We start from the raw sequence: 72,089 nt of genomic DNA on the forward strand, positions 1-72,089 counted from the left end.
CTCCAAATCGTCCTTCTCTACCTCTGCCTCTACCTCTTCCAGCATTTGAGTAGAAGACAGCTTCTTTTGAAGTTCCTCCTGAAGAAGATGCACCACCATTTCTCTGCTCCTCAGAAATTAGAAGAGCAATCAACTCCTCAAAATCGGGAAATCTTTCACGGACGGAAATGGATGTTCGAAACTGTGCATAATCCTTTCCTAGACCATTCAAGATCACAGAAACTAAATCATCATCATCCACTGGAGACCCAATGGAAGCAAGTGCATCTGCAATCTTCTTCACCTTCATGTGGCAGTCATTGATGCTCATATTTTCTCTTTGCACATTATGCAACTCTTGCTTAAGCTGCATTTTCCTGGCTTGCGTATTTGTGCTATACATTTTTGACAAAGTATCCCATGCCTCCTTTGGCGTACTTGCATCCTGAATATGCACAATCATAGAGTCTGAAATACTGATAGACAACCAGTACATAACTTTCCTGGCTTTCTCATGCCATGCTTTGAATGCCTGCATTTGCTGTTGATTGGGAACATCAGGAAGAACTGGTTCTTCTTCATTTCCTGCAACAAATTCCCAATATCCTTTTCCCATAAGGAAATTCGTCATTCTAAACTTCCATGCTTGGAAGTTGTTCTTGTCAAGCTTTTCAGTGACAATCTGTAAAAGAGAATCAGACGCCATTACAGAATACTGCAAAAAATTCTGTCACTGCAAAGAACACAGCTTCTGCCTCACAAGGGCAAATCTGCAAAACTGACGAAAGTGGTATTTGACCACACAGTCACTTCGTAGTGACGATTTTGCATCAACAGGCAACAAGGATGATTCTGTAACTCCCAATGTCTCTGCGCACAGGCATACGATGCAATTTCTACAGTAACTTTTCACCGACCTGTAGAACAATGGCTGCACAACATAAAACTGGGCCTTTTCCTGAGTGCGTGCAGAAAACTTCCGCCTCCAAAACAGGCCCCGAAATGGCCTCAAATCAAAAAAACAGGGTCGCCATGGGCTAAAGCCCTCGCCCGCAGCATATACTGCCCTCTTGCTTCACCGTGAAGGGCATCTCAACCTGAGACAATGCACTCTTGCAATTTCCGACTATGCTACCTGCAGAGATCTGCTCCCAAAACAGAAAATGAAAGCAACACTGCTCCTCTTACCAGAACACCGCGAGCTTGGCTTGCTTTCTTGAGCTCCTTACCACGAACAAGACTCTGATACCATGTCAAGATTGTGGGAGAGAAGGAAGGAGTCTCACTTGTAGCTTTCTTGCTTGCACAATGGGGGAATACACACAAGGGTGGAGGCTGAAAACAGTTTTCCTCTTCTTAGTTGTGTAAGCCAAAAGAACTCTCATACAAAGAAATAGAAGAACCCTATATATGGGTCTCAAACCAAACTCAACTAACTAAGGTGGCATACTAACTGAGCCACGAACTAGAGTAGATAAGGATAGCTATCATGTAGCTATTATTCATGGGCGGTGTACCAACCGCATCTGCAACTAACACGTCGGTGACATAAATGCACAACGGTCACCCTGGCATATCACGAGTGGAGCTCGATATCTCAACAGATGCAATCCCGAGTCACGTTGGCCTCTTATGCAGGGCCCAGAAGGTGAGGGATTTACGGCCAGAGCCCCCTGGCACCCAAGCGTCCTCCTACTCCAAGTAGCGCTCAACGGAGAGACCTCTTGCGGCAGGTTCAGTCTACCTTCCCGGCGCAGTTAATAACCCCCTTGGTTAGGGTCAGGTAGGCAGTCCAGGGTAACTGAAACTGCCTCTCCCTTCAGGCCTTCAACCTGAAGCATTAGATATCTTTTCATCTTTTAATTCTTTGAGCAAACAAAGCAAAACAGTGCTCTTAAAACTGTCACAAGCACAATCATTTCCATCGATCATTATTTGGCCAACTACTAAGGAGTGAATCCTTCTTTTCGAATGCATCCAGCACTCGATCCGGGATCAATTGCGACTTGGCAAGATCCCCAAGGGTTTATTTGTTAACCCTATATCCTGGGTTAGGGCCGTACCCTATTAACCTGACTTAGTCAATACCTTAAGTTCATATATTATTCCAATTTATTGATCGGTCTTTTGCTTCCAAGCAAATATCTAATCCCCGTATCTTGGTCACTTTACCCAAGAAAGGTACTATATCAGGACAAATTTTCATCCTCTTGCAAGATAAACTTGCGTAAGAATCTGCCAATCTCATTCTGAGGAATTGGCCATTCCCTTGTGATCAAATCACAAGATCATGCGACTCTGCAACTTGTTGCACAAGTGTCGCATCAACTATGGGACTATTCTACCCATCAACGGTGTCTTCTAATCACGGTATCATGATTAGATATAACAATCCGTTCCTGATTGCATTAGGTCGACATTGTCGGTCCTAGGGTTCCGAGTTTCATCTTTTTAGCGAGAGATTCTTAGGAAAACCCTAGATCACTTCTCGCAAGTATGTTCCAATGTCCCTACATTCTGTGAATGTGGGCAAGTCTTTAGGGTATAGGAGTTTCAGCTTTGGTAATACGAGCGACTAGGTAATGTCCTCAACGTGTTAAATCCTAGTTAGCTCTTTGGGATACGTTGCATTGAATTAACCCTTCCTAAACGAGTACCTTGCGGTTTTAGGTGTTTAGGTTTAAACCAATTTAACTTGTTTGGTCTTGAAGATAATTATGCTATCATTTCCGTAACCACATGATTCATTGTCTACGTATAAGTTGATTTACAAACCCTAACTTTTCGGGTTAAGATCAAAGCATAGGTTAAGTTATAGCATAATTCTAATTAATCATCCTATAACATGCAAACAAGATTCATGCTACTAGCCTTTTAGAACTTTATGTTTAAGCATGCAACCTTTTTCTACTTTCTTTTCCAAATGAATTTGTCGTAAGTTGATCTTACACAACCTTTCGTTGATTTGAGTTTTTTAGGCCACTTGCCTAGAGTTAAATCTTCTTCATGCAGCCCTAGCAATTTCCTACGGTTGCTAGCAACTTTCTTTAAGAATCATTTTGAAAAATATGTTCAATAATGCAATATGCAGTTTATTCCTTCCATGCTTAATCGAAGTGTACTATCATAATTCCGTTTTGTAAAGATGGGCATTAATTAATCTAATTAATGCATAAAGCCACTTGCTAGAAATGCATAGAAATCTTATGCTCACTTTATTTTGTTCGTTTTATTGAAAGATACTAATGATCGAATTCTTCCATCGTGAGCTATTTCTTTTAAATTAGTCAAAGTATTTAAATCGAAAGATGCATCCTATCTCCAAAAATGATCCACGCACGATTGAATTATAACGATGTAAATCAAAATTAGGAAGAAAAACCTGGACTTGTGGTGAAATGTCCACATGGATGTTAGGAGAAGATCCTCCTGTGGTTGCGCCTTGTGCTTTCTTAGGAGCCATCGCGAATGCGGCCTTTCCGTCTTGGATGCAGATTTATGATGTTGGCCATCTCCTTTGGACGTGAAACTCCCTTTGTGACTGATTTCACCATCTTTCAAAGTCAGCTTTAGAAGGCCTTATAGGTTTTTCCTCCTTAAATTTGGCTAAAGGGGAACTTGTGGGGAACCTAAGGGGAAAAAGGGTGTTTGTGAAGGCCAATAGCAAGGGGGTTCTAAAGGACCCCGAGGTTAAGATGAACCCCTGTGTAAGAACGCGGGGGGGGGGGGAACTTAATGGGCTTATAAAAGTGGATGGGATAACACGGAAAAGGGGCTTTGAAGGAGGCCACAAGAAAGGATTAAGGGGCCTTTGAATTCCGGGGGTGGGGAGAACCCACGGGGAGGGTTTTAAATCCCGGGGAGGGGAAAAGTGGGAACTTTTCGAGAGTAAGGTTTAATAAAGCCACGGGAAGGGGGCTTAATGGCCTTTTACAAGATCGGCTGGGACCCCATGGGAAAAAGGGGGAAAGCGAGGGGTGAAAAAGACCTTCTAAAGGAAGGCTTTAAGGAGACCACATGAAGGGGGGCTTCCTAGGAGGCTTTAGATCTGGGAGTTGCCGTGGAGCCCCCACATGGAGGATGGAAAAGGCGGCAGATGGCGTGCTCCCCTGTGATGGCGGCGCTGCTTCGGCAGCTGCGACTCTCTCCTCCCCTTCAACGGCAACGGCCGTGCTGAATCCTCACGACCTCTCCCTCCTCACAGCAGCCACACAGCCCTCCTTCACGGCAGCAAGCGTGGCCTTCAGCGCTTCCTCTCTCACAGCCTTCTCCTCCTCTACGGCAGCGTCGACAGTCTGACGGCCTCCTCTATCCTCTCCCCGACTACCAGAGGCCCTGGTTTTATAGGCGTGAGGGAGAGGTACCTCCCTCCACGCGGCCATTGGCATGGCCTCCACCCACTTGCGAGCTCCAACAAGGAGCTTGATGGCCCTTGCTATTCCCTTCTCCTCCAGCACGATAGCCGGCTGGAGGAGAGAGGGATAATTAATTAATTTTTTTTGTCATTATTCAATTAATTATCCTCATGACCTCCTATTAAGAGGAGGTTCATGCGAAGAACACGTTTATTTAGGAATCGGAGTTATTACCGATACAAGTATATTATACGTCATAATGTGTCTAGAAGATGGTGTATGAGAAGCTCACTCTCTATGAAGGGCCAACTATTGTGGCCCATGAGGATCTCCATGTGAAAAGATGTACATGTGGTGTGCAAGGTGAGAGAAATCCCTTCCAAGTTAGAACTTCCACTCTCAACATCTCTTTGTAAAAATTGACTTGCAACTATCAAAATTATACTGATGAAAATGTATGTGATCATATGATCCTCCATATTAACATGTATGTAATTTCATGCCTAGTCTATAAATATTTATATTGATTAATTTATTTATTACCCTCTTCCTCTCTCTAGATCTCTCTCTTCTCTGGCTCACTAGAGCGAGGAGATTACTTTCACAATTTACAAGAGAAGAACTTGAAAAAGAAATTGAATTAGAACTTGATTACGAGATGACTCAATTACAAGAGAATGCGTAATAAGCAAGCAATTTAGTGACACCTTGATTACAAGACAAGACAAGAACAAGACAAGAACTAGAAGAGGACTTACCTTGCAAGAGCCTCACAAGTGGTGTTGGCAAGACCGAAGGGCTTGTAGCCCATGACCCCTATTTATACTATAGCAGCCTAGGGAGGTTAAGGAGAACACTTGTCATTTAACAAGAGGATGCCGCATTTCATGTCTTGCATGTCAACACATGGCATGACATGCATAAAATTCCCCCTTGAGGAGCCTAGCTGGGTATTGTACACTTGACGTCCACACACACATGAGAATGTTTCCAATGAGTGGTTAGCTCGGTCGATAGGGCCGATATGTGAGTTTTTGAAGGTTGAAGGCTCAAATCCCTCACTTGGGTGGCTCTTTGGCATCTCACCTTTGCCAACATTCTTAGTACTTAACATTTAAAATGTTTTACCATACATTGCTATGTCTATGTAGAGGCCTTTTAGGCCACCAAAAAAAAAACACGTAAACGAGAAAAGAAAGAGGAAAATCATAGAAAATTATTTTGCTTAGTATCGTAGTCAATATAAGGTGATTTGGACTAATTTAATAATAATGGTTCTAAGGTGTAGAAGGTAAACCAAGGACCGTTAGATAACAACCAGTTACAGCTGCGCCTTCGGGTGAGAGGTGGCATGATGGCATCAGTAGGTGCTCTCGTAAGGCATTGAAATGCTAAAGGATACAAACGCATTCTACAAAAGAGCCATTGGAGGACTTGAATCATTGCAATTGTCGCACGTGGACTTGCGACGAAAGTGGACCTCTCAGACCACTATATACCTGAGAAGGCTAGACTGCTGTGGTTATTCAAAGGTTTTTGTACGACATGGAGTCTGCCAAGCCGTATGCACATCTCTCTCTCTCTCTCTCTCTCTCTCTCTCTCTCTCTCTCTGTGTATGCCTAGTATGGATACATCTGCTGATGCCTAAGCTCTGGTATTTGTCTGGTTGCTGCAGGTCAGGCGGCGGTGGGAAGGTGTCCTTCAAGGTCACCCTGACCTCGGATCCAAAGCTTCCCTTTAAAGTGTAAGTAATCTTTATGCTCTCTCTCTCTCTCTCTCTCTCTCTGCACACGCGCACATGCATGCTCTATTTTTGTTGCACGCTTGATTCGCCTGATCTGCTTCGCTTTGCTTGGTTTGTGCCAATCAACCTGCTGTTGAGACGATATCGTGATGACGTTTGCTGTATTGTCTTCCAATTGTGAGGTGTTATTAAGACAGCTACTGCCTTGATGCCGTCTTTTCCATTATTGCGTTCCAAAGATTACTCTGATAATGGAAGAAATGTAGTAAAGCGGACATTCAGCAAACAATACGATCAAGTCAAGACTTGGAAGACATATAAAGGGCTTAAGATTTTGCAAAATCGAGTATTATGACGTTACGCTCGTGTAGAATGCAATTCATGCATCTTTATGATCAAGGAATTGCTCAATTTACTTAATGTTTTCCCGCAGACTTTGGAAATATGTAGTCTTGTGCGTTAGCTTCTCAACTATCTTCGTTTTTTAATCTCCATGGGATGATTCTGCAAGTGCAAGCCAAGGAACCTGACTCCTTATGTCAGCTTAGGAGATGGTCATGGTTGGGGTGGGGGACAGGGATGATTTGAACATCTTTAACTATGACTACGGATTAAAAAAAGAAAGATCTGGCAAGTCCTACCTGAGTTTTCTACCAATTTGTTAAGAGTGGTAAATCTTATCTGATCGAGCCTTCAAATCTGTTTGAAAAATTAGTAAATTGGGACTTGTTTTGAGAGTAATGTCAGCATGAGAGAGGAAAAGTGGGAGTAGTTTGAGTGATTTTTATGTATTGACTAATTCCGTTTGTGTGTGCGGATGTAATTGCTATTTCAGTTTTAGTGTACCCGAGGAGGCACCATTTACAGCAGTCCTGAAATTCGCAGCAGAGGAATTCAAAGTTCCACCACAAACGAGTGCCGTTATCACAAATGGTATGCTTCATTTCTTCAATTGTCTTCTGGAACGTGCTCCTGAATTCTGTCATGTTTTATATAAGTATTTCTTTCATTCTGTTCTCTGCAGCTATCCCTCATTAAAGTGCATTAATGAATAGTTGTGCTGGCTCAGAGTTGGTTTTAATGCTTAGAACCTTTTCTCTAGTTCAGAAAGTCTGCCAGGTTTAGAAAAAAAGGTCACAACATGTACCAAATGTCAGTTGTTGTGGACTTGTATCCTTCAAGTGTAAAGAATAGTTTTGACTACTCCTTTTTTTGTCTTAGCTTGCTTCCTCTGGTGGGATGTATTGCTTTTTTTTCTGGGAGTTTATCTTTTGTGTGTAAATAAATTTGGCTTGCAAAACCAGGGATCCTTTTGCATCTTTGGCAAAGGTTGTTATCATAGCCTATAGGTTGGAGCTGCCAACCAATTGGAATTTGGAAGATGTGCCCAGTTTTTTCTATGGTCAAGGGAGGGTTATGTACTTTTATTTTTGGAGCGAGCAGAACCTGAGTTGGTGAATGAGGGAGGCCTTCATGAAGGTCATGACAGTGCAAGCTTAAGTACCTGTTGACATTTTGCTGTAAGATTCAGTGTGGCTGATGAGAATGAGTTTTTGGAGAATGGTCTACCACTTCATCAGACTTACCAAGAGGTTATCCGTTGAGGGAAATTTTATTGGTGCAGGGGGTGACCGGATCATGACATGAATTTAAAGGGCCCATCTTTTTGCATATGCAAATAAGGCTAACTTTTCTAAGGTGTGAGGACTATGGAGACCTGAGTTCTTGGCAGGCATTTTGGGTTTGGGAAAAGTTGGCAAATAGCATGAGTGAGGGGCTGGATGGAGCTGTGTCTTGGCAGGTTGGATAGGTTATTGGTTAGACCATTTAACAGGTTGGCCAAGCTGCAAGTCAGCCAGGTGCTTGGTTTTTTGTTCATAATTAAAGGCTATACATATCAAGGACGTGCATTTTTAACTTAATGCTCTTTGGACACGTACATTGTGCACATGCGAAGTGTAGATGTGAGGTTAAGTTAAATGTGTGCCATAGTGACAGACAATCCTGGCTTCGGCAAAGGGGGACATTGGCAGAAGTTGGAATCAATGTTAGTAGATTAGTTAGTTCATGATTGAGTCTGGTCTTTGTTAATGGGCTGAGCATTTATGATGCAGTTTCCTGATTTATTGGGGCCAGCCTGACTAGGCATTTATTGCTGGCCAACCTGTTTATGGCTGACCTAATTTTTAGTTGGCTGACTTTTTTCTGATTATGGCGTATTTATTGGTCATTGCTCCGTTCGATTCAGTCATCATACTCAGACATCTACAAGCCCTATTGGAGAGGGAGCTAGTGCCAATGCCAATGCCTACTCAGCTAGCGACTCACTGTTCTTGTACTGTCTCTTGTCTTGGTATATTGCTCCCATTTCATGAGCATTCTTCTGAGTTCTCTTTGTGATGTTCTTCTCTTTCTTTGTAGTTTCTCTCTTCTCTTGTGTTGTGCAATCTATTCCAGCAGATTCTCACACTTTCATTGCTGCATCCACTTCTAAAATGGTATCAGATGTCTGTCTTGGTTATGAGGTGCTGTTTTCTGCGGATACAGGTCTGCCATCACCTTCTGCTGCTGAGTGCTGCTCTTTCCCTGTGCTACTGCCTAGGTGACTTGTTCCTAACCAAAGGATGCTTGTTTGCAACCTTCTGTTGCCTGCATTTTGTCTACAGCAGTGTGCATTTTTAATTTGTCCCATAAGCCAAACCCTAATTTGGGAGGATCAACTCATCTATAAATAGCTGGCCTGCCCACCACTCAGCCTTATCCCTTGTCTTGTAGGTTTCAGCCATCAACTCTCCCTCTAGTGTGGCTGTCCAGCTCATCGTGATGACTACTACCATGTCATCATCAACCCCTGATGCCTTGTCCATTGCTGCCGCCTTGCTGCCCATCAACTTCTTCCCACCAAGCATCATGTACCTTGCGTTTATTGTAATGCAGGCTTAGTCTGCATTAGATCTTCCTCCTACAGCTGTTGCCTAGCCTTCAATTGCTGTAGTGATCGGCTGCCATCATCTTCAGGCAATTACATTACTGCATTTGCTAGTTTCAGCCCCAGAGATTGCTCTTTTGGTTTCCAGCCTGCTGCCCTTCCACTTCCTCCATCATCTCCGCTTCGACTAGTGGTTACAGCACTTGGGATTTGTCTTTGGTGGACATCACACTCCGGCTACTCCCTCAACCTACTCCCACAAGAGTCATCGAATGCTGGACAGCTTTGCCGTTAAGCATCTTGTACACTCTTTCCTTCATTTACAGCATTCATTCATTCACTTTAGAGTTATCTTTCTTCTCTCTTTGTGTTTCTGTTTGTGTTTTGTATTTTTGTATTTTCGTGTTTTGCATTTGTGTTCAAGTTTTGTGTGGTTCCAAGAAGGCTGAGAGGTGGTCTTCCCTAGGGAGGTAGCGTAGCTTCTCTACTCCTTGATATCCATATTCATATCAATGGTGGGCCATTGGTGTGGTGGATCCTTGATCTTCCCCTTAGTTAGTACCTTATGGCATCTCTAACAAGTTTGGTCATTATCTTCCCCTAGGCTAGTTTCTTAGGCATCCTAGGTCATAAGAGTGTAGCGATGCGGAAGCGTAGGACAAAGATTGAGAGAGAGTGAACACAGAGAGAATAGAGAGAGAAAAAAGGAGACGGTGAAACACAGAAAATCTGCGGTGCAGTATGCCGTATAGGAGTGCAAAAATATACACGAGTGCAGAGAAAATATCTGCGTGTGTCTCCGCCTTGAGATCCTTGATCTTCGTCAACCTGCGCATAGTTAGTCTCAGCAGACCAACTCTGTTGGATGTCAGATCAGAATAATTGAAAGTGTGCCACTAATTGACTATAAATAGCCAAGAAATAGTGCCCACCACTAGGTTGGCTGCAGTAAATGCAGCCGACTGCATAAAATATAATAAAAAACTGTCCGATTGCAGGCTACCACGTGGCACTTGTGCAGATTGTTGACGTGGCTGCTGACATGTCTTGCTGACGTGGCTCCTGCTGTCTATTCTACTGATGTGGCCAGGGAATGACTCTCTAATATCCCCTCTTAGATCTTGGACAGGGTAGAAGACTGAGGGATTTGGCATGTTGTCGAAGAAGAGCCTGAGGAGGTGCCTTTGTGAACAAATTGGCAAGATTATCCTCCATCTTGCAGTACTCCACATCAATGGTCCCATCTAGAAGCTTCTCTCGAATGAAGTGTACTGGATCTCAATGTGCTTCGTCCAGGCATGAAATACAGGATTCCGTACCAAGGCAATGCAACTCTCATTGTTGCACCGCTGAAGAGCAGGATAAGACTAGGGGCAGCCAAGCTCCTCCAACAATCTCCGAAGCCACATAATCTCGCATGTGGTGGAAAACGTAGCCCGATACTCCGCTTCTGTAGAAGAAAGGGCTACTGTGGGTTGCTTCTTGCTACTCCAAGAGATAACACCTGTACCCAAGGTAAAACAATAGCATGTAGTAGACCGCCGGTGGTCCACATCTCCAGCCCGATTTGAGTTGCTCCAACCTACAAGAACAAGATTAGAAGCATTTGTACCTACTAGATAAGAAATCCCTAAGTCAGACTGTCATGAGGACATGTATTTTTGAAACCTCACTTAACATGTGGATTAATTTTTAATCACATGATTAAGTAAATGATGCAGATGTGAGGTGCAACTGGGGTTAAAGTAAATTTACAAGCTTGGGACCCGAAGAAATCACGGGATGTCAAAGAAAAAAGTTGCTATAAGTTATGCCGCACAGTTACTTGGTGGTATGTGGTGCCAGTTGTTGGCCTAGGTCATCCATTTGGCCATAAGTGTCAGCTGGTAACATTGGAGAAGTGGCGTTTAATGGTATCTAACGCCAATCTGATGGTCAAAGATGACATAGAGACACTCGGGAATGGAAGTTGCCTAGCCAATTTAATTATTGACTAGTCAGATTATTTTTCAGGGCACCGAAGTAATTATTGGATTAATTTTCAGTATTTTAAGGCTGAAAATTAATATTTAATTATGAAAAATGCTGAAAAAACCCTTTGGGAAGGTTGTCACTTGTCAAAAATGCCCATGTAAGATTGAAAAACGTCTGTAGAGGCTGAAGAGAAGCATTTCTATAAATTCAGCCTGCAAGAGAGAGAGAGGGGAGGTTGTTGGTCTAATTTGTAGCCATTGGAGGACCTTCTGAGGCAGCCAGGGGCAAAAGAAGACCAATCAACAGCAGGAGATAGCATCTACAGGCTGTTGAGGCAGGGCAGCAACAGTAAATGACTGATTTTCTTCAGTTCTTTGCATCTACATGTTGTTGTGGCAGGGCAGCAGCTGCATTTGACCGATTTTCAGTCATTCTTTGCGACAAAACTCTGATTTTTCTCTCTCTATAGCTTTCCCTCTCATCTCCTAGCCATTTCACAACCTTGCTCCAAAGATCTCAGCATTTGGACCCTTGGAGGCTGAGAAATTGCAAATTTCTCTGCTGTAAATCCTAATTTACAGTAGAAATCAGGGTTTAACAGCAGCCTTGGGAAACGTGCCAGAAATTGGTGAAGGTGGATTTCAGTTGAATTCAGGTGGAGGACTAGCCAGCCATTGAATTTGGAGCATTTCCATCATCTATGAAGTGGGTGAAGGCCAATTGAGTGCCGAAATCAAGGGGCAAAATAGTTTGAAGACTTGCTGGTCACTTTGGACAGCAAGGGGAGTTGAAATACTGAAAGGGATTGGGAGAATCCCATTGTAAGTCAACTTTTTCTTCAATAAAGCTAAAGAAATACCGAAAGGGGTGCCAAAATTTGGGGCCAATCGGGTGTGCATCGTCCAAGATCAGCTGGTAAATTTGTATTTTTAGATTTGCATTTATTGTTTGCTGCTGTAATTAAGTTGTAATTAGGGATTTACCACCCTATTCGAGGAGGAAGGCTGGTTTCACAGATGTCTCCGTCAAATACTTAAGGATCCTCAGGGCAGCCTGGCAATGCACCTGTTGGGGTTTACTCATGAACCCCACCAAAAGACCCACAGCAAAACAAAGTTCAACACATGTGTTGAGTAGCCAAATCAAGGATCCAATCAATTGACGGTAGCGGAAAGCATCCGTTAAGGGAGAATCTGAGTGTGAAGTGGCTTTCCAGTTCGGATCCATAGGAGTAGAAATGGTCTGACAAGTCTTCATCTCAAAAGTCACCAAGAGCTCCCGAATGTATCTCTGTTGAGAGATAAAAATCCCCCTCTGAGACTGATAAATCTCGTGACCCAAGAAGAAATAAAGAAGCCCCAAATCCGTCATATCGAATGCTTGATGTAAAGGTGTCTTGGTCTCTTGCACTTTTTGTGCATGATCCCTTGTCAGAATCAAATCATCAACATACAACACAATGGTGGAGCGCCGATATCCCAACTTTGACTGAAGAAATGAGTTAATCTTCTCGTTCCATGCACGTGGAGCTTGCTTGATGCCATACAAGGCCTTCTTCAACCTGTGGACTTTCCCATCCGAGGATCCAAAGCCAGGAGGTTGCTCGACATAGATATCCTCCTGCAAGTCACCATTGAGAAAGGCCGACTTTACATTCAACTGATAGACATGCCATCTCTCGTGGCTAGCCAAGGCAAGAACAGCTTGAATAGTCGCCATACGAGCAGTGGAGGCAAAGTGTCACCAGGTGGTGGTACTTTTTACAGTTGCTTTTCTTATTTACTTATATAAATATTTTATTTTTCTTTTCTTTTGTTGCTGTTGCTTTTTATCCCCAGAGTTCTCTTGGAATAAGCAAGATCTTTGCATAGCTAGAAGAGGTAGCCATTGGGACAAATTGGACTAATGGTTTGTCTGAGCCTTAGGACCAGTTCCATATTGATTGGGCACTGGAGAATAGAATGCCAGTGGTTTGGGACTGTGTGCTTAGCCACTGGAGATGGTGTAGAACAATGAACCTGGCCAAGATAGAAGATGCACATGTGAGAATGCTCACGGAATAAAAGTCACTTAACTGAGCCACATTACACTTTTGATGTGGACGCAATGATAAAAGTTGCATAGAACAACTTGAGAAATGCAAGGGTCACCATCCCTAAAATTTAGGGAGTTACTATTTTTGGACCCCAGAATCTGTTCGCGTCATTGTCTTTGTTTTTACACGAGGATTAATTCTTTGGTTTGTGCCGATGTCAAATTTTGTATCTAACATGGAGAATTTTAGACCGGAAGGTTTAAACGGGAAAATTGTTATATGTATGCCATGTGGCACAAATTCCCAAAAGAGAGAGAGAGAGCATTTAAAAAAAACGTAATAGGCATATGGGGCAGATGGGAGAATGAAGTTTTGAGGAGCTGAGGGCAGATTGCTGCAAGAAAACCAGCCATGGAGAGTACTCCTACGTCTTTGACTCAAGCACAGAGGTAGAGCTTGCTCCCTCTAATCACCTCTCTCTCTATTCTCAGAAGAAATGCTTTGCATGATGGATTGATTTCATCAAAGGTACAATTCTGTGTTTTACTCTGCTCATGCTGAATAAGAACAGTGAACTCTGTTCATCCTGAATAAGAATAGTGAACTCTGCACATGTTCATCCTGAATAAGAACAGTGAACTCTGCACATGCTAAATCGTAAGAACAGTGAACTTTGCTCATGCTGAATAAGAATAGTGAACTCTGCACATGTTGAATCATAAAAACAGTGAACTCTGCTCGTGTTGAATAAGTACAGTGAACTCTGCTCATGCTAAATGAGAACAGTGAACTCTGCACATGCTGATTCGTAAGAACAGTAAACTCTGCGCATGCTCATTGCTGAAGAACAGTGAACTTTGCACATGCTGAACAGTAAGAACAGTGTGCTCGACAGTAAGAACAATGAATTCTGCACATGCTGGACAGTAAGGGATGTTGATCTGGACATGCTGTACTGTTCCTATGTAGCAGGGATTTACTTAGAATAGATGAAAACCAACTATTCACAGGTTATGTATTTTGGAACATTACCATTTTTGTAATTTTCTATCTTTTAATTGATAAAGAAATACCGAGAGGGGCCCCAGTCTTCGGGGCCAATCTGGTGTTGAGCGAGGGAGAGAGGTCTCTGTTTATGTGTGTGTATGTAAAGTCCAGGTGTTAATTGAAGGAACTACCGCTTTATGTGAGTCATAGACCGGTTGCATGGTTCCATCCCCAGGATTTAAATTCTTTTCTATAAGAATTTAAGCTCGGAGAGTTTTGGGCGAAAAGGCCATACACACAGGTTTTACAGAGATTATAGGACTAGAGAGATTGCAGACATGGATAGAGGCAAAGGAAAACTCCCTCATGAAGAAGAGAGTTCTTCTTCTGCTCATAGACACCAAAGAGAGAGTATCGGTGCACAGGTGTCAGAACCTTCTAGAACCGAGATCGAACCACATGATGAGGAGCAAGAACAGGAGGACTTGTTTATGGCACAACTCCTCAGTATGGTTGGCTCTTTCCAATAGCTGGTAAAGAATCATCGGATGCAAAAATTTTTGAAGTCACATAATGAGGATTCTCAGGCTGAGTCATCATATCATACCATGGAGCGCTCAAAAAGGCAAATCTCTAATGTGCGTGAGCATGTGGAAAAGACACCAAACATGGAGACAAGTCCAGTGCAACAAGAAGCACAAGCACAGGATCAGGGAGTGAATGGTCAAGGCAGTTATGCACAAGTGGCACAACAGACTATCCCTCCTCAGTTTGCTACTTATCCTGGTTACTTTGGTGGTGGGTCAGTTTTTCAAGCAATGGCTGGATTACCCACAGGTTATCAGGGATACTTGCCTAGAGGGCCACCAAAAAAATGCCTATTGAGGCAGTGAACCCACTTTATGCTAATATTGGTCTACAGCCTGGTTATCAAACTCTGCAGAGTCCTTATTTGATGCTTGGAGTACAAAATGTAGCTGCTGGTTTTTCTTAGCCTAGTGGGCATATGGCAGCTAAGACAGGTGAAATGAATGCTGATAATGCACCTAAGGGACTCCCCTTTTTACAGCCACCTGTTTATGATAACCTGACACCAAAAAGTGCAAAGCCTAAAGACTATAAAGAGGGTGGTCAGGCAATAAAGTTTGAAACCTTCAGTGGTATGCAAGATAAGCTGAAAACTTTAACATTCATACAACAGTTTGATGCAGCTTACATAGGAGGGAATTTTACTGAGACTTCTAAGGTGCGGAAGGCTGCAACTTTTTTGAAAGATAATGCTTTGCAATGGTGGAACATATTGTTGATGCAAGGATATGCACCTGCCACTTGGGTTCATTTCAAACAGTTGTTTGCAGCCTCATGGTTAACTAACATGTTTGAAGTAGATGTCATGGCTGCATGTGGCATAAATTGGATGCGGCAAATTGTACGGATTTAGAAGAGTACAATAAGAAAAATTTTGGGAAGCACTTTTGCCTGTGAGTTCTTACAGGAAAGTGCTCTTGTCAGAACAAATTGAAAAGTACTGTTGCAGTTTGCCCAAAGCCATCAGGGATTATTGTACCAAGACTAGGGTTACAAATATGATACAGTTAATTGAAAATGCTGGTGTGGCAAATGCATTGTTGAAAGGAAAAGCTAACAACTTTAAAGGCACTGAAAAGAAGGATTCTCAGTTTAAGCAGGATCCTGGCAAGAAGAAGAAGCAATTTCCAGAAAAGACCAGTTTTACAAAGAAGTCTTTTTGGAAGAAAAGATTTCAGCAGGAACCTTAGACTTCTTTTAAACAGGGTAAAGGACAAAAGGGGCCTCTTTTTGGCAAATCATTTGAAGAAAGAAAGGCTTTAATGATGGTTGGAAAATGCTTTATTTGTGAACAGAAAGGCCATATTGCTTCTAAGTGCCCACAGCAATTTTCTAAAGATGTAGAGGATAAAGATGCGCCAAGTAAAAAGAAGCCCAGCATTGGCTTAGTGCTTGATATGGTGGGAGATCAATCAGTTGATGATGCTACAGAATTGTGCAGAGCTTGTGGAAAGATCAAAGATTCCACAATGCTTATTTTCTTTGATCCTGGAGCTCATGCAAACTTTATCTCACCAGTATTGGCAGCTAAATTGGGTATACGTCCCAAGGAAATGGGACCAGTTGGACAGGCTGATTTGGCATGCCTAGGACATATTGAACGTGTCATCCCCATTCTTGGCAAACTTGGTATGCATATTCAGAGCTATGTGGACACAGAGGAGTTCCATATTATGCCTCTAGAGGGCTGTGATGTTCTGTTGGGTATCCCATGGTGCCACAGGAAGCATGCTATCTTGGATACTTACAATAGAACGATTACTCTTGTACATAGGAGCAAGACTCATGTGTTAGATGTGAAGCTTAAAGGAGAGTCTATCCCAGTTGTTTCTGCTTCCGCAATTACTTGTGTAATGTAAAATCATATTTCTACGTACTTGGTTTTGCAAAGCAAGTTAATGAAGTTGACAGTAATGTGTCTGTACTAGCTGAAAGTAGAAGGGCTTTCTTGGATAAATTCACTGACTGTTTCTCAGATTCGTTACCAGAAGAGTTACCCCCTGAGAGGCGTGAAGATCATACCATAGATCTTATTCCAGGGACTAGTCCTCCCAATAGACCACCATACAAGGTCAGTGCAGCGCAACAGAAAGAGATTATGACACAGGTTAATGAGCTTTTAGAGAAAGGACTAATTCAGCCCAGTAGTTCTCCGTTTTGTTCACCTGTGTTGCTAGTTCAAAAAAAGGATGGCTCTTGGCGAATGTGTATTGACTACAGAGCCTTGAATAAGAACACGATCAAGAATAGGCTTTCGATTCCGAGGATAGATGACATTCTTGATCGATTACAGGGAGCATGTATGTTTAGCAGGATAGATTTAAAAAGTGGATACCATTAGATCAGAATCAGGCTAGAGGATATCCATAAGATTGTTTTTAGAACGACATTTGGTCTCTATGAATTTTTAGTCATGCCATTTGGATTGACCAATGCTCCTGCTATGTTTAACAGGATGATTGATAGAATTTTCTGCCCTTATCGAAGTTTCGTTGGTACATTCTTTGATGATATGATTATCTTTTCAAAGAATGAAGAGGAGCATAGAAAACACCTAGTTGCAGTCTTTAATGAGCTCAAGCGTAACAAATTGCTCATTAATGGTAAGAAGAGTGAATTCTTTTTGAAAGAGATTCACTTTTTTGGGCACATAGTTTCTAAAGATGGTGTGAAGATGGATCTTGCAAAGATAGAAGCAATTGTCTCTTGGCCAAACTTGAAAACTGTTCATGATGTCTGCAGTTTTCTTGGTCTATGCTCTTACTACAGGAGATTTGTAAGACACTTTGCAGAGATTGCTTCTCCTTTACATATGCTTGAAAAGAAGGATGTCAAATGGCAATGGACTAACAAAGAGAAATCAGCATTTAGATGTTTGAAGGGGAAAATGACTATGATCCAGTACTTATTTTGCCAGATCTGTCTAAGCCATTTGTAGTGCAGTGTGATGCATGTGGAAACAACATTGGTGCTGTATTAATGCAGAATGACCGAGTTGTGGCATACGAGAGTAGAGTACTTTCTGTTGTTGAAAGAACTTACCAAATTTATGAGAAAGAATTATTGGTTGTGATCCATGCACTCTCTAGTTGGAAGCACTATTTGCTTGGTGCTGATTTTTTAGTGCAAACGGATCATCAAACACTTAGATACTTTCTCACACAGGCTAAATTGTCAGAGAAACACATGCGTTGGGCAAATTTCCTATCTATGTGTCATTTTCAGATAGTGCATGTGAAAGGTAAGAAGAATGTAGTTGCAGATGCTTTATCTCGCAAACCATAGGTGTCAGCTGTTTCAATTCCTTATCACCATGAATTAGATGATATGAAAGAGCAGTATGCTGATGATGAAGATTTCTCTGAAATCTATGAACAGTCGATCAATGGCCAACATCATGATCATTATGTGTTCAAAGAAGGCTTTATCATAATGCATGGAAGACTATGCATTACAAAACAGCTAAGGCCAAAAGTTTTATTAGAAAGTCATGCTTCACCATATGCAGGACATCGTGGTATTGATGCTACAGTCAAAGGGGTAGAGACTTTCTTCTATTGGCCAGCCTTGAGATCTAATATTGATGCATATGTCAGATCTTGCCTTGTATAAAAGGCACCAGGGTTATTGCAACCATTGCCTATTCCAGAAAGGCCATGGGAAAGTATTGCCATGGATTTCATTTTTGATATTCCAAGAACTTCTTCAGGGAATGATGGAATGTGGACTATCATTTACAGATTCAGCAAACAGGCACATTTCATTCCTGTTAGGAAAAAGATTAAGTCAGAACACATGGTAAAGATATTTATGCAAAATATCTTCAAGTACCATGGAATGCCACGGTCAATTGTGAGTGATAGAGACCCAAGAATGACTAGCTTGTTTTGGAAAGCATTGTTTGAAAACATGGGCACTACACTGAAATTTTCATCTTCTTTCCATCCACAAACTGATGGACAGTCTGAAGAAGCAAATTCGACTGTTTTAGATTTACTAAAGTGTTATGTTTCAGATCATAAGACTTCTTGGGAACACTACTTGCCATTGGTTGAGTATGCATACAATAATATGGTGCACTCATCTACTGGCAAAGCACCTTTTGAGATTGTGGAAGGTGGAAAGAAATTGCCTCCCATTTTGCAGACAAAAGATAACATCTTTGAAGCAAATCGTTATTAAAAAGATTGGGAAGAAGTATATAAAAAGGTCAAGTATGCCCTAGGAAAGTCACAAGCTAAACAGAAAAGAGCTGTTGATAGTCATCGTCGGGAGCTCTTGTTCAAAAAGGATGATTGGGTCTTATTGCGTTTTGAAAAGACACGTTTGAGAAAACAGAAGGGCAAGGAACGTTTGTTTCCAAAGTTGAGTATGCATTATTATGGCCCTTTTCAAGTCTCAGAGAAGATCAATGATGTAGCATATAGGTTGAAATTGCCAGAGAATTGGAAAATTCATAATGCATTCCATGTGAGCCTATTGAGGCCTTTTATTGGTGAACTGCCAGAAGATTTGGTTCAAAAGGAACAGCCTGAAGTAGAGGAATTAGATGAGATTCTAGTTCGTGAGCAGATCCTGGCACATAAGGATAGGAAAGTGAAAGGTAGAGTTATAAAAAGATTTTTGGTGAAGTTCAAGAACTATTCACCAATGGATGCCAAATGGATGGAAGAGGCTAAATTGGCAGATTCGCCTCAGTTATTGCAACTTTACCGAGAAGCTTTCTTACTGGAATCCACAGTGACTTAGAATGCTTTTTGAAGCAATGTACATTCCCTATTGTACAGTTGAATATTGTATCTCATTGAATGAAATCATAGTGCTTTGAAGTTGTATTTGTTACACTTCAGTTGAATGAATATGCATGTTGAGACACTAGTAGTTCGCATGCACAGACATTGCTTCGATATGTTCCACAACAGACAGAGTAGTAGTCTGGACCATATAGAATCTTATATTCAAGTTAGCACGTGGAACAGCACACCTTGCTTTGAAGGGCATAATCAAAGTCTGATTGGCCCATTGTTGATGGCAGATCTGAAGATAGGACAGGTAGGACTGACAGAGGATTGAGATTGCAGATCTGTTAGTAGGGTAGCATTGGAAGTATGATGACTTCAGTTGCTGTGACTTGAGATGCACACACATTGCTTCGATATGTTCTGCAGCAGATGGAGTGGCAGTCTGGACACACAAGAATCTTATATTGAAGCTAGTACGTGTGGCAGACGTGATATTGTAACTGCTGGGTTTCATTGACAGCATGTCATTGCATGTTATGAAGATGAGGAAAGATAGTGAAGAAGATGATGCACTTATGGCTGATCTCTGATACCATATGTTGGAAATGGGAGAGATGTACACTAAAGAAATGGGAGATTCAAAGATGGAGAATGGGAGAGATGTACACTAAAGAAATGGGAGATTCAAAGATGGAGAAATTGTCAAGAGACTGTTTCTTAATAAATTGGAAAATATAGCATGTGAAACAGAAGATACATGGCCCTATTTATATAGGGCAAGAGCAACTAGCTTGACCTTTGTTTAATGCACCTAAAGTGTGTTCACATGTGAGTGACAGTTTACTTAATAGATGTCTCACCAAGGCTTTACCCAGCAGCCTTGGGGATCTCTTGAACAGAGTTGGGAACCTCAGGCATTTGTTCCATCTCTGGCTTTTTGCATTCTCTCTCTTATGCTGTCATACCTTCATTGTGCTTCTGTTTCTATCAGCATGGGCAGCTAATAGTGACATAGCAGCCCACTTCTCCAATCGTGCTAGAGGTGCAGTAGGATCAATTGCTATTTGTGGGGCCTATGAAGGTTGTGGTCACAGTACTGCATTTGGATCGTAGACTGATCAGTTGTTGGTCAGATTGATTGTGGGTGCCCTACAGGGGTCTTCTGGACCTTGTGGGGATCTCATTGTCCTAATGCGAACACATGTTCTTTAGAAGATCCCTGCATAATCACACTATGATTGCTTAGCGAGCAATATCAATATTCAGGGTTTTGCCACTGATTCTGTATTCAAAACACTCAAACAGAATAATGGGTTTATAAAAGAAAACGTGCACAGAATTTGTTGTACAGAATATTGGATTTCAAGATATTGATTGTACTGTTCCTCATTTGTACAGAGCCTACTTTATCGTCTGCTTTTCCTTTTGTATATACTGAACCTACTTAGGATATACAAGTCTACTTGGGCCATACTTAATTGATTAATTATGGTATTACCTTTTTGTTTTTATTTATGTAAATAGTCTTTCTTTGATATAACCTTAATATGTTGGGTCTTACTTAAATCTGTTTACATCTGACTTTCAGATGGTGTTGGGATAAACCCTCAGCAGAGTGCAGGTAACTCGATCATTCAAAGCTGCCATTCACAAAAATTATTAGGTTTTTTTGCCCTACATAGCTGGTGATATGGAGTGCTTGTTCATCAGTTAGTGAATTGATGATGTTGCATGAATTCAGGTAATGTTTTCTTGAAACATGGACCAGATCTGCGGCTCATTCCTCGTGACAGGGTTGGAGGTGCACTATAATAAAATACAGTCTAATCTGCATGCTGCAAGAGAAAAATAAGTGATTGTTTTAACAGACACCTGATTGAAGAGAGTGCCATTTGAAAAGAGACAGCTTAACCACCATGTAAATGGATGTTTTTATCTATACACGTGCAATTTGACGGGTGTAGGGATACTGCTCCCCTAATTGCTAATCTAATATGAGTTGGAAGTTTGTGGCTAAGCCTCAAGGTTTAACTTGAATGAAGAAGTTTGAGCAAATGTGATGTAAAAATAGTTTCTTTATCATTCAATTGGGCCAGTTGTTTACTTGCAAGCCAATTAAAGAGGACTTGGTCAAAACTTGAGGTTCAACTTGTATGCTGAAGCTTTTTAGGCAAATTTGGAATATTGGTGTTAGAATTTGGATGTTAAATTGGAAGGATCAAACAACATAAAGAATTTGGATGGTAAATTGGAAGGATCAAATGATAAATTGGAAGGATCAAACACCATAAAGTTGACTAGAGTACCTACATTATATCAATTAATTATTGGTAGACCTCGAATGCAGTTTGAAGAAATATATTTAATAATATATAGAGAATTTCCCCCTCTGGCGTACTGCCTTCTTTTGTTTCGTGCTTTGAAGGTTTTTCTTTTGGTTTGGATGGAAGTAAAGGTATTGCAAAAGTTCTGGATCCTATTATAAAGCTCTAGAAAGATAGCCTTTAAGAAGAGTAATCAAAATAGAGAATTGTGAACTTAATCTTCACACACACACACACACACACACACACACGGTACTCATCGGACCCATCTTCACACATGCATGTATGCACGAATGAGGCATCTTACAAGGCTACACTTCTCTCTCTCTCTCTTTAAGTATAGATATTTGTGATTGGCACTAACCTTTAGCGAATTAGTAAGGAATGGAGACATTTTTGGTGTGTAGAAGTGCTATTGTGGTTTGGACACACAGTTCTACATGGATGCATTGCTACAACCATTGTATAGTTTGCATTGCCCATACTTAGGTCTCACTCTTTCATATCGGAATTGAGGCAAGAAGTGATATAGCATCAAGATTGATACAAATCATGTGGATGCACCCACCCTTTAGAGCCCCTCAACACAAAGGCTACTTGTTGCACATGTTAATAGAGGGATTTAGTGGGTATATGCCTCTTCCATAGGGTACATAGTGTTATAGGAGATATTTTGACATAATCAAAATGAATTAGGATTGAGATAGGATGGTTATATATATTTGAGGATGCACATATCAGCCAGCTGTGCAATTAGGAGGTAACCTAAGTTTGAGAAGCTTTTTTTGTAGATAGATTTTATGTTATGTGATTAGAGGCAGATTCCATTGCCATTTTTGGGGGATGGCTTTGGGTCTCTTCGTATGGGGATGGAGTATGAGGATTAGAGATGCCCAAGATTGTTTTTATTGGATCTTTAGATACAAAAAGAGAGACTTTTGTGGTGGAAGTAGATGCACAAGTAGAGCAATTGGGCAAATGGGTTTTTCCAAATCTTTTTTGCACTAGCTCTAGGGTGAGCTTGCCAAACGCTCCCACTACAATAGCGCTAATGCGCCATTCACAAGTCAAATGGCTCACAAGTCGAGCAATTATGCTTTGCAGAACATGATGTACACCACTTCATTGTTGTTATTGATATCTTTACCTTTGCAAAATGTTAGCCATCATTATTGTCATCAAAGACGAGTGCCTTCTCTCTGTGGACTCTTCTTGGATCACCTCGTAATAGATATCCTTGCCTGAGGGAGAGTATAATAGTTCTAGTGATAATTATAAATTAGGTTGGGAACTTATAGATTAGATGGAGGATCATTAAGACATCATTCTGTTCATGATAGTAGTCTACACTTACAATGCTTATGATTGTTAACATAAGGATATTATGTTGTTTTTATTTTCATTGGTATGCTTGAGTTGAAACAATGTGATTATATGTATTCATTTATTTGTCTTATGGGCCATTTTGGTTTTTTAGAGATGTATACACCTCTATGTGTTGTTGACTCATGTCATCCAAGCTCATCTTTAATAGTCTTGTTACCTTCCTCTTGCTACAACTCATCTTGCATAGTCATTTGCTACCTCTCTTAAGATTTGAGTGGGTGAAAGTTAGACATGATAGTGAGATGTATCTAACGACTTTCTCAGTAGTCTTGGCATCATTGTCCAAGCAAAATTGAGAGCCAATGCCAAAGGAGAAATATTTGCATCAACGAGTTTGCAAATTAGAAGTGGATAATTTGATTTTAAAAGTCTCACTTGCCAAAGTGCTTACACACTTGGTGGAGCTAGAGGAAGAGTTGGCAATAGAGGTGGTTATAATTGATAAGAAGATTAAGATGAAGTGGAGAAAATGACAATGAAGTTTAAGATGAGGTATAGAACAAAAGTTGAAACAAGAAAGGAGGTAGATACGCAAAGTATGACAAACACTATATTTTCAATAGTAACAAAGATGCATTCCTTGTATATTTAGGTCCCCTTGATGGATGGAATGAAGAAGCATAAGAAAAACTAAACGATGAAGATTGCCAAGGATGTCAAAATCACGAAGGCTAGAGACCAAACTAAGATCAATGTTGGTAGAAAAAGAGTTCAATTTAGATGGTACCATGAAAAATCAGAAAGTAACTAATCAAGAAACTTTGGAGTTTGGAAACATGTAGTATAAGGTCACAATTGTTTCAAGGAATCAAAATGTTGAACTTAGATAAACTTACATTAGCATAGCACAAAGCATGACCAAATGAAATTGCTAAGATGAAGACAACTAGATAAGAGGATATTCTAGCTTAGACAAATATGTACTTTATATGTTGCAAAAGGCTTTCTTAATTATTTGGCAACACAATCCAAATTGGGTCCTAATTAAGCCTCCATCATGAACCTTTATGCCAAGGAACTTCAATGTGAAAGAGACTTTTAAAGATCACTTTACCTTAATGCAATTACTAACAAAATTGAAGCAATACAAATAAGTGAGGTATAACAATATTTTTCCCAATAGGCAATCAAATTGCATTGCAAAACTTTAGACTTCGATACATGATAGGTAGTTGTTAACCGTTATACAACAAGAGCTATTGATACAACTTGGAAGTTGTAATCAAAGTGTAAGAAGATTGATCTTGGGTGTCAGAATCATTTTGCCAAGTTACAATGAAGGTTTAAGGAGCTTAATTTATTATTTTAGGCACCATTTAATCGTGATGATTTTCGGGCCCATCACTTATGGAATAAAAAGACATTATGTTTTTGTAACATTGAGTGTCTAGCTCATTCCTCCTACAAATTATCGTAATCTTAAGGTTACATTAGAAGACCCACAACAAAGGTCACAATGCTATGGGTAATCTCTCTTTGCTTTGACCTAAATTGTGTCCACAAAAGCCAAAGTGCATGCAAAAAGGAGAACGCCCATAAGGCCATAAGACAAGTGGAGGTAGAGGCTCACCAACCTAAAGTGTAAACTCTTAATTCTTATGTGTATAATGTGTAAAATTGAATAGAGTTCTCATTCTTGTGTGTGCAACTTTTGAGTTTCTACTCTTCTATATTTTTCTCTACTATCTTGTAAGCAACCATTTCTAAGAGTAAGAATGTGAGTTGAGAGTGAGACCAAGTGAGGGTGAAGCTCATCTTCATTCTTTTCTTTTGTCCATTCTTTCCCTCTTGCTTCCATATCTTGAAGGGCAAGAGGTTGAGTAAAAGATAGTGTGTGTGAGAGAGTGAGGAACCCACTTGGAGAAGCTCTTCTCCTTTTTCTTATTATTATTATTATTAGTATTATTGTTGTTGTTGTTGTTGTTATTATTATTATTCTCTCAACATTGGATCTACAATAGTGTATATATGAAGGAGGAGAGGAGCCGATTGGAGGAGTGATGCATGAATAGTGAGAATACCAAAATAAGCCTTTCATGCTTTTTGGCCTACAACACAATGCAGGTAGGCAAGTGAGTCTACTTCTGTTATGGAATTATATTTATCATGGTATTTTACTAGAACTTATTATAGAATTTAGATGATTTTTATTTATTGTGAACTTTGTCTATTTGCCACATGATTTCTGACTTCTTGCATGAATGTGTGCATGTGATACTAGTCGCATGGTATTTTACTAGAATTTATGTGTGCAACCAATATTACATGCATGCATTCATGCAATAAGCCACGGATCATGTGGCAAATATAAAAAGTCCATAATAAGTAAAAATAGATAAATTTAATAATAAATTCTGATAAAATACCATGATAAATATTATCGCATAACAACTACACCTTTAGATCTCTAGCTTTCTTTGTTCATGCATATGTGTGTGTATATATTTATATAAGAGAGTATCAACCAACTAGGTTGGAGGTAGTTGAGCCCTATAAGTGTATTGAGCTCTTGAAGTAATAGAAGTTTCCGTCTAATGTCCCATTGTTGAGCTTCCATAGAGCCCAATACTTTGATTCCATTATTGAGACTGATGTTGAGATGTAGCACACAATCGATTCACCTAAGGCACTTACACTATTACTATGTGGCAAAAAATGAGGCATTGTGTACTTGATAGGAAAGGAACAATGAGTAATCAATCTCCCGCTTGTATGCGTTGCTTGTTCTAAAACACTCACAACTAGTAAAGAGATCAAATCAATGAGGAATTGGTCTGGGATTACAAATAGATTAGAGTAGATTAGGAATCATTGAGTAAAAATTAGAAAAAGTGGAAATCAATTTGAGAATAGCATCTCCTTTCCTTCTCCTATAGTGAACTGAGAATGATTTTGACAAAGAGGTTTTGAGGGCTGGATCTATTCCTTAGATTAGCTTCTAATCTTTATAAAAATCTCCCAATCTTGTGTGAGCAACATTGTGCATCATTGATTCATTAGTTGCATTCATGAGATTCATTGGTGCTTCAAGATTAACATGCTTGAGAGCTTGAATAGGTGTTTACAAGTAGATAATGTTGCTATTAATCCAACAACTATGTGATAGAGAGCCCTAGCTTGCATGCTTGCATATTTAAGACTTGGGTTATGACTAGCAAGCAAAGTCTTGTCTACTTGTGTACGTGCACTTAGACTTTAGTTAGTTGACTTGCCTATGGAAACTTGGACTAACTAGGATTAGCTTACTTGTTTGCTTGTGTGCCCACCACTACAAGATCCATAGTTCAATTTGACCTAGGACTTGTTTGTTGAGAATTCACACAAAAAAGAAATGATGTTTTTAAACTTTGGAATAGCCCATCATTGATCACCAACATAGTTTTTAAGTTTTCTTTTTCTTTCCAACTTGCCTAAAGGGTTATCCCAAATTGAGCATGCCAAATAAAAACCATCATGATGTAACATCATCATCATTACCCTACCCACCATACTATGACTACATGAAAACAATATGCAATTGTAAAGGAGAAGCTTATGACTAAGATCTAAGCCTCAACGCTTCTTTTTAATCTTAATTTACTATTTTTTGCCTTTGATGACTAAAAAAGCCCAAAGGATACTAGGAAAAACATAGAGGATGTGCTCATAACTCTAGTGTTGGTGCCTTGATTATAGCTTGTGATATATATCAACCTCCATGATCTTGATAATAGCAACCCATAATTTTCAAGATAATAAACTGCCTAAGATTGCAGCAACACCCGACAAATGTACAAGAGTCACCTAACTACCCACCATGACTCATCAAGTGACCACGATTCATAATTGCAATTAGCACATGACTGCATGTAGCTACCCATGGTTGGTGAAAAAGGCTACAAATGCCACAATTAGCAACCCCTTGCATGATAACCACATCACGCACTAAGTTGGATAACCCATGATTGCTTCAAGGCCCTATCAAGCCATGACCTACATTAGCACCCCATGTTCTCAATCGAGGTAGCCATAGCAACAAAAAGTTGATGCCCTCCAAGCATAGGGGTATACTCTCCCATGACTAGAGGAACCACCCACAACTTGTAGGAGAAGGGACACCACTTACATGTTGTGAGGGTTTGTTAATTAGGGTAAGAAAGGAAGAGAGAAGAGGGAAGAGTTGACAGAGAGGGGGTGATTTGTTGTAGCTTGGAAGCCATGAAGGAGAAGAGAGAAGGGGGATTGGATTAGAACCAACATTGATATAAGAATTATCCTTGAACTTGTTTCATCAAGTAAGAGATATGTTCCATAGCCTTCCTTCTATTTGAATATCTATTGTTGTTTGAAAGCTTATTCTCTCTTCATGTACTATCTCATACCCATCCTCTTTTCCTATTATCGAGAAGCTATTCAACTTATTCTTGATCCATCCACTCTCAAAATACAAGCCGTAATTGATAGCCTCAAGGAGAAAGAGAAGTACAAGATATGGCCATAGGTGGAGATGGAGATGGAGATGAGTTTGCACCACTCAAAAGCAACCACAACATAGAGATAAGACTAACACATAATCATTTGACTCACCCAAGGCCAATATTCAGAGCTTTAATAAATGCAAGTCAACCCATGATTCTTGCTACCATGTTTCTTTGTCTCCTTAGATTACCACATTGGCATGAGTCTATCCACTTCCTTATACTAATTACAACATCATTGGTAGCCTCCTTGCCTACTTTAGTCTTGGACTAACTTTAGTAAGCCTATTTAAGTGCTAGACTCATAATGGTATCAACTTATCCACCTCCTTGGACTAGCCCATGACTCCCAAACCTACCTACTTATCCACCTACTTATACTACCACATCAATCTACATGCCTCCCAGTCTACTTACTACATCAATTTCAATTTTCCCAACCATTTGCATTAACCCACAATTGAATGAGCCTACAATTTACACCGATTTAATCTACTTGCTTACCTAGTGTTAAACTAACTAGACTTAGTTTGCTTACTTGCTACTCTACCCACCTACTTAAGCTACTTGTCCATGACTAGCTTCCTATCTACTTGATTGTTGGAGACTCAAGCCCAAGTCTAGGATTGCATAACCCTACTTGTTTGAGGCCAAGCTAGTCTACTTGTCCACTCACTTTCTCGGATTGTTATGTCATTCCGAGTTTACCTTCTTGGAAATTCTTCTTTCCTACTTGTTTGCATGTCTACTCACATACCTTGTGTAAGACTCAAGACTATGCTAGGCTAAGACAATGTCTTATTGCCAAGAACAAGCTTTAACCTTGTTAGGAATGCCCTCCTAAGATCAAAGATTGAGCAATATCATTGTCTAAGAACCATAATGAATAGCATATCTAGCTCAATCCATGATCACGATGGCAAGTAGGTCATACTGCAAGCACTCTACTAGAGCCTGCGACCACATCAAGGCCATTGGCTTGTGACTATAGTCAATCTACTTGCCCATGACTAGCTTGTGATCATCGTCAGATTGCCTGCCCACAACTACACCTAGGCTTACCTCAAGCAGCAAGGATGAACTCTTAACTACTTGAAGATTGTAGCACTAGTTGTCCATAGTCATATTTGGTGCATGCATAGAAAAAGATTGATCTGACACTTATTGGCACTTTAAGTTGAAAACTAGTTCAACACAAGAAGCTGACTTGCCCCACCACTCACTAATCTTGCATTGAACATAAAAAAGCAGAAATATTTATTGTGCATTAGTGCCTATTTGCATTGAGAATGGGCAGAGTCAAAGACTAAATCAAACATGTGGAAGAAATTACACTCAGAAATGTAGAAGAGCTAATGTAAACTAATCTTCAAGTGATAGAACTTGAGATAAAGAATCTTAAAGTTGAAACAATAAACCTAAGCTTACTGGATAAATCAAAATAGAGTAAACTCAAGGGAATACGAATCTATAAGAAGAACCAAGCCAACTAAGCAACTTCTTAGATCAAAGGCCTTGGACATACAATCAAGACATAAGGGAAGATTGAGACTTACACATGAAGAAGAGTTAGACTTATGCTCCAACAAGAAGCCCTAAACTCATATGCAAGCGGGTCAAGGAGCTAAACCAAACTAAACCATTGAAGTAAGGGTCAATAGGAAATACAAAAAACACCAAATAAATGACCTTAACAAGCTCCAAAGAAGCTTACCCCAACCTTGCACGAAAATAATAGTGATGAATCAAGCTAACCAAGAGCTAAGAAACTCGATGCATGTGCCTATGCAACAAGCTAAATATCCCAAATCTTGAGGGAAGTAAATCTTTTGGTCTTCTTGATGAGTGCACTTTAGAGGAGATGGAGGGGCTCCTTTTCCGTAAACGTATTTAAATTGAAAATCAAATGTTTGAAGATCAGAGTAAAGATGATGCTGCAAGTACCACTCGTTTCACTCTCTTTCTCTCATTAGATTCGGTATATACAACAATCATAGCGGGCTCGTTGACCGTTCCTTTCATAGAAAATGTAAATAGGTTCCAAAATCCGTTTCGACGCCCTAAAATCCACTTCACCGCATAATCGGACGTAGAAAGAATGCGAAACAGCCATTGTTTGGTTGTTTTTGCTAGTAGATGGCATTCTAGTTTCTATCCCTTTCCGCTAGAATTTCTCCATACCTTGAAAGTTCTCCTTGAGCAACATTGGCATTGGAAACAAAAATGAATTTTATATGCTATTTAATTTGAAACTGAAACCCAAAAAAAACTAATAAGACCATAAGACACAAAAAAATTAATTTCTATACAGAAAAAACCAATAAAAAGGCATTAGATCATGTGATAAAATCTAAGCAATGCCATAATTTACATTTAAAGGCTAGAAAATAGGTGAAAAGAATAGCTAATTTGTTTCCATCTTGCAATAAGTCATTTATTGAAAGTTAAAAAATCCCTATTCCCCTATTGATAGAAATGATCATTGAGCTCATGAACATAGGGAATGAACAACAAAAGACAAATAAGGAGGGAGACAGATATATGGGAAATTTCCTCAAGACATGCATGAGTTCCTAGACAAATTTGTGTGTTTTTTTTACATAAGCCAAATAACCCAACCAAACCAATAAAAAAAGCTACATACTTTTAAAGATAAAAGAAAAAGCACATTGAGTAAGTTGTTGGATTTAACCATAATAGCTACTCATAGGGAGAGGGTGGGATATAGAGAGAAATAAATGCAACCAAGAGATTGGTCTTAAATTCTAGCCTAGCAAGGTCATCTAATGACTTATTCTTGGACCTAGTATGAAGACAACTACATGAAGAATCTGCTGTGCTTTGGGTGAGATATGTAATGTTCAATGTCTTGCTAACGGGATTGGGCATCACACCTACGACCAAAGGGCTATCCAAATTCCCTCTAATTAGTAAAGAAAGTGGATAACTACAAAGCAAAGGATGACCCCTACAACTTTATAGAGTATTTTGAACAAGTTATGAGAAAATCAGCCTCACTTAAAATTCAAAGAGAGCGCAAGCTTTGAGGTTGTGCCTATGAGAAAAGGGGACAATTGGTTTATGTGTCTCAATGCCATCTCTCTACTCTCACAAGGATCTCTTCATCATGCACTTTTTGTGGAGGCTAGATATGGGACAAGCTCATAGGAAGGCTAATGAATGTACAACATAAAAAACTATTAAATTTTGAAAGATATAATAAGATAAGAGAGAAAAATTTCAAGGTAAATAATATAGATGTGACTTACTCTGCAAGAGTCTATAATCATAATACAACAAAATGGTCCAGAAATAGCAAATACCAAGTAGGATTTGCAGAAACCTAAAAAGTGCTTGTAAATCCTAAGCTGTACATTTTCCATGCAAAAAACTACAATAACATTGCCTACTTTATAAGTAGCATACTTGTGTGAGGGTGAAGTCCATAGGATATGGAACAATTATTTGGAGTACATCCAAAAGTTGAGTCAAGAATATTGAGAAAATTCAAGAAATTATAGGCAAGGCACATTGTGTATTATCATATTGAGTGAGCAAATGTATATAGGAAGATTCTATGGGTGAGAAATTTGGGGGAGTCAAGTGGCAACCAATACAAAAATTAAAATTAAAAAAATAAATATTTGCAAACATAAGGACTAAGCCCTAACCAATGAAGACCAAAGTATACTTTATAAACAAAAGATACATTTTTTACCATGTGAAGAACAACCATGCATGTGTTGAGCATGTGCAACATTTGCTATGGGTGCTTTCTTGTTGTGAGTTGAGCATGTGTAACATTTGGTATGTGTGTTTTTTACTGAGTTGGTAAGCATGTTTTTCAAAATGTAATTAAGGATCTTTACTTGTTACTACTCTCCTTTTCTCCAAGGAATGACCAAAAACTTAAAGCACAAATGCTTGCAACCCAATTATTACTTATCCTTTACCATTCTTTCATTAAGTTTTCCATGTGAGCATGATGGAAGCTTTTTAGTAGTGACTTGAAATGTTTTAGCCTCATTTTTAAAGAAAAATAACATAGAAGGAAACATCTCTTTCACCCTTTCTTTGTACATGAGGCTCATAATGACTCTATTGTTGAAAGAGAGGGAGAGAGACAGAGTGGAGCAGAAGATGAGCCTCAGCTCATTATTGTTGTTCTTCCATTATTCTTCCATCATGCTAACTGAAAGAGACTTACACACATATGTATGACTAACCAAGACTAACTGTGGTTAAGTCACTCACTACACCGACTTATTGAATGTCACACACGTGTACAACTATATCCAGCTAATGTCGGTCACACACATAAAGATAGACTCTGAAGAGTAACATGAGCTTGATATTCTAACACTCCCCCTCAAGCTCAAACCATCTGATAAACTCCAAGTAGTTGTTTGAAGTATATGAACTTTTCTTTACCAAGAGACTTGGTAAATATATATGCTGCATGGTCTTCACTCTTCACATGAATCAAGTCAATCTTCCCTGTATAAGAACCATTTCTCTAATGAAATGGTAGTGAACCTCAACATGTTTGGACCTAGCATGGTAGACAGGATTGCTAGCCAACATAACACTGTTGAGGTTATCACAATGCAATCTCACTCTACTTTCCAAATGTATTCCCAAGTCTTTTAGTAGTTTCATCAACCAAACTGCTTTGCAAGCCGCTAAGGCAGCTCCTTTGTACTCAGCTTTTGTACTAGACAATGCAACAATAGGCTATTTCTTACTCTACCAACTGATCATACTACTGCTCAATCCAAATGCATAACCACTGGTTGATCTCCTGTCATAGGCACAACCAGCCCAATCAGCATCAGTAAACCTTATCAAGTCAAGGGATTTTCCATATGCATAAAACAACCCATAATCTATAGTACCCTTTACATATCTCATGATCCTCCTGACTGCATCTAAATGTGGTTTGCGAGGCTTCTGCATAAACTAACTAATCAGTCAGACTACATAATATAAGTCAGGACGGCAAGTATATCAAGCTACCCACCATCTGTCGATAATATAACTACTAATCCGAGCATTCCATGCTCTAGGTGCCTGTTTTAGCCCATATAAAGCCTTTTTCAGCTTACCTACATGTGTAGGAAAGTCCTAGTGAATACAGCCTTCAGGCTGCTCCATATATACTTCCTCAACCAAATCACTATTCAAGAAAGCATTCTTGATGTCCGTTTGCCATAATTTCCAGCCTTTGCATGTTGTCAAAGCAATGACAGTTCTAATTATTGCCATTTTAGCCACCAGACTGAAAGTCTCCTCATAGTCAAGTCCATACTGCTGTGCATACCCTTTTGCAACCAACTTGGTCTTATAGCGTTTTAATGAACCATCTGACTCGCACTTAACCTTGTACACCCATTTGCAGCCAATGGGGACTTTGCCTTCATGCAACTCAACCAATTCCCATGTCTCATTTTCAGCCAGTGTTGCATACTCCTCATCCATGGCAGCACACTAGTTATCATTTGTAATAGCATCATCAAACTTTGCAGGTTCTTTGTAACATGTCACACTAGCCATATATGCATAATGGCGTGATGAATAACCAATGTATGTAAACCTATCAACTAGTTTTATAACTCTCTCAGATCTCCATAACTGTGGCTCACTCTGAGCTTGCCCTTCATGAGGTGGTACAATGACTTTGCCTTTCCAAGTGTCATAACACACAGAATGCTCAACTCACTATCCGAACTGTCACTGTTAGATAACTCATAGCCTACTATAAGTGGACCTGTCACATCCTCAAGCATATTTTCTTTTCCCTTATCCAATCTCCCTCTCATTGCCATATCCGTGTTAGTGGACGCAGGAGTACAACTTCGCAAGTGTCTTGACCAAGGACTTATTGTAGGTGACCCATCACCTGTAGGACCACTCATAGATGTACTCATTGTAGGTGTATTTTTAGCATTACTAGTGCTGGGGCTGATCCATCAGTAGCCACTGTAACAGGATTACCATACCATGATGCCAGCTCATAAAAAAAAACATCTCTACTAATCGATGTGTCATGTGTAAATGTTACATAACACTTGTAAGCTTTTTGGTCTTGTGCATAACCAAGGAACATACTCTTGACAACTTTAGGATCCAATTTCTTCCTCTTTTCATCAGGAACATGCACATATGCAATGCTATCAAGTACCTTCAAGTGTGAAACATTAGGTTTATGACCATACAACCTCTCATATGGAGTTACATCATGAATCCCTATTGTAGAGGTTCTGTTCAGCACATAGACAACAGTCACTAGTGCTTCAGTCCAATAACCGTTTGGCAAACTCTTCTCATTCAGCATAGCTCTTGCCGATTCCATTAGTACCTTGTTTTTTGTTTCTGCTACACCATTTTGTTGTGGTGTATAGCTACAAGTTAAATGTCTTCTAATCCCATATTTAGCAAGGTACCTGTCAAAGTAATTAGAGATATATTCTCCACCTCCATCTGATCTAAGACATGAAATTTTACAAAACTCATTTTCAGCATGCTTCTTAAAGTCTTTGAATGCATCAAACACATCATCCTTATGTTTCAGTATGTAAAGCCAAGTGTACCTGCTAAAATCATCAATGAAGGATACATAGTAATGAGCACCACCAAACGAAGCATTATGAGATGACGGACCCCATACATTTGAATGTACCAAGTGCAAGGGTTGTGAGCTATTCTATACATGTCTCATAAATGGAAACCGTGCTTGCTTTCTGAACTGCCATGCATCACATACATGTTCAAAGTCACGATACTTGAACTTAGGTAGTCCAAGCACAATCTTCTTCTGCTACATACATTTTAGCTTTTGGACATTCACATGGCCAATCCGCTTATGCCATATCTCAACATCCCATATAGCACCACCATCATGTGCAAACATGACTACTTTCAATTCCAGAATCGATGCATCAAGAGTAAACATTCTGGCATCTCTTCGGCCTCTAGCAATCAATTTGCAGCCACTACTATATTCTTCAACAAAGCATCCATCTCTATTAAATCTCACCTGTAGATTCTGTTCTGCCATATGTCCAACTGACAAAAGATTCTTGGTTATTGTAGGTACATGTAGTGCATCATGCAAGCTCTTTTTCTTGCCATCAAGCATCAACAAAGGTACAACTCCTTTATGCTGAATAGTATGCTGGGTGTCATTCCCAGTACAAACATGTCCATATGAATCTACAACCATCTCATCAAACCATTCTCCATGGGGTGTCATATGATTTGAAGCCCTACAGTCAATGTACCATCTATCATCTCTATTTTGCCTAGATGCATTCTTGGACACATGCTTCATGGCAAACAATCTATCACCCTAATCATCATGAACTTCGCTGGATGAAGCATAATTTCCGTGCTATCTACCCTTGGCTTTCATGTCAACCTGCTTCTTATAACAATCTTTGGCTATATGCCCATATCTACCACAATAATGATAGTCCTTGTCCCTGTTGGATTGATCATTTGACTGCCAAGATCCTCCTTTGCCTCTAGGGAATCTCCCCCTACCTGGAAAATTTCCAGATCCATGCTGGCCCTGTGTATTCGTGCCATGCCAGCCAATCTGCTGCTGCTGTCCATAAGTGTTTTGAGTGTTTCCTCGACCTCAAAAAGAGCCATGGCCTTTACCACCTCTGGCACACTATTGGCTAGAGTAAAGAACAGTGTCTCTGCTTTGAGATGTACTAGAACCTGTATTCAGCCCAAGCTTAACTTCTTCATGCAGCAGCAAAGCAATCAACTCATCCCAATCAAGGGATTCTGCTCTCACACAAGTAGATGTATCAAATGCTTTATACTCTTTTCCAAGTCCATTCAATATCACTGCAATCATATAATCCTCAGACACTGAAGATCCAATAACACAGTATTAGTGAGTTTGGAAATCTCCCAATTCCCATTTTTTGAATACTAAAAAGGTGGCACCCGGATAACATGTCCATAAGTTTCTCAAAACCATATGATGTGACCTATCATTGGAAAATTCTTGAAACATGGAATCTATTTAGCTATAGAACGCTCGATTTGGAGTTATAGTGTTCAAGTTATGACATATCCAAAGATTTGACCACATGTCCCAAACTTGTGGGAAATTCCCATATTTCCCAATATGGTGTTTAATGGTGGCAAGCTGATCCACTATGTTATTGATCTCTGTAGTGTAGGCATGAATGCTTCTGCCATTCCTAGACATGTTATTGAACTGTTGCTTCAGCTGAATTTTTCTTGCATGTGTTACATTTCCATAATTCTTCATGAGTATGTCCCATGCATCCTTTGGGGAACTGCATCCAGTAATCTGTATAACCATAGCATTTGATATACATAAGGAAAACCAATGTAACACCTTGCATGCTCTCTCATTCCATAGCTTATGAGCCATTTTCTGATCATTTATCGGATTCCTTTCAGGCGTTTCAGGTTCAACCTCATCACTTGTACATAAGTCCCAATAACCTCTGCCAACCAAAAAATTCTTCATATGGAACTTCCATAAAGCAAAATTTTTGTTGTCCAGCTTTTCTCCCACAATTTGAGTGATATTGTCAGTGCCTTGAGCATTTGCCATAGTTGCAACTTAGGTATTTAGTGATGTATACAACCTGTAAGTATTTGACTCGTTTTCCTATAGTTCAGGACCAGTTTTTTGCTATTAGGACATGGCGGTAGTCTATTTGGTTAACAAGATGCTGTGCTTGACCTTGGATGGTATTACACCCCATGAGGCTGCAGCCCTCCTATGATTACTTGAGGATGTTTGGCTACCAGGCATCTATACGTATACCACATGAGCCTATGTCATGTAGATGTATCCTCCTTGGTTATGGAGCTGGTGACTTTAAGGCCTATAGATTATGGGATTTGGATGCCCAACAGGTCATACGCAGCCTTCATGTTGTCTTCTATGAGACACAAACACCTCTCAAGCCTCTTGATGAGTGTTCAGTATGCTTTATGACTGATTTTACAGTAGCTAGAGTGCCATTACAACAAGCTGTTTATGCTGAAAATGAGGCACTTATTGGCCCAGATGACATAGCTATGCATAGCAGTCAGGGTCAGGATGTTGGTGGTCAGTTGCTAGACCCCTTGCAGGCTCATGAGAGCCGTTTTCTTGTAATTTTGCAAGTGGGACAACTAGCCATATTCCAGTCTTCCACTTCACTGAGGCCACATGTAGTCTTGAGACCCCGTTGGATGAGTGTCTTGGGATGTTGGCTCTCTTTCAGTGATTGACTTTGGAGAGTTTGACTGCTCTCCACTGTCTTGTATGCACCACGCTGATGCTATGCGTGACTCTAATGCTTTACAACCGTTCACTTATGAGTTGTGTTGCTTGCTTCATGGGAAGTAGTTATGGATTGCTCTATTGTCTAGAGCTATGGAATTGCTTATCTCCTGGATGTCATGGACTCAGGGATACTTGATTATTCTTGTGAGGAGGTTCCCGCCACTTATTGCATAGCTCGCTTTTCGATTGGGCGTTGGGTGAGATGTCATGATTCCTCACCCTGTCTCTTTTGTCTTGTTTTGTTTTTTCACTCCATGGCCCATTGGACTTTTAGTGGGAGGTTGTTGGGGTAAAAGGCCCTTGGGCCTGCCCGTGTATAGTGACCACCCATATTCTTTATTCATACATATATGAAAGTGCAATAAGGCTGTCATAACATTGTTGACATCACCTACATTGTGTGTGCTCTTCTCTCCCGTGTCTCCTGCATCCCTTTCAGAGGACACCTCATCAAACTCTGAGACAGATTCTGAATCAAGTGATTCAGATGATGAAAAAAACAAAAGGAGACAAAGACGGCACAAAAAGAAATCTAAGAAGGATAAAAGGTCTTCTAAAGATAAGCAGAAGGGGAAGGACAAAGGAGATAAGACAACTTTGGAGAAGAAGCTGGAAAAGAAGATAAAGAAACAACTCTTGGATATGGGAGTAGTGACCTCTTCAAGAAAGGGGAAGTTATGCTCAATCTGCCAAAAAAGTGGCCATGAAGCTAGAGAATGCTAGTATAATCCAGTAGTGAGGAATGCAAGCCAACATCTAGCACCCCGAGTGGTACTGGTAAATCAAATTGTGCCAGACATGGTACAACAGAGAGGATTTAGAGGTTTTGGAAGAAAGGGTCAACCAACTAAGCAATGGGGTAATGACCAGCCACGATAGTGGAATAATGTTCAGTAGAGGCAGAGAGGACCTTGTTATTACTAACGCAGGTAGGGACACATGTCAAGATCTAGTTGTGAATTAAAGGTATGCCATAGGGCTGAAAGGGGAATGTAGACCAGGGAGCAATAAGAAATGCTACTGGTAGGACTACCCCGTGGACAACAACCACTGGCACCCATAGTAGTAGTTCTTGTTGAGTTACCTGCAGAAGTCATGGAGAGCCAAGTAGTAAGCCATTAGTTGAACTAGCAAGTTCAAGAAGTTTTACAAAAAGAGGTGCTAGGTAAGGGTGTCTCAAATGTATCTAAGCATGGTTTAGACCCACTATTGGGTTGTGATTGCTCAAATTGCATAGTTGTGGAAGATTGTCTGGATGAGAAAGCAATTTTGGCCATTACTAGGACAAAATCTTAGCAAAAGATTAGTTGGGAAGATAAGGAAATGACTAGGGAAGCGGCTTCCAATGAAGTCATGAAGTTGCAGAAGAAGAAGTACTTCAAACAGCTTAAAGAAGTTTAAGACAATCAATTGCTTCATGAGGAAAATCAGCAAGATATGTTCATCTCACGAATGCAGTTTAGTATGCAGCCTCAAAGTTTGGATTCATATGAGGCATTGCATGGTTCTCATGAGTTGTTTCCTGCACTAATTAAGTCATTGCAGCTAACTCTAGAGAAAATCCTTGATTTAATTCCAAGATTTAAGGAAAAGCTTTTAGCTAAGATTATGTCCAACCAGGATAAAGTGCTGAAACATTATGCTATGGCTAGGGAATAGACTTCAGAATGTCAAGTAGTGCTTCCCACATAGATGGAGGTGCTGGATTACAAGGTTTCGACTATTCAAGTTGAGTACTTGGGTAGTAAGTTTGATGATGTTCTTTTGGATGGAGGTTCAGGAGTTAACATTTTGCCTAAAGAGATGTACTTGGCACATAAATTGCAAGGACTTGTTGTAGCACCATTTCAGGTTAAAATGGCAGATCAAAGAACATTATAGCCATTGGGAATATTAAAGAATCAGCTTATTCGAGTAGTCGACGTTAGGTTGAATTTCAAGGTCATTTTTGTTGTTCTCCGCATGGAAGGTTTAGGGGATTCCTATAATATACTATTGGAAAGACCTTGGTTTAGACTTGCTAAGTTGAAGCATGATTGGGGTTCAGATAGAACGATTATTCCTCATGGAAGTAAAGAAGTCAAGCTGTCTACAATTAATTAAGTGGTTTTGAAGTCCAAGTACCATCCATTAGTTGCTCAGACAATTAATGTTCCACCTGAGATTGAAGATGATGAGGAGGAGCTTTTTCTACAAGCTAATCCTACAGTTGTACATGTTTTTGAAGTGGATATTGAAATTTTTTTGTCTCAGTATAAGCTATTTCCAACAATATTATCATTAGAAGTGATTGTACCTCTAGAACAACATAGTTACTTCATGCAGCAATAGAGTAAATCTATGAAGCAAAGTTGCTGCTTTATGAAACAAAACACTGACTTCATGGAGCAGAATAGTAATTTCCTACAGTAAGACAATAATTTGGTTATGGAAAGCAGTGGTACCTCTGAGGGAAGTCAAGACATTGGTTTGGAAACTATTAAAGAGCAAAAAAAGCCCTCTTTAGAGGCAGAGTAGGATCTGGACAAAGCAAGTCAGCAAGCTATTATAGATGCATAGTTAAAATATGAGCATACCATGAATAAGGCAGCTAGAGTTTTTGAGGATGATGTCCATGAAGTGTATTTGGAAGCTGAAACTGGATCTAAATCAATTAAGGTGAGTATTTTTGTTGAGGAAGAGTTCAAGCAGCAATTGATTAATTTGTGTAAAGACTTTCAAGATATATTTGCTTGGAAATATACTAATATGAAGGGATTTGATCCAAGGGTGTGTCAACATAGAATTAACTTAAAGGCAGATGCAAAGCCCACTATGCAAAAATGGTATCGCATGAATCCTAATTATGCTAAGCAGTTGAAGGAAGAGATTGATAAACTCATTCGAGTTGGTGTTATCAAACCTGCCAATGAAGTGACTTGGTTGTCACCAATTACGGTGGTGCCTAAAAAGAATGGCAAGATACGGGTTTGTGTGGATTATAGAAAGTTGAATGTGGGAACAATCATTGATCCATTCCCTCTTCCATTCATGGATTCTTTATTGGATGATGTGGAAGGTCATGAGATCTATAGTTTTTTGAATGGTTTCTTGGGATATAATCGGATCCGCATGCATCCAAATGATATGGATAAGATAGCATTCATAACAGAATGGGGAGCTTATGTAAGTATTGTCATGAATTTTGGATTAAAGAATGGACCTCCAAAGTTTTAAGGAGCAGCTCATAAAACTTTTGATCCTTATCTTACATCTTTTATGAGGGTTTTCAGAGATGATTTTTGTGTATTTGGCAAGAAAGTGGATCATTTGCAGCATCTTAGACATTGTTTTGAAAGATGCCAGCAATTTGGAATGTCCCTTAATCCTTTCAAATCTATTTTTGTTGCCAAAGGAGGAGTTCTTTTGGGTCATATCATTTCAGAGGAAGGTATGGCTATTGATTTAAGGAAAATTCAAGTTGTTCAGAAGGTTGCTGTACCTAAAATAGTCCCAGAAGTGATGTGCTTTGTGGGGCAGGCTAAATGGCATAGTAGATATTTGAGGTATCTAGCTCATATTTGTGCTCCACTTACATTGCTTACTAAGAAGGGAGTTCAATTTGTTTGGAGGCATGATCAAGATAAAGCTTTTGCTATTTTGAAGAAGATGTTGGTAGTAGCACCAATTTTGCAACCACCACAATGGGATCTTCCATTTCATGTATTTGTTGATGCATTTGATATTGTAGTGGGGGCAATTTTGATGCATGAGAGGATTGTAGGTTGGTTCAGACTTGCTTACTATGCAAGCAGGAGGCTTACAAGAGCGGAGAAGAACTATACTATCACTGAATGGGAAGCTTGGAATGAAATTTGCATTACAGAAGTTCAGACATTATTTGTTAGGGAATCAAGTTATTTTTCATGTAGATCATCAGACTTTATTGTATCTTATTAATAAACCACAACTTACAGGTAGATTGGCAAGATGGATGCTACTTTTGCAAGAGTTTGATTACAAAGTAGTTCACACACCGGGAAAAGAGCATGCAATAGCTGATTTTCTTAGTAGACTTGAGACAGTGGACCCTACGTTGGGGGTAAATGATCAATTGCTTGATGGAGAGCTTTTTAGTGTTCAAGCAAGCCAATTTAATTCCTTCTATGATCAAATGTTACATTTTTTGCTTCATGGAGTGATGCTTACTAATTTGTCTAGAGATCATTGTAGGAGGTTGGCTTTGTAGAGCATGAATTATCAAGTGATTTTGGGGGTTTCCTATAGGAGAGGTATTGATAATCTGTTAAGAAGATGTGTGACTGTTCAAGAGCAGCTTGTTGTTCTGCATGAGGCACATGCTGGACTCACTGGGGGGCATTTCTCATGTAAGATTACAGCTAAGAAGGTTCTTCAAGAAGGATTATGGTGGCCAACTATTCTTATAGATGCTCATCAGTATGCCAAGGAATGCATTACTTGTATGAGGGAGGGTCAACCTCAATCTATAGATAGAATGCAAGATCATCCAATTTTACCTTTGGAACCATTTCAAAAGTGGGGGATTGATTTTGTTGACCTCATCAAGCCAGTTGCTCATCAGAGTAAGAATCAATGTATTTTGGTTTGCACGGACTATTGTACTAAGTGGGTTGAAGCCAAAGCTTTGCGGGATAACAAAGCAGCAAGTGTGGCTCATCTTTTGTACTCTAACATAATGACCCATTTTGGTTGCCCCATAGAGTTGGTAAGTGATCAGTATAAACATTTTTTGAATGAAGTGATTAAGGAGTTGACTTCTAAGCACATGATTCTACATATGAAGTCTACACCTTACCACCCTTAAGCAAACGGGCAAATTGAAAGTTCTAATAAAATTCTACTTCAAATCCTTAAGAAAATTGTTGCTAATAATCATAAGGATTGGGACACAAAATTGGATTTTGTATTATGGTCCTTTCGTACATCATATAAAGTTTCAACACGTTTGACTCCTTTTAAGTTGGTTTATGGTCTTGAGGCAGTTGTTCCTATGGAGTCCTTGGTGTCTAGTTTGAGAGTAGCAATTAGTTATAAGTTGTGCCTTGAGGAATTGGTTCATAATAGGTTGCAGCAATTTATGCACTTGGAGGAAGATCGGATCATGGCACATTACATTCATGGAGTGGTTCATTCAAGAAGACATGCATGGACTAATAGGCACATTAAAAAGAAGATAACAAAGAAGGAGATTTGCTTATGGTGTACAATTCACAGCTTGGAAAGCATCCGAAGAAACTCAAGTTAAGGTACACTGGACCTTATGAAGTTGTAAAGGATGGACAAGGTACTTTTCTATTGGCTACTTTGCACGGTGAAGCAATTAAGCTGGCAGTGAATGGGTTTCGATTAAGAAGATTAGTGCAAGTATTTTATGATGAATCATCTTGTGAAGATTAGAGTATATCCACAACTGTAGTGAATTTGATTCAAATTTCAGTAGTGTATGGAGCAATCATGGGATTTTACCCCATAGAGCAGATTTTAATTCTTTCAATCTCATGATTGTTTTTAGGGTTTCCTGGCTTGATTCTTTACACAAAGAACCATTATTTTCTTGTCATATATTGAGAGATGATATTATCTTATACATTACTTGTGGAGTTCCTAAAGACAATATGCAAATTTCCATAGTGCTTCATGAAGTGTAGGGTCTTTTGGACTTGTTTTTGGTGATGATAGAAGTACAAAAGTAGCTTCATGAAGTGGTGGCACTACATGATATTCAAATTTGGTTTATGCAATTTGCATTGTGGAGACTCTATTTTCATATCTAGTTCTCAAGGTATTATGCCTTGGCAAAGTGATATCATGGTTGTGGGAGTGTGTATCTTGAAGCCACTTCTATCTTTTTATTTCATATCTATGTGTCATGATTTAGAGGGTCAAGTGATTTTAACTCTAGTTTCTTTGGTACTTCGAGTGTATGAAGTTCACAAAATTTCAGTTGCATGAGGTCTTTTTGAGGAGACAAGAGACTTATGTCACATTCATTGTGAGTACAACTAGTTATTAGTGTGGTATCATCTCTCTCTTTTCAAGGAGTTTAACTCATTGTCAAGTAAGGCAAGTGCAAAAAGGGAAAAGTATTGGAAGGAAGGTTCGTGTGTTGTCACTTGCACCTATACAACAACACCTTCCCCCAATCTCACACCATCATTCTTCATCAATTTCTTCTTCTCTCTTCATCCCGAATTAGCAACAAGTCGTGGCTGATGTTGCCATGGTTAAGACAAGGCAAGGAAGAGTGCAAAGTTTCCTGTGAAGCGTGGGCGATTGCAGCCGAAGGCTGTCCAAGAGCATGACGAAAGCTGGAGTGATAGTCCGCCTGAGTCGACTCCATCGAAGGTCAAGGACTCTACAACCAAGGCATCCTCTACTATGTTAAGTGAGGAGAAAGGTGAAATGCTTACACCTATGTTGGATTGTGCTATTGTTTTGGATACCCATGAGCCTAATACCAGGGGTTGGTTAAAGCAAATTGGTCTTATTGGTTTTGCTAAGTTGTTGTGGGATGTTTGGACAAATAATATTCATGCTGCTCAATAGCAATTGTTATTGATTCGGGAAAGTGGAAAGATTGGTGGCAAGTTAGAGATTACTCCTTCTCTTATAGCTCAAGTCTTCTCTCTTGACTTGAATGATTGACCTAAACATTGGCGGTGTACCGATGAGGCTATGCAGCAAGAATTTGGGCCTCTTATAAGTGTTCAGAATCACTATGTCCTTCGTCATGCAGACCCGAAGAGAAGGTTCTTTATCAAGTGGTTCATGCAGTGGTTTTTGTTGTTTATCAAGGTGGATGTAATCACCAAAGACACTTTTGGTATTCTGTGGTATATGCAAAAAATGTTGGAATGCCAAATTGGCATGGGACTCTTTATGACAAATTGATGCAGGAAATTCATGTTCCGACTATTTGGAAGCAGCAATAGAAAAGCAGGGTTGGTCTTATGCTTGCTGGGTTATATGCACATTTGGAGGTTGTATGTCTGAAATTGCATCTATCTCTTTGGGAGTCTCCAAAGATGGATAAGGTCACTGCCTTTAAGAAGCAAGATTTGGTGGATGGGATACTTGTTGAAATTTATGACAAAGACTCGTCTCATGTTGATGCTTTGGTTCATGTGGACAGTGACAAAGGAAAGGATTTTGTGGATCCTTTATTTATGCAACTTTCTTCTCATGACATTTCTCATGCTAGTCCTTTGGGAGCTTCTATGCCATTAGATATTTTTGAATGGCTAAATGATGATGTTAAGAATGTTGATGTTCATGAGGATGTAGTGGTTACAGGGGTCAAGAAGAAGGTTCGTTTCTCCAAAATCAAAATGGAGACTATGCCTATGCCCAAGATGAGTGATTCTATGTAGCATAATGGTGATATGTCTTCTAGTAGGAAAGTGGTTTATGATGAATGTGTTCCTCAAAAACTTGATCAGGCTTGCTCTTATGCTATAGGTTTGCATCGGTTTATCACTGAATTACATGCAGGTGGTGTAGTCAAGTTAGAAGTGGTGCAATCCTTATAGGAGCAGCTGGAATGTATGAAGATCGAAAAGAACACTATGCGTATTGAAATGGAGAAAATTAGGGAATTGCATGAGAATGAAGTTGGTGCCTTGAGGAGCCAAATTGAAGATTATGCAGACATGTTGGCTAAATGCAAATTGTCATCAATTGCTTTTAAGGAATGGACTATTACTATGCAGGATAAGTTCAGTGGTGAGCTTGATTTGTTGGCTAATGAAAATGCTAAGTTGAAAGTTGATAAAGTATTGTTGGATGCTTGTTTGCAACCTCTTCTTAAAGTGGAAAAGCAACTCTTGAGTGATATGGAGGTTGATCTTGATGGATCACTTTTTATGCAGCAGGACTTAGCATTTATGAGGACTACATTGACCAGTTTAATGCATGAACAGTGGGTAGGTATTGTTTCTCGAATGTCTCAGGTTATATCTTGGCCCTATGTAGTTCTACAACAAACATTTGTGTCCAAAAATATGGAAGCATTTATTCATGAAAAGAATGCTCTTAAGGAGAAAATTGATGGGATGCAAGTTGAGTATCATAGACTTGTGGCAATGGTTACTACTTTGTAGAGTGTTAAGCAGATTGATCATGCTGAAAATCGATCTTCTGATGTTGATGTTTTCAAGACTGATATTAATGATATATTGCATGATATCCATAACCATGTGCAAATCAAGGAGCTTATAGTGGATAAGATTTATGACATGGATGTTTTACCTCTTGGATCTCATGAGCAGCATGATCAGGAGTGGTCAGTTTTACTGATTGCCATGATCAAGAATAGTCAGTTTTACTGATTGCCATGATGCTTATGAGCCTCCTAGCTCACAAGTGATTTTGATGTTCCAACTGCTAGACTTTGTTTCTATTTTTTTCCATCATACTTATTTCATATTTGATATGCATGCCTCTAGAATTATGCCTTTATGTTTTGTTTTGACTGTCTCTTGAGGGGCTTGTGCAAGTGTAGTAGAAGGCTATAAGTACCCTACTAGAGAGGCTCTACTTATGGTTTTTCTCTATGGCTTACTTTACGATGAAAGGCTGTGGGTAAGGCATAATCTTTTTCATTAGGTATGTCAGTTTTGGATAAGGCATTTGCATTGCATACATCATGTAAGGGTTCGTGTCATGGCTGTGCCAAGTTGTGCCAGGTGTTAGCCATAGTCATGGTCTCACAATATATTGATAATGTATTATGTCATTAGCATGGTTAGACCTTAGTTGTGCTATTTCCTGTGTGAAGCAACCTTTATATGTCTCATGAAGTTCTTTGCCTTATGAAGTGCAATTTTTGGGTAGTTGTAAAAATGTGACCTGATGAGGCATTTTTGTGTATCCTTCTTGTCTATTTGATGATCTCTGATGTCCACTTCTGATGTATGATGGATTTCCTTCGAAATATGAAGGATTCAGCAAATTGGTGTCATCATTTCTAGTGTATCTATTCTATTAACAGCATGCTTTATGCATTATGGTTCCTATTCTCTGATTTATAGTGCTGAGTAGAGTAGATCTATGTTGTCATATGATTATTTTTGAGTTTCTATGATTTTTGGGCATGATATGGAGTATTTGCTTGATGAAGTATTCTCTATTCTTTTATGCATTTTGCATAGAAAGGGCAACAACACCTTTGACTGAGTACAACAATACTAAGTCATCCCATTCAAAATATTGTTGCTTGACGTGCTTGTCAAACTAACTCTTGTGTTGTGCCTTCTTGCATATCAATGCATGGGTGGCTAGAAGTTGAGTCTCTGATAAGCATTCTAGTTTGGTTAGGTGCTCCGTCCATGTTTTCTTTTTGTTCCATCTCTCTTGAGAGCTATTCTCAAGCTAGGAACTAAGAACTCTACTGATAGAATTGCTTCAATTCCATAGGTCAACCTCAAAGTAGTCTATCTTAATAGCTTTTTTATAGGTTGTTTGGTAGGCCCATAAGGCTACCATTAGTTTGTTATCCCAATCATTGTGCGAAGCAGAGACTACTTTGGTTAGGACATTTACTAGAATCCTATTTGTGGACTCAGCTTGGCCATTCACTTGAGGTAAGTGCGTGCCTTGATTACTAACCAGTTCAATGGGGTAGCCGAATTGTGAGATCACTTGCTCCCATAGGGACTTAGCAATGGTCGTAGTGTTGTTTTTCCTTGTGGCTCGTGCCTTTGCCCATTTTGTGAGATAATCTGTGGCAACAAAAATGTACTTGGCATGTGAGTACTGTGCTGTAGGACTAATCAACCCAATGAAGTCAATTCTCCATTTCTCAAATGGTTCTCTTTCAATGGTTGGACTTAACTCCATTTTGTCCTTGGTGAATAGGTACCCCGGTCTGTTGGCACTTGTCACAGTACTTTACAAATCGTGTTGCATCTCAAAAAAGAGTAGGCCATCATAGTTGAGATTGTAGCACTTTGTGGGCTGTCATATCTCTGTGGAAGTGTCCTCTTGTAGCTCCACCATATGCCTATGCAAGTGCATCATGCATTTCATGTTCACATACGCATCTTCGCAACAACCCGTCTTGTCCTAGCCTACAGAGTTGGCCTGCTATCACCTGATAGGGTTGGACTTTAAGAATGAGTCACCTAAGTCGGGCCTTTTCGATGGGTCATTCAAGTAGTCCATTTTCAAGTAGTTGGACTATGTCATCTTCCCAATATGGTGTCAAGTCAGCTCTAAACAAATCTCGTTTGCTAGACAGGGTAAATAGATGTGCATCTAGTAATCTATTTTGTAATGCCTTGCCTAGTGGCTTCTCTTGTGGGTATGTGAGACATATGGTCAGCCATGTAATGTTGCTTCCCTTTGCGTACAACCACGGAGAAGTCAAATTCTAAAAAGAGTGCAAGGTTTGTTAACGAGATACAATAAGGCTTGATGGTCAACAAAGAAGGTAAAAGGTATAGCCAAAAGATAATGCCAAAATTTCTTTAAAGCAAACACAATGGCTAAACCCTTTCTCTCTGTTGTTGAGTAGTTCATTTTCATATCCATGAGTTGTCAGCTAGCAAAGCTCACTGGATAGTCGAGATTGTGTTCACTAGGCTAGCACATCACAGCTCCCATAGCAAACTTCGAGGCATCAATTGGAATGTGGGAGGTTATGGTCCAGTTAGGGGCTCTTAGAATTGGTGTGGTGGCTAGAGCCTTTTTGACTCTTCATATGCTTGTTGGCATTCCTCGTTTCATTCAAATATGATCAATGATTTACATAGGGGTCTAGCAAATAATGCATAGTTCAACACAAATCATCGATAGCACCCTGTATGGCCTAGGAAGCACTGAATTCCCTTGTAATCAACTGGTGGTAGTAGAATGACAATGAGCATGAATTTCGAGAAGTATATGGTAATGTCATTCTTTGATATCACGTGCCCTAAGATGCACCCATGCTTTACCCAGAACTGGCACTTCAAGGGGTTCAACAAGAGATGATATAATCTGCACCGTTTAAAGACTGTGCAAAGCTTATCTAGGTGTTTCTTCTAGCTCAAATGGACACACAGGTTGTCAACAAATACTTCTAGCTCTTGCCTACATGTCCTTGAAGATGACACACATGAGCTTTTGGAATGTGGCTAGTGCATTTGTTAAGTCAAAGGGCATGACTATGTAGGCAAAGATGACCCACTTGGTAGCAAATGTAGTCTTGTGCCTATTGTTAGGATGCACTTGCACCTGATTATATCCTTAGAAGCCATCCAAAAATATGTAGGCCTCTTTACTAGCAGCTCTCGTGAGCATGTGCTCCATGTACGGCAATGGGTAATTGTCTCTCTTGGTAGTAGTGTTAACCTTCTTGTAGTTGGTGCACACTCTAATTTTTCCATTCTTTTTTAGTACAATGACTATGGGAGAGACCTAGTTTGTGTGCTCAATCTCGTAGATGAATCATGCTCTTAACAATTTATCAATTTTCTCTTTGACAGTGTGAGCATGTCTGGGATTCATAGGATACGGTCACTGCATGACCGGCATTGCCTTAGATGTCATGGGGATATTATGAGTCACTATACTCGGATCTACCCCTTTTAGCTCACCAAGGGACCAAGAAAAGACATCTATATACTCCTGTAAGAGAACAATGAGACTTGCTTCCTCTTTCTCAGTCAAGTCATTGGCTATAAAGATATGTCGAGGCGTCTCCCCTTCCTTAGCTAGAATAACCTCCTTGACTTTGGCTAGTCCTTCTATTGGTTCACTTGCTTGCCCTTATCGTTTGGCTCCTAGCAAGATCACTACCCTATCACCTTTCTTAAACTTCGTGAATCATTTCGGTAGGTCTTGCAGTTTTCTTTGCTCCTCAGCTTGCGGTTCCTTGGGTTGTTTCCTTCATTCTTCCTTCAATCTTTGACACCTTAGGTGGACTGGTAGGACACCCTTAGTACTTCTTGTCTTAGGTAGTTGAAGTATATCAATATCATTGTCTGAGCTTACTTTTGACTTGGAATCGAACTCTCCGTCTTTGCTAGAAGAGGGAGTCTCTCTTGGTGGTTCTAAAGATGCTCTTCTTTTATGGATTGGAGTCTGCCATTATCTGTTCAATCACATGTCCTTCCAGGTCGTACTCTATCGTATCAATCTCTCCTTCACTCTTGTCTTACTGAAGGAACAACAATCTGTGTACTCGTCTTGTCAGAATCTTCCTTGTCTGACTGCTCATCATTAGGTAGGTCTCGACATTACATTTCCTTTTCATCATTGACTAAGGCCCAATTGTACATCAAGTTCAGGTTGTGAACCTTGGTCCACCGCCACTTGGGTTCGTCCAAGAGATCCTTGATTAGTTTGAGATTAGCAGCTGGGTTGTTGGCTAGCTTGTTTGTTAGGTGCTCTAAGATCTCATGGAGCTTACATTTATTGCTTGGGATATGGAATGTACTCTTGTCTCACTAAAGGAACAACAATCTTTGTACTTGTCATCAGAATCTTCCTTGTTTGACTGCTCATCATTAGGTAGGTCTTGACATTGCATTTCCTTTTCATCGGTGACTAAGGCCCAATTGTACATCAAGTTCAGTTTGTGAACCTTGGTCCACCGCTACTTGGGTTTGTCCAATAGATCCTTGAGCGGTTTGAGATTAGCAATTGGGTTGCTGGCTAGCTTGTCCATTAGGTACTCTAAGATCTCATGGAGCTCTTGTTTATTGCTTGGGATATGGAATGTAATTGGGGTGGGTCGTCTTTGCAAGCTTCTAGCCATCATGTAGATTAGCATTCAGGGCATGTCTCTGAGCTTACCAACTTCCTTAGCAGCTTGTTTGTACTCCTCATAATCTGAGAATGGAAAATCGATTATGGCTAGCACATGCATCCAATCTCACTCATCCTTAGGACAAGGGACATATTTCGTCAATGGCTCGTAAGATTTTCTTACTTGTGCATCTCCCTTCAGTATGGCTGAGATGGCATCCAGGTTGACTGGTGTCATCTTCCAAGTATCCATCTCTACTCTCACGGCTTTCATATGATTTCCCAGGAAGATTAGACCGTTGTTTCGGTCCTCTTGACTCATGCATTGCACATCCATGGTCGACTTAGCAGAATGTCGTAGTCCACTTCCTTCATGATTATGAAGTCTATAGAGAATTGGATTTTTGTGATCTTCACTGGCCAATTCTTTAGCACTCCAAATGACTTCACTTTCATTCCGTTAGCTAGTGTGACATTGAACCTAGCATTCTTGATAGGTGACTTACCCCAAGCCTGGAGTACTACATGACTCAACACACTGACTCCTGGCCCCATGTCTATAATTTCCTTTCTCGTGGTATCACCTAGACCTAGGACTAGTAAGACTGCATGCATCTCTGTGCCTTCCCAGAAAGCGTTACATCACGCTCATGTAAGTTAGTTGCAGCCTACTCTAGCGATCCTTCTATCCACTACTTCAGTTCTTGCCATAGCATTGGATGATGCCTAAGCAGATCTCCTAAGCTTAGAGTCACTGGGGTAGTCACTAGCATTGTAAGAAGATTGCTAGATGCTTACTTTTCTCCTAGTCTGGCACTCCTTGGCCAATGGCCTTGACTGGTTTGCTGGCCCATAGCGTTTAAGCTCTGTTTAGGTGGTACTGCTTGAGGTGCAGATGCGTCTCTCGACTTTGGTCATGGAGGCGAAACTAGTGTGCTCATGCTTGAGAGATAACCAATCTCATCCTCCAAGATGGGCTCAACATCCTTAAGGTGCTCTTGGGCTTCCTTCACCCACTCCTTGACTTTTTCTATGGCTTCTAGTTGGCGCTTTGGGTTAGGGTACTCCCCTACCTTAGCACTCCCTTTCTCAACAGTCTCTAGAGTGGATGTCTCTACCTCTACATTTGTTACCATCTTTCCAACAGGCAGTGTTGTGGGAGTCTTAGTTTTGAGCATGACCTTTGCGTCAGTTTTCTTTTTCCTTTGCCTATGTCTTTTCTTTCCGATTGAGGCTACATCTAAGTTGCTAGGCCTTGGTAGCGATATGATGGCTTGCTTCGTTTGCACTTAGGTCATGATATGTAATGGGATGGGTGTGGCCTCCCCATCGAGTGTCTCGATGCCAAACAACCCCAATGAGACTGATGGCATGATTGCCAAACCAGAGGATGGTTTCCATCTAGGGCAATCGGCAAAGAGACTAGTGATTCCACACTTAGTTCATCTAAGATCAGCCTTATCTGGATTCACTTGCTCCCTCTCAGGGTAGTGTGAAGAGATGCGCCCTAGGTGACTGCAAGTTTGGCTCTTGGGTTTTCCCCCTTAAGCCTCTACCTCTCCCTCTTCCTAAAGCCATCATCAGTACTGGTCCATAATCCATGAGGATTGGATTTCCCTCTTCATCATACGAGACATAAGGGTTCACATAAGGCTTGTCATCATTCGGCGCCTCCACATAGTGGACTGGAGTGTCGCTCACTAGATGGGTGACATAAGGTCTAGGTGGCCTGGGTATACTTGTGGGATTTATCTCCATCCTAGGAATGACTGGTTTAGCATCATTAGGTGTTGGGAGAGCCAATGGGGCTCCCCTCCCGAAGAAATTTGGTGATCTATTCCCTAGGTAAGGTAGGTTGTAGGGTTGTGAGTATGGGAGTCATCTCAGTAGTCTACAATGCATGGCATTGTGACCAAACCTACTACAATTGGCATGAGTTCAGGACCTAGGGTCCTGACACTCAGGTGGCAAGTGGTTTTTGCCACAATACACACACTAGACATGTGGGTGCATAGGTCTCCTCATCATCTCTTGTAGTCTCACTAGCTCCATCTTCATCTTTGCTAGATCTCGGTTTTGGTCAGTACACTTTCCCTTATCTTGGCTATTTGGGACCGATCGTTCGCTAGATGTGGTTGCCCTTTTCGAGGTTCCAGAGCTAGTCTCATTACGGCTTGAGCTACTAGAGGTCCCTTCCTTGAGCTAGTTATCCACTCTTATGGCCTCTTCAAAGACCCAAGTTAGTGCATCTTGCTGCAAGCTTGAGTTGCTTGGCCTTGTAGAGTTCCTTACTTCATATTTCGTGATAAAGACCGTGGAGACTACTCTTTCCATGGGTCATTCATTTGTTGGGATTATCTTAAAGAGACTCCTCACATGGGTCACATAATCCATGATATCTTCATTATCTATCTGCTTTACATTCATGAGCCATACGATCAGATTGTCTGAGTACTTAGCCTCCGAGAATCTCTTAATGAAGAGGTTCTTGAGATGGTTGAAATTGTTACGTTTTGTGGCATCTAAGCTGGTGCACCAAGTCCTTCCCTTATTGCTTAAGCATAGGCAGAAGGATTGTGAGTGGACTGGGTGAGATCGGTGAGGCCACTGGCCTCATAAACTTGCTCGAACTGCTCTACGAAGCTATAGGGATCATTGTTCAGTTGGTACTTATCTAACTTCTTAGCAACAATAGGTATTTTTAACTGGCTCTCGAAGCGCTGGTTGACTCCTAATCCTATGAGCAATGAGTTTGCCAATGCTACTACGCTTTGCTCTACTGACATTTTATCTAATAGTCACCTTATCAGAAGCTCACTCAATGTAAGGTCTCCTTCACACACACACACACACACACACACACACACACACACACACTCTCTCTCTCTCTCTCTCTCTCTCTCTCTCTCTCTCTCTCTCTCTCTCTCTCTCTCTCTCTCTCTCTCTCTCTCTCTCTGTGCATCAGGTGTCATGTTTGATTTCTATTTGCTAAGGCTAACACTCATTGAATATCCTGCATTTCTACATTATGTCGCAAGCTTCTAGCTTGCTGTTCTTGATTGTATGCCACTATGCCTTGCAAAGCTTTCTACACTAGTTTCCTCTCCTCTTCAAGATCCGCTATGATATCCTTGAATTAAACAAAAATTAAAATCCAAATAATGAATTGATCCCTCCTACTTGCCTAACCATTAAAAAACCATGCAACCCTTACTTTGTTGCTCGATTTGAGGCACCTAGTGCTCAAGCTTGAATCCATTGGTCCTAGCAATGTAACCAAAATATAGAGGGTGCTCACGCTCAACCGCCAAGACCTATGGACTACTTATTGTTTCAAGAATTTCAAGCAATCACAAATGGCTATCTCTCACCTAGCTGATGCGCTTTCGATCCTACCGTGATGTAGTGAGCTTACCTTGATGCTCGAATGTGCAGCCTCCTCCCTCAAGCAAGCTGATTGCTCCACGATTCACGATGCAAGCTCAAGCATCCTCAAGCCTCCACCTCCGAGCTCCATCCTCCATAGCCATGCATGAGAGAAGAGAAGAGAAGAGAAGAGAAGAGAAGAGAAGAGAAGAAAAGAAAAGAAAAGAAAAGAAAAGAAAAAGAAGAAGAAGAGAGGAGATGACGGAGAGCTTCCTCTCCAAGATCCCTCACCCTCACACCCTCACTCCCTCATACTCTCACACTCCCTCTCTCAAGAACACAGAGCAAGCAAGAAGGAGAGAAGAAGAGAAGAAGAAGAGTCCACTTTAGCCACATACCCAAGAATGAGCGTCTCATTTACTTTTTGAGTTTATATACAAAGCCCTTACCCCTTTGGGCACCCATCCCCATTTTTACATGATCAACCATTGTGAAAAGGTTCTCTTGATGGAGGGGGAGAGTACCTCTCTAATGATTTTGGTGGCTTCTTGAGGACTCATGGGATAAAGAGGCAATTTACTTGTGGGTATTGTTAGAATATCAAGCTCCCATTACTCTTCTGTCAGTCATACCTATGTGTATAAGTCTCTTTCAGTTAGTATGATGGAAGAATAATGGAAGAAGAATAACATGAGCTAAGACTCATCTTTTGCTCCACTATGTCTCTCTCCCTTTCTTCCAACATGGTATCAGAGCTTGAATACCTGAAGCTTGAAGGCTTGGCAATGGCCATTTGACATCAAGACATTAGATCTGAAGAAAACATCATCAAAGGAGGTTGTGCCCACAACCCATTTTTTTGCAGGAGCTATAGCTTGCTATAGAAATGGTTTTTGGAGAAACAGATCAAGCTACTTGACCATTTCAACATGGTCTACAACTTTGCAAAATAAAGTTTTTTCAAATTCCTCACAGATTTTGAAATATTCAGCACAGACCTATGCAGATTGGCTATTTACTATAGTAAATAGCATGTGATTCCAAGGCACTGGTGGCTTTCATCCTAACAATATATATGCCCTTATTATCATGCATTTGAGCATGATATTGGAGTGTTAACTTCTCATTTTTGAACCTTATTTGTAGGTTGGAAATAGTGAATTGGTTGCTATCTTGAATTTGGAAACAATATATATATAGGGTTGAAGTATCTGTGATGCTTATTTGCTATTGACAAATGCTTGGATCATACCACTTGAGTGGTAGATGCTTTTTGAGATGTTGTGAGTGCTGAAAGTCCAAAGTTTGGATTGATTTGTTGCTAGTACAAACATTGATACTTGTATGGACATAGTTTGTTGTTGGGATGTTTTGCCACTACCATAGAATATTTTGAACTGGTTTGAGCTTGGTTTATGCTCAGTTGATTGTGTTTTTTCATTGTTGGAATACAGTTTATAGCAAGCAGGTTATCAGGAAAACTGTCCTGAATAGTAGAAAACTGATCCTGAACTATAGGAAAAAAAGTCAGATACTTACACATTGTATATATCACTGAATACCTAAGCTACAACTATGGAAAATTCTCAAGGCACTGACAATATCACTCAAATTGTGGGAGAAAAGCTGGACAACAAAAATTTTGCTTTATGGAAGTTTCGTATGAAGAATTTTTTGGTTAATAGAGGTTATTGGGACTTATGTACTTGTGATGAGGCTGAACCTGAACTAACATGAAAGGAATCCGACAAATGATCAGAAAAGGGCTCATAAGCTATGGACTGAGAGAGCATGCAAGGTGTTACATTGGTTTTCCTTATGTATATCATATGTTATGGTTATACAGATTACTGGATGTAGTTCTCTAAAGGATGCATGGGACATACTCATGAAGAATTATGGAAATGTGACACATGCAAGAAAGATTCAGCTAAAGTAACAGTTCCATAACATGTCTAGGAATGGCAGAAGCATTCAGTCCTACACTATAGAGATCAAGAACATAGTAGATAAGCTTGCCACCATTGGATCTTTAGTGTTTAAGGATGATATGATTGCAGTGACATTGAATGGACTTGGCAAAGAGTATAAAGCATTTAATACGTCTATTTTTGTGAGAGCTGAATCCCCTGATTGGGATGAACTGATTGCTTTGCTACTGCATGAAGAAGTTAAGCTTGAGGTTCTAGTATGTCTCAAATCAAAGACACTATTCTTTACTCTACCCAGTGTGGTAGAGGCGGTAGAGGCCGCGGCTCTTTTCGAGGTCGAGGAGATACTCAAAATACTTATGGATAGCATCAGTATGCTTGGCATGGCACAAATACATAGGGCCAGTGTGGATCTGGCGGCTTTAGAGGCAAGGGGAGATCACACCCATGGTAGAGGTGGTGGATCTAGTTCATGGCAGTCAAATGATCAATCAAACAGAGATAAGGACTGTCACTACTATGGCAGATATGGACACATTGAAAATGATTGTTAGAAGAAGGAAGGAGATATGAAGGCAAAGGGAAAACAGCATGGGCACTATGCATCTTCTAGCGGTGCTCATGATGAGCAGGTTGACAGATTGTTTACCATGTAGCATGTGTCTAAGAATGCATCTAGGCAGAACAGAGATGAGAGATGGTACATTGATTTAGGGGCTTCAAATCATATGACACTCCATGGAGAATGGTTTGATGAGATGGTTGCAAGTTCACATGGTTATGTGTGTATTGGGAATGACACCCAACATGACATTCAGCACACAGGAATTGTTCCGTTGTTGATGCCTGCTGATGGCAAGAAAAAGAGCTTGCATGATGTACTACATATACCTTCAATAACCAAGAATCTTGTGTCAGTTGGACAGATGGTAGAACAGAATCTGCAGGTGAGATTTAATAAAGATGGATGCTTTATTGAAGAATATGGTAATGGCTGCAAATTGATTGCTAGAGGCCGAAGAGATGGCATAATGTTTACTCTTGATGCATCAATTCTAGAATTGAAAGAAATCATGTTTGCACATGATGATGGTGCTATATGGGATGTTGATATATGGCCCTTGCAATTGATACATTCAGATGTATATCCATCTCATAATGCTTCGTTTGGTGGTGCCCATTACTATGTATCCTTCATTGATGATTTCAGCAGGTATACCTGGCTTTACATACTGAAACACAAGAATGATGTGTTTGATGCATTCAAGGACTTCAAGAAGCATGTTGAAAATGAGTTGAGCTATAAAATTTCATGTCTTAGATCAGATGGAGGTGGAGAATATGTCTCTAATTACTTTGACAAGTACCTTGGTAAACATGGGATTAGAAGACAGTTAACTTGCAGCTATACACCGCAGCAAAATGGTGTAGCAGAAAGGATAAATAGGGTACTGATGGAATTGGCAAGAGCTATGCTGAATGAGAAGAGTTTGCCAAATGGTTATTGGGCTGAAGCAGTAGTGACTGCTGTCTATGTGCTGAATAGAATCCCTATAGCAGGGATTCAAGATGTAACTCCATATGCGAGGTTGTATGGTCATAAGCCTAACATTTCACACTTGAAGGTATTTAACAGCATTGCATATGTGCATGTTCCTAATGAAAAGAGGAAGAAATTGGATCCTAAAGTTATCAAGAGTGTGTTCCTTGGTTATGCACAAGATCGGAAAGCTTACAAGTATTATGTACCATCTACACATGAGACATTGATTAGTAGAGATGTTGTTTTTGATGAGATGGCATCGTGGTATAGTAATCTTGTTTTAGTGGCTACTGATGGATCAGCCAGCACTAGTAATGCTCAAAATACACCTACAGTGAGTACATCTATGAGTGGTTCTACAGGTGATGGGTCACCTACAGTAAGTCCTTGGTCAGGACGCTTGCGGAGTCGTAATCCTACGTCCACTGACACGGATATGTCAATGAGGGGGAGATTAGATAAGGGGAAAGAAAAGATGCTTGAGGATGTGACAGGTCCACTTATAGTAGGTTATGAGTTATCCAGCAGTGATAGCTTGGATAGTGAGTTGGACATTTTGTCTATTATGATGCCTGGAGCAAGGCAGAGTCGTTATGTAGTGCCTCATGAGAGGCAAGCTCAAAGTGAGCCACAGTTACAGAGATCTGAGAGAGTCAAAACACTAGTTGACAGGTTTACATACACTGGTTATTCAGTCCGCCATTATTCATATATGGCTAGTGTGTTATAAAGAACCTACAAAGTTTGATGATGCAGCTACATATGATAATTGGTGTGCTACCATGGATGAGAAGTATGCAACCCTAGCTGAAAATGAGACATGGGAATTGGTTGAGTTTCTTGAAGGCAAATTTCTCTTTGGCTATAGATGGGTGTACAAGGTGAAGTGCAAGTTAGATGGTTTGTTAGAACGCTATAAGGCCATGCTAGTTGCAAAATGCACAACAATATGGCCTTGACTATGAGGAGACTTTCAGCCCAGTGGCTAAAATGGCAACAGTCAGAACTGTCATTGCTTTAACAGCATGCAAAGGTTAGAAATTATGGCAAATGGACGTCAAGAATGCTTTCTTGAATGGTGATTTGGTTGAGGAAGTATATATGGACCAGCCTGAAGGCTATGTTCACCCGAACTTTCCTACACATGTATGTAAGCTGAAGAAGGCTTTATATGGACTGAAACATGCACCTACAGCATGGAATGCTCAGATCAATAGTTATTTACAATAACATGGATTTAGATTGGGTGATGCAGATCATAGTCTATTCACAAAGAAGATAGATCATGGATATGTGTTTCTAGTGGTTTATGTAGATGATCTTATCATTATTGGAGATGATGACGAGGGCATTGCTGAAATTAAATCATGTTTATAGACCGAATTTAGAGTCAAAGACCTTGGTGAACTAAAGTATTTTCTTGAGATTGAGGTAGTCTCTACGCCTCAAGGTAAATGGTTCTATAGAAGCATGATGCTCATTACATGTTACAAAAGTATGGTATGACTGAATGCAAGCCTATGGAGACACCTCTTGATCAGAATGTCAAGCTACAGATTGATGTTGGGAATGACATAGAGAATGTGATGATGTATCGACAGATGGTGGGTAGCTTGATATACTTGACTATTACTCACCCTAACTTATGTTATCCAGTGGGGCTGATTAGTCAGTTCATCTAGAAGGGGGGCAGAAGCCTCACAAACCACATTTAGATGCAGTTATGAGGATCATGAGATATGTAAAGGGTACTATAGATTATGGGTTGTTTTATGCATATGGAAAATTCCTTGACTTGACAAGGTTTACTAATGCTAATGGTTGTGCCTATGACAGGAGGTCAACCAGTGGTTATGCATTTGGATTGGACAACAGTATGATCAATTGGCAGAGTAAGAAAAAACCTACTATTGCATTGTCTAGTACAGAAGCTGAGTATAGAGGAGCTGCCTTAGTGGCTTGCGAAGTAGTTTGGTTGATGAAACTACTGAAAGACTTGGGGATACAGTTGGAAAGTAGAGTGAGATTGCATTGTGATAACCTCCGCAGTGTTATGTTGGCTAGCAATCCTGTCTACCATGCGAGATCCAAACATATTGAGGTTCACTACCATTTCATCAGAGAAATGGTTCTTACAGGGAAAATTGACTTGATTCATATGAAGACTGAAGACCAAGTAGCAGATATATTAGCAAGCTCTTGGTAAAGAAAAGTTCATATAGCTACTGGGAGTTTATCAAACGGTTTGAGCTTGAGGGGGAGTGTTAGAATATCAAGCTCTTGTTACTCTTCAATTAGTCATACCTATGTGTGCAAGTCTCTTTCAATTAGTATGATGGAAGAATAATGGAAGAAGAATAACAATGAGTTGAGACTCATCTTTTGCTCCACTCTAATGATGCATCTACTAGTCATTTGGGATCTGATGGAGATTCTAGTGGTTCAGAGAGTTTGGATGATGAGCTTGGTATTCCTTTAGTTAGGACACTAGGTGTACAAAGAGCTCATAGTAATGTAAAGGCTCCATTGAGTGATCCAGTGGTACGTAGGTCTAGCAGGGTCAGATACCCTATTAAAAGATTTGGTTTTGAAGGTTATGCAGTTCACCATTATGCTTATATGGTGAAACTAGTTGAGGATGTTGAGCCCACTTGTTTTGAGAATGCTATTGGTCATGCTTATTGGGATGCAACAATGGATGAGGAGATGGCTGCATTAGAAGTCAATAAGACTTGGGATTTGGTACCCTTGCCTAGGGTTAAGAAAGCTATTGGCTATAAGTGGTTTTAAAAAGTCAAGCATAATGCAGATGGTTCCGTTAGTAGGTATAAGGCTAGACTGGTTGCAAAAGGCTATGCTCAAACATATGGCATAGATTATGAAGAAACATTCGATTCAGTTGCTAGGATGGTAACTATTAGATGCGTGATTGCCTTGGCAGTAGCCAATGGTTGGAGTTTGTAGCAAATGGATGTTAAGAATGCCTTCTTGCATGCTGAATTGTAAGAAGTGTATATGGAGAAGCCAACAAGTTATGAGGATTTAAAGCATCCCACATATGTATGCAGGTTAAAGAAGGCGCTCTATGGGCTGAAGTAAGAACCTAGAGCAAGATTGGAGAGTATCTTGTCAATATTGGATTTTTTATTTTCAATGTTGATCACTCACTTTATGTGAGAAGGGGAGATGCAAGTTTGGTCATTATAGTCATTTATGTGGATGACTTGATTATTACAGGTGACAATGACAATGGGATTGCTGAAGTTAAGGACTTCTTGAAGAAGAAGTTTGAGATGAAGGATTTGGGTGAGCTGAGATATTTTCTTGGTATTGAGGTGATCAGATGTGATGATGGTATACGTATTGAGATATCCAGCTCCACTCGTGATATGCCAGGGTGACCATTGTGCATTTATGTCACCAACTTGTCAGTTGCAGATGTGGTTGGTACACCGCCCATGAATAATAGCTAGATGATAGCTATCCTTATCTACTCTAGTTCGTGGCTCAGTTAGTATGCCACCTTAGTTAGTTGAGTTTGGTTTGAGACCCATATATAGGGTTCTTCTATTTCTATGTACTTGAGTTCTTTCTGGCTTACATAACTAAGAAGAGAAAAACTGTTTTTCAGCCTCCACCTTTGTGTGTATTCCCCCATTGTGCAAGCAAGAAAGCTACAAGTGAGACTCCTTCCTTCTCTTCCACAATCTTGATATGGTATCAGAGCCTTGTTCGTGGTAAGGAGCTCAAGAAAGCAAACCAAGTTCGCGGTGTTCTGGTAAGAGGACCAGTGTTGCTTTCATTTTTCTGTTTTGGGAGCAAGTCTCTGCAGGTAGCACAGCCGGAAAGTGTAAGAGTGCATTGTCTCATATTGAGACGTCCTTCACGGTGTAGCAAGAGGGTAGTATATGTTGCGGGACAGGGCTTTAGCCCTGGGTTGCTCTGTTTTTTTGATTTGAGGCCATTTCGGGGCCTGCTTTGGAGGCAAAAGTTTTCTGCATGCACTTAGGAAAAGGCCCAGTTTTATGCTGTGCGACTACTGTTCTGCATGTCGGTAAAAAGTTACTGTAGAAATTGCATCGTATGCATGTGCGTAGAGACATTGGGAGTTACAGAATCATCCTTGTTGCATGTTGATGCAAAATTGTCACTAGGAAGTGACTGTGTGGTCAAATACCACTTTCGTCAGTTTTGCAGATTTGCCCTTGTGAGGCTGAAGCTATGTTCTTTGAAGTGACAGAATTTTTTGCAGTGTTCTGTAATGGCATCAGATTCTCTTTCACAGATTGTCACTGAAAAGCTTGACAAGAACAACTTCCAAGCATGGAAGTTTAGAATGACGAATTTCCTTATGGGAAAAGGATATTGGAAATTTGTTGCAGGAAATGAAGAAGAACCAGTTCTTCCTGATGTTCCCAATCAACAGCAAATGCATGCATTTAAAGCATGGCATGAGAGAGCCAGGAAAGTTATGTACTGGCTGTCTATCAGCATTTCAGACTCTATGATTGTGCATATTCAAGATGCAAGTACGCCAAAGGAGGCATGGGATACTTTGTCAAAAATGTATAGCACAAATACGCAAGCCATGAAAATGCAGCTCAAGCAAGAGTTGCATAATGTGCAAAGAGAAAATATGAGCATCAATGACTACCACATGAAGGTGAAGAAGATTGCAGATGCACTTGCTTCCATTCGGTAGCCAGTGGAAGATGATGATTTAGTTTCTGTGACCTTGAATGGTCTAGGAAAGGATTATGCACAGTTTCGAACATCCATTTCCGTCTGTGAAAGATTTTCTAATTTTGAGGAGTTGATTGCTCTTCTAATTTCTGAGGAGCAGAGAAATGGTGGTGCATCTTCTTCATGAGGAACTTCAAAAGAAGCTGTCTTCTACTCAAATACTGGAGGAGGTAGAGGCAGAGGTAGAGGAGGCGGATCTGGAGGCCGTGGTAGAAATCAGAATATGCAGCAAACTCAAGAAAACCAGTCCTATGGAGGAGGACGTGGTAACTCTAGAGGCAGGGGGAGCCAAAGAGGTCGTGGTGGATGGCAAAGAGGCCAAAATGCAAACAACAATGTTGAATGCTACTACTGTGGTAAAATGTGTCATATGGCTAAAGATTGCTATAAAAAGTAGAATGACATCACGAATGGAAATTTGCAACAAGGAAATTATGCATCTTCTAGTAGACAGGGTGATGACAGAAATGAGCATTTGTTTATGGTGCAGCACATGAACAATTCTGTGACAAGTGCAGAATAAAGCAACGATGTATGGTATGTTGACTCAGGTGCATCAAACCACATGATAGGTCATGCAGAATGGATGGAGGATGCAAGGAAAATGAAAAAACCAGGATTTGTGGAGACTGGTGATGATATTGCACATCCTATTGTGCAGATTGGAAAAATTCATTTGTTTATGCAAGATGGGAAAAAGAAATACCTGTTCGATGTATTTCATATCCCGAATATCACCAAGAATCTGGTTTCTGTTGGTCAAATGGTTGAGCAGGGCTTGCAGGTCAGATTTAATTCTCATGGATGCTTTGTTGAGGATATGAAAAATAAAGGTCGCTTCATAGCAAAAGAAAAGAAGAAGGGCAGAATGTTTACGTTGGATGCAGACATGTCTGAATTGAGTGCAGCAATGTTTGCACATGGGACCGCAGTAGTTGCAGACATTGATATCTGGCATAAACGCATTGGTCATGTTAATGTACAGTGAATTAAATCAATACAGGCCCAAAATATTGTTGCAGGATTGCCTAAATTCAAGGTTGCAGAAATTTATAAGGTATGTGAAGCTTGCCAATTTGGAAAACAGGTAAGGAAACCATTTCCTAGACATGTTCAAGAGAGTAAGAAGCCATTGGAATTAATCCACTTTGATGTGTGGACTACTAAAGCTGTATCTCTTGGAGACTGTCATTATTTTGTCACTTTTATTGATGACTATAGCAGAAAAGTTTGGGTGTATTTTATGAAAAAGAAAAGTGAAATTTTTGGGCATTTCAAAACTCTTAAAGCTATGGTTGAAAAAGAAACAGGCCTGCAAATAAAATGCCTAAGGTCAGATGGAGGGGGAGAGTACCTCTCAAATAAGTTTGCAAGGTTCCTGCAGGAGCATGGCATAAAGCAGCAATATTCATGTAGTCATACCCCACAACAAAATGGAATTGTAGAAAGGAAAAACAGGCATATTGGAGAGGTATCTCGTGCCATGCTCAATGAAAAAGACTTGCCAGATTTTTATAGGCTGAAGCAGTTGCTATAGTAGTCTACATAATGAACAAGGCTCCCACTGCAGCAATACATGGGATGACTCCAGAGGAGAGGTATACTGGTAGGAAACCAGATATTTCTCATTTGAAGATTTTTGGTTGCATTGCCTATGTTCATGTGCTAGATGAGTTGAGATCCAAGTTGGATCCAAAAGCTGAGAAGTGCATCTTTATTGGTTACTCTCTGCAAGGCAGAAAGGGTATAGATGCTATAACCCTTCTACTCGTAAGTTTACAGTGAGCAGAGATGTTATTTTTGATGAGATGAGTAGCTGGTATAAACAAATAAATGTGATTAATGATGTAGATACACAAAATGGTAATGCTGCACAGAATTCACAGCAGCAATCACAAAATATTAGTGGACATGGAACGTCCTCTAGCAGTGGTTCACATTCTTCGCCATGGATAGGCAGATTGAGATCAGGAGAATCTTCTCAAAGAAATGTAGATAGTGGTATTCAAGTATCACTAAAAGGAAAAGAGAAGGTAGATCAGCCCATGTTTGATGTGAATGCAGGTCACTCTTATGTGGATGGTGAATCTAGTGGCTCAGAACAGAGTATTGATGATGAGTTGGGTATTCCCTCTATTGTTAGACCTGGAGTAAGGAAGACCAGGGATGTTTTGAGAGCACCTGGGAGTGAACCTACTTTGTGCACGTCTACCAGAGCTAGGTATCCTGTGGATAGACTAAAATATGATGGATTTACAACCATTCACTATGCCTATATGGTCAAAGTGATACAGGAACCAGAACCCACTTCTTTTGAGCAAGCCATGGGAAAAGAAAAATGGGAGAAAGCCATGGATGAAGAAATGGATGCCTTGGAAGCAAATGCTACATGGGAATTGGTACCTTTGCCTAAAGGTAAGAATGCAATTGGCTGTAAGTGGGTTTATAAGGTGAAGCACAATGCAGATGGTTCTCTGAATAGATACAAGGCAAGATTAGTAGTCAAGGGGTATGCACAAACATATGGCATTGATCATGAAGAAACATTCAGTCTGGTTGCAAGGATGGCAACCGTAAGAGTAGTCATTGCTATGGCTGCATCAAAGGAATGGTCTTTACATCAGATGGATGTAAAGAATGCCTTCTTGCATGGTGATTTGCAAGAAGAGGTATATATGGAGCAGCCAATAGGTTATGTGCATGATGTTCATCCTGAGTTTGTTTGCAGGTTGAAGAAAGCATTGTATGGCTTGAAGCAAGCACCTAGAGCATGGTCTGACAAGATAGGACAGTATCTTGTCACTATTGGCTTTCAGATTTTCAAGGCAGATTTCTCACTTTATGTGAGAAAAACAGAGAAAGATATTATGCTACTTGTCATTTATGTTGATGATTTGATTATGACAGGTGACAGTGATGAAGATATCCTTCATATGAAAATGCTATTGAAGTAGAAGTTTGAGATGAAGGATTTGGGAGAGTTGCATTATTTCTTGGGCATTGAGGTGATTAGATCACCAAGTGGGATACGGCTCTTGTAGAGGCAGTATGGATTGGACATGCTGTCCAAATATGACAGGCTGTAAGCCTATTTCAGTTCCTTGGGAGCAGAATGTGAAGGTGAGCACAGATGCAGGTGAGCTTCTGGAAGACCCTACTATGTACAGACGCATAGTAGGGAGTCTAATTTATATGACTATTATCATGCCAGATTTAAGCTATGCTGTTGGATTGGTAAGTCAGTTTATGCAAGCTCCAAGGAAACCACATTTGGATGCGGCTAAACGCATATTCAGGTATGTGAAGTCCACATTGCAGTATGGACTACTTTATGAGACTGGGGTTCAGATACAGTTGCATGGATACATTGATGCTGATTGGGCTGGTAGTATTTATGATAGATGATATACCAGTGGATACGTGTTCTCTTTTGGGAGTGCTGCAGTCACTTGGAGCAGCAAGAAACAGCCTATAGTTGCCTTATCGAGCACAGAGGCTGAGTACAGGGGCACATCAATGGCTGCATGTGAGGTAGCTTGGTTGCATAAGCTACTTTATGATATGCATTAGCCTACAGATGGGGCAGTTGTCATTTATTATGACAACATGAGTAGTATACACTTGGCAAATAACCCAGTCTATCATGCTAGAACAAAGCACATTGAGGTGCATTATCACTATGTGCGGGAGAGGGTTTTACTAGGTCTTATTGATCTAGTTTATGTCAGCACAGAGGATCAGGTAGCTGACATATTTACGAAGGCATTGGGCGCAGAGAAGTTGCGCAAGTTCAGAGACCTACTTGGTGTGCAGGAATTGGGATTGAGCTCGAGGGGGAGTGTTGAGATATCGAGCTCCACTCGTGATATGCCAGGGTGACCATTGTGCATTTATGTCACCGACTTGCCAATTGGCAGATGCAGTTGGTACACCACTCATGAATAATAGCTAGATGATAGCTATCCTTATCTACTCTAGTTCATGGCTCAGTTAGTATGCCACCTTAGTTAGTTGAGTTTGGTTTGAGACCCATATATAGGGTTCTTCTATTTCTATGTACTTGAGTTCTTTTTGGCTTACACAACTAAGAAGAGAAAAACTGTTTTTCAGCCTCGACCTTTGTGTGTATTCCCCCATTGTGCAAGCAAGAAAGCTACAAGTGATACTCCTTCCTTCTCTCCTACAATCTTGACAATATGGATATCCCAAAGGCAGTATGGCTTGGATATGTTATCCAAGTATGGTATGACAGCATGTAAGCCTCTTTCAATACCATTGGAGCAAAATATGAAGCTGATGCTGACGTTGGGGATGAGATAGAATACCCTACTATGTTCAGGAGGATAGTAGGGAGTTTGATTAACATGACTATCAAAAGGCCAGACTTGAGCTATGTTGTTGGCCTTGTCAGTTAGTTTATGAAAATGCCTAGAAAGCCTCATTTGGATATAGTTAGACGTATATTGAGGTATGTGAAGTCCACTTTACATTGTGGACTTTTTTATGAGGCAAGTAAGGATGTACGGATCTTTGGAGATACACAGATGCAAATTGGACTGGTAGCATGTTAGATAGAAGATCTACTAGCGGATTCATGTTTTCTCTTGGTAGTGCAGTAGTTACATGGAGCAGCAAAAAGCAACCTACAGTTGCTTTATCAAATACAGAGGCTGAGTATAGAGGTGTTGCTATGGCAGCATGTGAGGTGGTATGGCTGCAAAAGTTATTAGGTTATTTGGATGTGCAGGGAGATGGTCCAGTTGTCATTCATTGTGACAACATGAGCAACATACAACTAGCTAGGAATCCAGTGTTCCATGCTAGGACAAAACACATTGAGGTGCACTACCACTTTGTGAGAGAGAAGATACTTGCAAGAGAGATTGACTTGTTATATGTCAGCACATAAGATCAGATAGCTAACATTTTCACAAAGGCATTGGGTGGAGAGAAGCTTTGAAAGTTTCAAAGCTTACTTGGAGTCGCAGAGATAGAGTTGAGCTTTAGGGGGAGTGTTGAGATGGCAAGCTCAACACATGTGGACATTGATGATGGACCGCCTGGCTAGATGGGTCCGCACATCTATACTTAGCACGTTGGTGGTCACTATGATACTCACATGGCTACTGACTTATCACTTATTATATTTAATTTGTTACACCTACCTACAACTGGTAAAGATATAGCACGAGTCGATTAGTGTGGTTTGTTATACACTGTTTGATTTAGTAGGCCACTTTCCTTTATGTTGTATCTTTTGGGTACATTATATAGTGTGTAGAAGAAGAAATCAACAAGAAAATGTTTTGGCCTCCATCTCTCTTCTTGAGTTCTTGAGTGAGCTTCCTCTTGTGTATATTGTGTGTGTTTGCTGTAGCAGCTCAAGCAAGTCCCTCCACCACGTGATTCTTGACAGTCCATGCTTTATTGTTTCGTTCAAAGTACTAGACACGGTAGCAGTACCTAGTCTTGGAGTGTCAAATTAGCATTTACTCCTAATAACCCGTTCCTGTTGTGGTGGCATCTTTTCCTGATCCTCCTTCTATAGTTACATCTTTTTAAGTTACTTGTGAGAGTTTACGCTTTGGGGCCATTTTAGAGCTTGGAATGCGGCCCTCCTCTTCTCTCGGGGCACTCCTTTGTGCCGAAGTTTCCTACGCTTTGCTTGACATCCGCAACCTTCTGCCACGTAGAGGGGCGGTTGATGGAGAGATCACGAGAATTGCGGTGGGGAGAGAGGATACTTAAAGCTCTGTCCAAGAAGGAATTTCCCTTGAGCCTCTATGCTCTCTCTCCCTTCCTCTCTTACTCTAAGATTCCCCTTCCTCCCCCCCTCTCTCTCTCTCTTACTTTCCACAAATTGGCAGCAGGGGGGGAGAAGAATAGTGTGTTCTACTCAAGGAGGGGGGATTTTTATAGGGGTGGGAGAAGGATATTAGTGGGGGGATAAGGCATCGTGATAAGGAGGCCTTAGCTCCATTCCACGGCCATTGTGATTATGGCCATGCAGCCTAACAAGAAGGGGTAGTGGGGGGGTTGGAGGTGGCACACATGGCCCCTCCCCCCCAATCAAAATCGTCATCCTCTTCGACTTCATGTACCTCGACAGCTCCACCTCTGCCATGTCATCTCCCTGTCCCAATGCCGACGTCCACTACATCTCCATGTCATCCTCTTCACCTAATAATTATGGCTTCCCTTGTCATCATCATCATGACCGTCTTTGCAGTTCCCCCTCCTCCTGCCAGCTAGCGACATGGATAGGGGGCCCAAAAAAAATTCATTAAATTAGATTAAAAGGGGGGGAGAATCTTATAGTGGAATATTACATCCACTAAAGTCCCTATACTAGATGCATAAGATTATTGGCCAATTCCTTACATAAATGGCAAGGGGTATCCAATGAGTATATGGTAACATGATCATATGTATTCACAAAAGAATCAGAAGGTGGTCTTCCACTACTTGACTCATTTCTTAGAAGTGGTCATATCATAGATTTAAGGGTGCCCACAACATGTTTGAGATTGACTCCAACATGAAAGACAACTAGATAGCACTTACAAATTACAATTATGATAGACATGCCTTCTACTGACAAGAGATTCCACCTACACATAGGTTAGGGTGTCAGAATGCACCTCATATAGGATGCAAACATATCTAGAGTGAATACACAACACCAGTAGATGCTATCATGGGATGACTCCCGAAGAATTCTTTACTAGCAAGAATCCTGATGTATCACACTTAAAGGTATTTGGCTGTGTTGCATATGTTCATGTGCTAGATGAGCTATGGAAGAAGCTTGACCCAAAGGCTAAAAAATGTATTTTTATTGAATACCCTTTAGAGCAGAAAGGGTATCATTGTTATAACCCTATCACAGGTGAGTTCAGAGTGTGCATGGATTAAGTTATGGATATAAAAGCAACTCTGTTAATTAACCCATCATCATAAGTTCCTTCGCATAATTTTACGGCACAACACAAAGGCAGAGAAAATAGTCTTTTGGCAAGATATTTTTATTTATTATTTTGCAAAGTTATTTACAATGATTTTTTCATATTTCCTACACAGAAGCTAAACCTCAGTTCACCAAAAAATCCCTTATGTCTGCGTAGAAGAAAAGAAACCCTCCAAGATTTCTGACCCTTCACTAGTACCGTGGACTCTAGGATCCCATCCTAATTCATATGAGGGTCAAGCAATTCCTAAGAGCGATCAAGAGATTTACAACCAGAGCCCCCTTGGCACTCCTGCCTCCTCCTGCCTAATGGATTCCTCACCGAGTGACCTCTCACCATCAGGGTTGGGGTCCAAAGCTCCTTGCGGCCGATAGTACAAAACAATTTCCCTTAGAGCGGGGTTTCGCATCTAGCCGTGGTGGGGGAGGCATAGCTCGATCTTTCCTCTTATTATATTGATTATATATTTACAATTAGATCTAACTGCTACAAGTACAATCAATCTTTCATGTGCAACCATAGATGCGTGCACAAATTAAAAAGAAATAGGAGCAAGTGTTTTTAGTATAGGAAGCAACCCCATCCAAATCTAGGGTTTCTCTTTTAAGGTCCCACCTTATTCTTAGGGTTTCGCTTCCTATTTGCAACACTTTTTTAGGATCCACAAGTTATTTCATGAATCTGATTAATTATGAGAAGTCTATTTTATCCTTATGAAAATTTTGTTATTTCCATCCTAAAAGATAATATGGGCATTTATGCCTATGGCAGGCAATTCATGTGATGCCCTTCCCTAGCCCACACGCAAGATTTCAAATGCTTTTCCAAGTCTGTTTAGACTTTAAAATTTGTATCGACAAATTCTTATCAATGTCCAAGAAGTCCTACAGACTTCCGATATTTATGCAATTTTTCGATAGTGATAGTTACACAGCTATCGAGTATTTCATAGTTTTTTTCGCTTCAACATTCTTGATATTTTAGGTTAGGTTTTCTCGTCGATTCATACGTGGGTCAACTCATGATATTGATGCCCTTGCTAATATAATCATTAATATTAACATTACGTGTGTTTTTAGCAAGAAAATATTCTCTATTTTATTCTACTCATATTCTATGGTTTAATAGACAATGTTCGACCATTTGCTGGAACTTTCAACATTATCTAGAAAGATCAATTTTCATTTAGCTATGTTCTAAGTGCAATGCTGATTGTTTTTCTCAAATTTTTTATTCCAAGCAATGCAAAAATCATAAGTGTAATTTTTCTTTCATCTTTTAAACATCGAATTATATTTTAATACACCTAATTTATGCGCACCTAGTATATATTTTCATATGTACTTTTTTGTTGATTTAATGCATTGATTATTTCATGATATTATCTAAATACTTTTCTATAAATTATTATAAAATTCATATACATCTGTTTATCATTAGCAAAATGAAATAAAGATAGTCGCTTTTTGAAAAAATTTATAAAATATTCCCTTCCCTAACAACGTCTATCATTTTTCTATTATTATAATCATATGCATCATTAATGAAATAACAATAAATATCATGAAAATAACTATAATTAAGATATTTTCTTAATGACAAGCATATAATCCTTTTCCAAGTGAAAGAGTCTTTTCACTGAATAGTTAATTATTATATTACTTAGGTTATTTACCTAAGCGACAGTTCATATGCATTTTCATTAGAATGCGTTTATAATCGTTTAAAACCAAATAAAGCAATAAGCTTATAAAACATTGATTTTTTTCCAAACTAATGAGATGTTACCTCTCTCAAGTTTGTTGTAACAGGGGTGTCGCCAATTCCTACCACATTATTTTATCCATCGGTCGCGTTCCTTGCTTCCCTTTCTTCAAATGTGCTTTTTGAACTTCAGCGACCTCGCAAAGCCATGGATGTCAGGCGAAATTGATGTGGTAGTTCAAGGAGAGTTGGTGGTCATTCATTATAATTTTGCTAGTGTTTCATTTAGCAATATGGTTGTATGGGGTGAAGGCATAGCAAGGGGAAGAGAAAATAAAACTGAGGTAGAAGTGGTGATATTTTCCTCTTTCAAGGCTCAAGCTTTAATGGATAAGAGAAGTAGAGAAAATTTTCCATCATCAGGAGGTCTTCCTTCTTGCTTTTTTGGTGAAAGATAGGGGGTGTATTTCTAGGCATAAGGGGGAGTATGCAATCAAATGGTTCTTTTGGCTTCTTGTCAAGAGCGAATTGAGATTTATTAAATATTCATTTTGATTGCTTACTCTTTGATGTGCTCCAGCACTCAAGTTCCAGCAAAACTAACACATGAAATCAGCAAGTATTAACCTCAACACAAGAAAAAGCAGAAAAGTGAAAAAACGTAAGTCATGAGTCGAAAGAGGTGGCCCAAAAGGAAATTAAACACAAAGGAAAAAGCAGGAAGGGAAACAACCAAAAGTGCAAGGGTGGCCTCAAAACCTAAGTCAAAGGCAAAAGTGCATTTTTAAATGTAAGGTGCCCCTAAAACTTTTGTAAAAGAGCGCCAAGCTCCCTCCTGTGCAGATTGTAAGGATAGATGGGCAATAGAAACCATGTAAAAAAGGGGATGACCATTCAAAAGGGATTAGGGTTTTGTATATAAACTCAAAAAGTGAATGAGAAGCTCATTCTTTGGTGTGTGGAAAAAGTAATGTCTTCTTCTTCTCTCCTTCTTGCTTGCTTACGTGTGCTTGAGAAAGGGAGTGTGAGAGTGTGAGGGAGTAAGTGTGTGAGAGTGAGGAATCAAGAAGAAGAAGCTCTCCATCATCTCGTCTCTTCTTCTCTTCTCTTGTGCATGACTATGGAGGATGGAGCTTGCAAGTGGAGACTTGAGGATGCTTGAGCTCGCATCACGAATCATGGAGCTATTGGGTTGCTTGAGAGAGGAGGTTACTCGTTTGGGCATCAAGGTAAGCTCACTACACCACCCCTGTAGGATTGAAGATGCATCGGCTAGGTGAAAGATAGCCATTTGTGCTCGCTGAAATGCTTGAAAGATTAAGCGGTCTGTGGATCTTGTCAATTGAGCGTGAGCTACCACTAAATTTTGGTTCTATTTTTGAGACCAACAAATTGAAGCTTAAGCACTTGTGTGCCTCAAATCAAATGACGAAGTAAGGGTTTTATCTCTGAACCAAAGCTTGAGATGGGTAGGAAATTTTGGGGTTATCTTCACAACAAGTATTTCAGTTTTTTGATGATTAGGCAGGTAAGATGAATCATTTTCGTATTTGGGTTTTGTTTTTTGTTGCATTTAGAGTAGGATAGGAGTAATAAATCAAAGGAAAAAATTCCACTATAAAACAGGCCTAAACATGGCACGAACAAGGAAGAAATGGGGGAAAAAAGTGCTTAGATGTGTTAATGTTACAAACGAGAGTAATCAGGAAGGTCAAAGCCTTAGTTGGGCAAGGGTTAAAAACCCAAGAGACAAGGGAGAGTTCATTTGCAGCAGTAGTATTGAGAGAGAGAGAGAGAACTTGGAGAGACCAAACCCTTACAGTGGATCAATCGATTTGCTCCGGAGTTTTTTGAGCATGTCAAGTATATACAGACCTCAACCTTTGTCCATTGATCTATTATGGAAGTGCTTGCCACCTAGCATGCTATAGATTGCACAAACGAAACGAAAATCACTTCATTGTTGCCACACATCGTCACACTTGGCTTGTCAAAGTCCCAAACTCGCACAGCCGCTTCGAGCTAAACCTCAGAATCAGCCCTCAGCCCACTCGGCCCAACTAGACTGGACCACCTAAAATTCGGCCCCATCTCACTCGGCCATCGGCCATTCATCGTCCCACCTTACCATGTGGCATTCAAATGGCCCTATGTTTGGCCCTCGGACACTTGACCATGATATTATTTGGTCCTAGGCCCCTCGGATGAGCCAAATCTGACACTCAGACCTTGCAACTTGAACCAATTGGGCCGAATCT

The 72,089-nt window shown here is 40.1% G+C and overlaps 3 protein-coding genes and 1 pseudogene across 3 annotated transcripts; all 4 read left to right on the plus strand.

The window, feature by feature from the left end:
• Positions 1-5,669: 5,669 nt before the first annotated feature.
• Positions 5,670-21,351, plus strand: CCP2 (ubiquitin-fold modifier). The gene is made up of 5 exons (XM_087678754.1): positions 5,670-5,896; positions 6,011-6,079; positions 6,915-7,012; positions 20,923-20,955; positions 21,076-21,351. The coding sequence occupies exons 1-5, from the start codon at positions 5,880-5,882 to the stop codon at positions 21,144-21,146; spliced, it is 288 nt and encodes a 95-aa protein (XP_087534880.1). The 5' UTR covers positions 5,670-5,879; the 3' UTR covers positions 21,147-21,351.
• On the plus strand, positions 14,343-14,998 carry LOC148036698 (uncharacterized; annotated as a pseudogene).
• Positions 15,011-15,445, plus strand: LOC148036699 (uncharacterized). Its single transcript, XM_087678753.1, has one exon. It carries the CDS (start codon positions 15,011-15,013, stop codon positions 15,443-15,445), a length of 435 nt encoding a protein of 144 aa, XP_087534879.1.
• On the plus strand, positions 15,855-16,933 carry LOC148036700 (uncharacterized). The gene is given in 2 exon segments (XM_087678751.1): positions 15,855-16,470; positions 16,473-16,933. Coding segments are annotated over 2 exon segments (1,077 nt in total).
• Positions 21,352-72,089: the final 50,738 nt, after the last annotated feature.

The sequence above is a fragment of the Lygodium microphyllum genome, chromosome 5 (assembly GCF_053477565.2).
Source record: "Lygodium microphyllum isolate KBCC chromosome 5, Lygodium_microphyllum_v1.1.10, whole genome shotgun sequence".
NCBI classification, from domain to species: domain Eukaryota; kingdom Viridiplantae; phylum Streptophyta; class Polypodiopsida; order Schizaeales; family Lygodiaceae; genus Lygodium; species Lygodium microphyllum.

Excerpts from the sequence above, each read along its gene's own strand:
- CCP2 (XM_087678754.1), top strand. Across the intron at positions 6,080-6,914 it reads CCAAAGCTTCCCTTTAAAGT|TTTTAGTGTACCCGAGGAGG; the intron begins GTAAGTAATCTT and ends TTGCTATTTCAG. Across the intron at positions 7,013-20,922 it reads GAGTGCCGTTATCACAAATG|ATGGTGTTGGGATAAACCCT; the intron begins GTATGCTTCATT and ends TCTGACTTTCAG.
- LOC148036699 (XM_087678753.1), top strand. The coding sequence starts at position 15,011 with ATGGCAGCTAAGACAGGTGAAATGAATGCTGATAATGCACCTAAGGGA.